Here is a 72,089-nt window from a genome sequence, read left to right on the forward strand (position 1 = left end):
TTTTAGCTGTTGGTGATATGCTTCAAATCTACTAGTTAGTCTTGTATATAGCTAGTCATAGCATCAAATTGTTCACTTAAATTCCCCTAATATTCACTTATTTCAGGAATGGAAGGTTTAGAGATGCCAGTCAGCCTCAGGTGTCCAAAAACTATTTCAAAAGGAGTCAATTCATGTCTCCTATTTGGAGTATTCTGGATCTTTATAAGGGCCAAGGGCAAAGCTGCTGGCCATTTAAGTCCAATTTCTTGACAGATCTTTCCTAAAGTCCTTTTTATGTCTAGATTTTTATGTTCTACTTGCCCTGATGATTGAGGACGATATGGCGTATGAAATTTTAATGAGTACCCCAGAGTCTTTTCAGGCAAGTGGTTTATCTCTGGTATAAAATGAGTTCCTTGGTCTGATTCAATCCATAAAAGAATGCCAAATGAGGAATAATCTCAGTTATTAATTTCTTTACAACTGTTGTAGCGTTTGCACAAGTAGCATTCAGTCCATCCACTAAACATGCAGACGATAACCAGACAACGAGAATAGCCTAAGGCTGGGGGCAAATCTATAAAAGTCCATTTGGAGAGCTGCAAAGGTCAATGTGTGCCTGGAAGGACTTCCCGGGGTATATTGATTTCTCCCAGAAATTTGGCGAGATTTACAAGTAGTGCACTGGGAAATAACCAGCTCAGAAATTTTGTGGATGCCAAGGTAGAACTGTCTTTTACTTCTTTAACTATCCCTCATTTGCACATATATCCCATTGGTGGGAGATAAATGCGAGCCAAAAGGTCAAAAGAAAAGGAGCTACAGGAAATCCATTTGGTCCAATGTATAATCCATCCGATCATTCTTTGGGACGCTTGTGTATCTGTTTGTCTTTTTCAGATTGTCAGGCATTTGCCTGATGGTTAATAATATCAGTCAGGGCTAAAGGCAGGTTTAAAAATTGGATAGAGAAAGGATTTAAGGGGGTCCATTTTGAGCTGCATATTTAGCATCCCCATCAGCTCTATCATTTCTAAAAATGTAGTATCTGTCTCCTTAGTATGGGCTGAACAGTGAACAATGGCAATTTTAGAAGGGTGGTGAATGTCTTGTGATAGGGCAGCAATTATATGTCCACTAGCGATAGGAGAACCCGTAGAAATTAAGAATCTATGGGATTGTTAAATTCTGCCAACAGCACGGCAGACTCCAAAAGCATATTTAGAGTCTGTGTAAATAGTGGCAGTGTTTTCTTTCGCTAATGTGCAAGCTCTAGCAAGAGCTATGAGTTCAGCAGCTTGGGCTAATTTTATAGTAGGCAAAGAATAAGCTTCAAGCATTTCATGTGGGAAGACTACAGTATGGCATAGCCAGTTATTATGTTTCCTTGGAAATTTCGTTTACAAGAGCCATCACAAAATAGAAGTAAGTCTAGGTCATCTAAAGGGATATCTGAGAGATCCTCTTGTGGCTTTAAAACCATTTTTATAGTTGCAAAACAATCATGTGGAATGGAGTGGGGCTCTCCATCTTTAGGGAGGGGTAATAAAGTAGCTGGATTTCAAGTGTTACAGTGATATAAGATGATGGAAGGGTTAGTTAAAAGAGCCTGTTCATAAGTGGTCTTTGCCTTGTAGAGAGGTGCTGTGTCCTATGAATTTGCAAATATCAGACACAGCATGGGGAAGAGAGAGATGAATGGGGGAGCCTAATGTAAGAGTACTGGCTTTGTCAATCAAGGTGGCAACTGCAGCCACTGCATGCAGGCATGGAGGCATACCTGATGGGTCTAGTTGACATAAGAAATAGGTTATAGGACATATTTGAGAGGAAAAAGGTTGTCCTAGAATGCCTGCAGCAATCCCATTATTTTCATAACAGGATGGGTGAAAAGGTTTATCAAAATTAGGCAAGCCAAGAGCTAGGGGTATAGGCAAAGCAAGTTTTAAGGCTTCAAAGGAGGTTAATGCCTCTGAAGGCCAGGACATAGGCTCTGGAGTGATGTCAGGAGGAGAGCACATAGAGGTGTAGCAAGGGCTATAAAACTAGGAATCTATTGGCAGCAGTAGCCACCTGCCTCTAAAAATTTATGTAACTGTATTTTCTTTTGGGGGAGAGGGATGGACAAAATTGATTCAAGATATTTTGGGGTGAGCTTTTGGATGCCTTGTGATATCTTGTGTCCTGAGTAGGTAATGGTCATTTGTACCCACTGAAGTTTAGATCTGGAGGCTTTATGGTCTGTTCAGCTAGTGCCTTCAGGAGAATGAGTGAGTCTGTAAGGGCTTCCTGCTTAGTCTGGTTACAGAGTAAAAGGTTGCCAACATATTGAACAAGTGTGGAGCCTTGGCTAAAGGCTGTAGACTCCAAGTGTGCCTTAAGGATTTGGGAAAATACCGAGGGAGACTCAAAGTATCCCTGAGGTATATGAGTTAATGTTAATTGTCTTCTTAATGCAAAAAGAAATTTCAAGTCAGGGTGCAATGAGATTGAAAAGAAAGCTGAGCAGAGGTCAATTAATCAGGCGCTGCATCAACAGGAATTGAGGTCAGGATAACAGCTGGATTAGGGACGCCAGGGTGGTGAGGAATTACAAAAGAGCTTATGGCTCTCAGGTCTTGTACAAATCTATTGATTTGATTCTCACCTGAGTTAAATTTTCCTTTTTCTCCACTGGCAAGATTGCAGTATTACAAGATGAGGAAGTAAAAACTAGTACATTCTGTTGCAAAAGGGAGTCTATTATAGATTCAATTCCTCATTTTGCATCTCTGGAGATCAGTATTGGGCTACTGATGGAAATGGTTTATTCTTTTTCCAAGTGATGTGTACAGTTTCTGCTCTCAGTAACAATCCAACTTCATTTGCATGTGTAGCTCAGAGACAAATTGGAGCATCTTTTAAAGATTCATCCTCTTCAGAGGAATTTAAATCAGGATGAGTTTCTAGTAAGGAAAGTAGGAGATTTGGGGTTTGGTCTGAGGGCAGGGAAATAAAAATGCCCTTTTCATTACAACTTATAGTGGCATTAAATTTACATAACAAATCTCTGCCAAGAAGGCTTGCTGGTGAGCAGTCAAAACTAGAAAGGCATGATGAGTGCTAAGGGGATCTACAGATATTAGGGGGGCTGAGACATGGGCGATGAAATTGGTTGCCCAGAGACTGACAGCTTGAATAGAATCAGAGATGACAGGTAGAGATAAATCCTTTGAATGGATAGTAGAGAAAGTCACACCAGTGTCAATTAAGAAATCCAGTTCCCAATCTTTTATTGTAAGTTTAATGGTATCTTCAAGGGTGGGACTGAGAATTGACTGACCCCATCATTTTGGGGGAATTGTCCCTCAGGGGAGCAAAGTGAACCTTCTGAGGGTGGGGCTTGGGGGCACTGCTTCTTAAACTTTCCTTTTTCTTAAGCGTAGGATGATTTCTTTTCCAATGTCCAGGTCTCTGGCAGTACCTGCAATTGTCTGGAGGAAAATACGATGGCCTCTGAGTGGGCTTTATTTTGCTCTCAGAGTCATATTTTTGCTTCTCTAGAGATTCAAGTTGCAAAGCAAGAATGGTTACTTTTAATTTCTTTTCTTCTGCTTTCCTGCAGACTATTTTCATAGAATTATGTCACAGCCTCCACTATTACTCTTGGTGGTGGCCCCAACCAACCAACCACCCTACTTTGAATGTGTTTTTTAATATTGGGGTGAAGGTTTCCCATTAGAGCAGATATTAAGAGGTTTCTGTGCTCTGGGGCTTCCGGGTTGAATGCACTGTGCCTTTGAAAGTTTCTATAAAACCTTCAACAAAGGCTTTTGGATGTTCTTCTTTCTGAGCGCATAATTCAATTTTTGACCAATTAACTTTAAAAGGAAACAGCTCTAGAGTTGCTCCTATTAAACCTTGAATATCAGCCTCCAGCAGAGTCCTCTCCTGGTCATTTGCAGGAGGGCCTGGGAGACAGTCTGGCCATCGATTTTCCCTGTGAGGGGGATTTTCTCCTGGGGGCTGTCTGGTCTGTCTGATAACTACAGTATAATCGTGGGCTCGAAGAACGCCTTTTAGTAGACAAAGTCTCTGTGAGTGGGGTTACGAATAGCACTAACCTTTCTAACTCTTCTCTAAATTTTGTAGCATCTTCTGACAATGGAGGCAGGAGGGTTTTATAATTTAAAAGATCGGCTGCTGTCCAGGGACATGAATTCTCTGCGGTGGGGGGTCCAGGATACATCTGCAATGGACACTGCATAGAAACACCTGAAGCTGGCAGAGCCGGCTTACAGAGCCCTGGAAAGTAGGAGTCATAAGCGACAGCAAAGCGAGCCTTCCTGCCTTTCCTTGGCTGCTTCTGCTAAATTTACTCCCTGGCTCTCAGCATTTACACAAGTGACCTGTAAGTCCCCAGCTTGGAGGTCAAGCTTGAGTGTCCTCTGCAAGTCTTTTAAAGAAAGGAAAGTTAAAATACTCAGCTGGACGTTTTCTGGAGATTTTAGGGTTTTAGGATCTAAGGGAACTGGCTGAGGAACCAGAGGAGGAGCTGAGTTTTGAGAGAGGGCAGTTTAGACAGGGGACCTAGAGATCCAAAAGATCTTCTGGGGGGACAGGGAATTGTGGATATAGGGGAGTATATGATGGAGGGGAAAAGGAATTTTTCTGAGTTTTGATTTTTAATGTTTGTTCTAAGTCTGACTTCTATTCTTTCATTTTATTAAGGGATTCCCTGAGGCTAGCCATTATACTTTTTTTTTTTTTTCAATTTGAACCTCCTTTAGATACCAATAAGGCAGCTACTTGTGATGACAGTTCTCTAAAATATTTTTTAAATATGGAGGTTTTCCAATTCAAAAGATCCATAGTCTGGCCATTGATGAGTAGGATTGCCATTTGTATATTTATTCCAATGGTGACTCAATCCAATAAATATATATATATTTTTTTGGTAAGGAAGATTGTCCCTGAGCTAACACCTGTTGCCAGTCTTGTGCTTTTCACTTGAGGAAGATTGTCACTGAGCTAAGATCTCTGCCAGTCTTCCTCTATTTTATGTGGGATGCCACCACAGTGTGGCTTGACAAGCAGTGCTAAGTCTGCTCCTGGGATCTGAACCTGCAAGCCCTGGGCTGCTGAAGCGGAGCATGAGAACTTAACCACTACGCCACCAGGGAGCCCTCAATAAGCCTTTCTCCCCCACCCCGGGGAGGATTAGCCCAGAGTTAACATCTGTGCCCATCTTCCTCTATTTTATATGTGGGACACCTGCCACAGCATGGCTTGATAAGCAGTGTGTAGATCTGCACCCAGGATCCGAACCGGCAAACCCCAGCTGCTGAAGTGGAGCATGCGAACCTAAGTGCTGCACCACTGGGCAGGACCCCAGTAAGCCTTTTTATGGAAAGACTCAGAGGTAACTTTCCAGGCTTAGAACAAATCTTTACCGTGGATGGGAGAGACATCTTTGGAGAGGGCACAGATAATGAAACCCAAGATCCAAAATAATCATTTCCAAAAATAGTCAGAGAAAGCAAAGACCTTTATTACACAGGTGGGAAAGATAGTGTAGTGAAAATGGCATCTCTGGTCTTCCACGAGAGCATGGGACGCCTCCAGTCACAGACCCGCTAATGTGTGACACTGGGCAGGTGCTACTGGAATGGGACTTCTTCTAGCACTAAGTGACGAAGGCTGAGATGACAAAGGCCCCTTATGGACTGGGATTCCTTATGACAAATTCCCTTAACAGCTCATACAGCTGGACAAAGTGTGCTGTTTGCGATTTTGTGCCTCAGAATTCCAGTCTATTTGACTGACCACCAAGGTGTTCCTGGTAAATGTACCTTCAGAACGGTGGAGACTGGAAATAACTAGTCATAAAGCCAAGCTCTCAGGACATAGAACAAGATGAAAGGGAAAACCTTATCCTCTTTTTCTTTTTATTTTTTTAATATGCATATTAACAGCTTTAGCTAAGCTTTGGGTCTCTTGGAGCCAAACTAATACCTAGGAGGTATATGCCACAGGGTTGGGGATTGTGTGTTGTTTTCACAGTGTACCTTGTTGCATGGAAGTTTTCTTGAGGTTGATGGGTGACCTAGTATCAATCTAATCTGTTCTGTGACCAACTTACCCTATCATGGGAGCTTTCTTGAGTTGGTGAGCTCCCTAATGGCTCTTAAATGCTCAACCTGTACCCATCAACTTTCTGGCTTTGGCTTTCAAGATGTCCCTTAGGGACAGTTTTTACTGCATGTGCACATTAACCGACAGCAAAGTTTGTCAAACAGATGCCAACCTGATGAGAACCATGACCTCACCAGTCTGTGGAGCCAGCTCAGACGGCAGGCTTATAGGGTCTATACCTGTGTCCTGCCCTATGGATTTTCCTCCTTATGACAAATGACACAAAGGACAGAGACAAAGAAAAACAGTGACCGTCCCTGGGAGGAAATGGATCAATAAAGCCAAGAGTACACTCCCAAATTTACCAGTCACTAACGCCCGAGAAACTAACTTGACAAATATTTTCTCCTGCTAATCTAAATTTAGAAAGAGAGAGAGGAAAAAATTCTTACCATTTGCTTCTACTGGACCCTACATATAGAGATTCTGAAAAGCTAATGCGGCAAGAAATCTTACCTCTTGCTGGCTTTCAGCAGGTGACACAGGATCTCTTCATTTCCAGAAGTCCTGGGGGAGAAAACAGTTATTCTAGCAAGAGAGCATCCTGCCAGCCAGTGTGTATCCTGCTGACCACATCAAAACTGATGGGGAGGGGAAAATTCCCCCCTTCCCCTCTTGGTTCTTATGATTCAACCCTGCTTGGTTGAACAATTAAAATGACATAAGGCAGGTTAACAGGAGAAAGTCAAATTTCATACATGTGCATGGGAAATTCACATAAGCTTGAAAAATTCCAAGCACAGTCAGGTAAAATGAGATATATATACATATATCATCCTAAACTAAGGAGAAGGAGGTAGAAGTATGAGACTTCAAAGGAAGGGAATATAATTCACAGGAAGATGAAAAGAGCTAATGTTTAGTAAATAAATGTTTGTTGGGCCATGCTGAGACACTAGGCCACAGAGGGGACTTTGATCAAGTGGACCTTGCTAGGTTCCTTCCTGTCTATCACATCCAGTTCATATTTTACTTTAGCTGTCTATGGTAATAGTTCTTCCTGGAACGGGTCTCTTCTCTTTAAATTCTTTTAGGCAGTAAGGCGGAAGTTCACTGTTTCCTCCTGGGCCTTTTGGGGCTTGATTGTCTTCAGCTCAATATAATCCACTTATCAGAGTGGCACATCTTGGGGAGGCTTGTTCTGAACCCCTACACTAGCTGGAAGGGCAGGCCATAAAACAAAGGTTGGAATAGGGTAATTAGAGGTGAGCTTGATATATGAGTGAGTTGAAGGCAGTACTGAGAACTACCCTGCTGAATATTACCTGTTTATATAGCTTTCTCTGGTATGTGGCTTGTGGCTTTACGGGTCATGGTGCGTCTTTAGAGTGGCATCAGACACCCAGATGGCAGCTCTTAGTAGCCCTTTCTGTGTCCTTCTGGAAAAGCTAGATATTGGTCTGTTTCTTTTTGCATGAGCTTTATAAGACTATAGTAAATGCAGGGGAAAGGGAGCTTTTTAGTCATATTTTTCTGCCTTTGGCGAGGATGCGATTTTAGTGGGTGTGAGAGAAATGATGTCCTTGATAATATGGTGTCATTTCTCATTATTTAATGAATATATAATAATCATTAAATAAAAAAGTGGTAAGAAAAAAATCTATGATTTCCAGGAAGAGGTGATCTTAGTGGGTATTCTATAAAGATGGCCAGGGATGTGAGGAAGATGATTGAGAATGGATTGTAGCTTTCTGCTCTTGGTCGTCTTATTGCCCAAATGCCCATTACTTCCTGACTTTTAGATTGCCTCCAGAGCAGATCAGCTCTGCACATCTAATTGTGATAGGTGAGCAAGATGGCCTAGTTTTCCACTCAGCTTGACTAAACTTTAGACTTTAGAAACCTAAACTTTGAGTTTCTTCCTAACTCTGGACCTCTGATTTCTCTTTTCTTAGAGCATTTACTTCAGAAAACTCACAACTGTAAATTCTTTCTCTGTCCTTTTAAGATGTAAATATTTTTAAAAGCCTCTTGCCAGTTTTACAAACCAGGAATGCCTTTCTTAAGGACCTGGAAGTCATTCTTTTGAAATATAATCATCAGGAAAGAGAAGGCTCCTAGCACCTATCTCCAGGCTCTGTGGGAGGATAGAAGCCTAACTTCAATAAGTGTCAATTAGCAAACACGGACAGTCTAATCACGTTGATCAACCTTCCCTCTCCCCTCCTCCGTATCCTCCAGTACTTTTCCACCAGCTCAACTCAGGCTTGAAAACTCTCCCACCTTTGGTTTCTGTGGAGCTGACTTCAATCTCTCTTCCCTATTGCAATAGTCTCGATCTCTATTGCAATAGTTTTGAATAAAATCTCCCTTACTTGTTTAAATTGTCCATTGCACTTATTCTTTGACATAGGATTGGCTTAGAATCACATCAAAAGATGGCCAAATAGAACTATAGCCAACGGAGGGTCCAGTATTAGGTGAAATAGGCCACGGTGCCATGTATTTGTGTTCGTGATTGGAGATTTTGAAAACTTAGGCAGAAAGCATCTTCTCTCTCTTTGAGTTCTGCATGCACTGAGTGAATCTTTGACACATTTTTCACTGGGCTGAAGTCTAGGCCAAAAGATCTTTAAAAAGGTGTAAAGATCAAAGCTACTTGGAGTCAAATTATTTGGGGCAGAATGATTTGCGAACTGAAAGTGAATGTGGAATCTTGAGAAGAGAATAGAGCATGCAGGTGATTATTTCCCTGCACATTGAAGGAGATGAGTTATTTTTTTCCAGGGGTAAGATGGAAAATTGTTATATATGCAACAAATCTCTTTTTATGTTGTTGAGGTTTCTTTGGACTTCTTTTCCTTCCTCCAACTACTGAAGATAATTGGATGGGGTATTTCAAAGATTCTTATAGGCCAACTTTGCTTATGAAAACAAAGTGGGTCAAAAATGCAAATAAAGTGTTCTCCTTTAATGCAAAGATGGGAAATAACATAAGCAATTATCTGACAAATGGCAGCTGTTATAACTGCGGGATACTAAACTGGTCTCTTAGCGGGGGTGTCATTATCTACAGGCCATTAGAAGTTTGTTTCTTTATTATTTCATTTTTATTGGCTTAGGTTTTAAAAAGAGAAAGATAAACTCTCAAACTGAAGGCTTTATTACTTTTACCACATGAATATTGCTCTGTCATTAAAAATATATCATGTTGTTTGATTAAAGGTCTCAAAAGATTAGCTCAACTTTTTTGTTATTTGCATTTAGAGATAACAGAACTATCTGAATATGTGTGTATGTGTGCATGCATTCTGGTGAAGCTAACAAAACTTGTTGACATTATCCTTGTTAAAAATTATCTTCACAATTCATACAAATGATTGATTCATGAAGAATTTTAATATTCTTACTAAACTTTAGATGAAGTTAGCATTTCAAGACAGAACACCTTTTATGCATAGGATTCTGTTTGTCCCTATGGACGTGGGTAGGAAAATGGAGCTAATCGTAGTGAAATGGCAAAGTAGATGAGATTACCTTTCGTTACTCCTATTTACTTTTTCTCTTCTTTCTTTCCATTCCTAAGCACCCCCTCCCTATTTCATTTCAGGTATTCAGTATCCCGCTAATCGTAATCCAAACTCCCCTGGAGAGAAAACGGCAATTACTTGTGGGTTCATGAATACCAATTAACGCACTTACCTCATTATTTTCTTTGACATGACAACTACACTAATAGATCAGAACAAAACATGTACACTTAAGATCTTGACTTTATCAAGACGTTGTGCAACTTACCTCTGATATATGTGTGGATTAGTTATAGAAATATAAGCTAGATGCCAGTATCTCTAGATAGATTAATAATAAAATGTCTGTATTTGTATCATGCCTATTAATAAATTCTTGTCAACAAGAAGAAAAAAAATCTCTTTTTGTAAGGTGTGGCTGTGTCTTTGTTCTTTTACAATATATTTTTTTAAATTAATGTATTTAATGCATATTTATAAATACTCTAAACTTTAAAAAAAATAATGTGTAGCCTGGAAGAAAAGTGAGCCTATTGCGCACAGTGGCATCAGGATCCATTTAAAAATTATCAGATTGTAATATTGTGTTAGATCTAATAAGATTACTTTGTTGAAGATGGAAATAAGATCCTGCACTTATAGCCTCACACCCTAAGAGGTGGAGTCATGGCACAGAACTTGCTTTTGCAAAGAACTGAGATTTTAGTTGACAATAGGTTTGATATGAATCATCTGTCTGATGTGGTTGTCATAGAAGCTAGTACAAGTTTGGAAGTTTGGCTAAAATAATAGAAATGTAGTTCAGAAAAAGAGGGCAGCATGCCCTTCTCTTTTTTGGGTGTCAGGTCACTGCTTCCTGACTGCTTTTAGCCTGAGTGCCACAGGTTAGGAGAAACATGATAAGTTGAGGATATTTAAAGGGAGTGACTGGGAAGGAGATAGTACCATGCCATAGAAGAACTTCAGGGGACATTGGAGGCATTTAATTTGATGAAGCGTGTGTGTGTGTGTGTGTATGTGTGTCTGTGTGGTTAGGGAGGTGAATGTGAGATGGGTGTTTTGGAAGGTCTGCATATTCCATTTAGATTCAAGAAGCAGAATTAGGATCAAAGAGTGTGTTCTAAATGAGAAATTATTTCGTTTAATAAAACTAGAAGAACTTTTTGAAGACATGTCTTAGGATGGAATGCAGTTCCTCATGATGGAGGCATCTGTAAATCTCTTCATGATACCTATTTTACATTTCCAGCTAAAGCTGATATTCTTTTAGTAAGAATACAATGGGTCTTTTCTTTTTTTGGTGAGGAAGATTGGCCCTGAGTTAACATCTGTTGCCAATCTTCCTCTTTTTGCTTGAGGTAGATTGTTGCTAAGCTAACATCAATGCCAACCTTCCTCTACTTTGTATGTGGGACACTGCCAAAGCATGGCTTGATAAGTGATGTGTAGGTCCATGCCTGGGATCCAAACCCATGAACCCTGGGCCGCTGAAGCAAAGTGCACAAACTTAACCACTATGCCACCAGGCTGGCCCCTCAGTATTATTTTTGATGCTTAACCTCTTTTGTCAGATGCTTCTCTGTGCCTCTATAAGAAAGCTGATTGTGACAGCTTGTTTTAACAATGACTCTTTTATTAATAGAGGTGTTGACTGTATGTCTTATGTCAAAGTTGCTTAAATTGTCTCACATTTTTTATTATTAGTTATGCAATTACAAGTTCCATTCGTCTTTTGTTTAATTGCCTCATTTAACCTTTGTGATTATAGCTGCAACTGATATATGACTAGTCAAATAATTCCAAATATGTGGATAGAAAGTTAAAATTTTAGCAAATCATTAAAAGATCTGCATGATGCTTCTTCCGTGTTTTTGTCTTGATGTGCAACTCCAGAAGCTGTTCACTTTCATAATTTTGTCTGGAATTAGGATAATCTTTTGACTGGAAAATGGTCATGGCTCAACTACGATTTTGAAAAGTCAGGCTCCCAGCTTCAACTGTGATCCAGAGAAGAGCCCACATTTCCATTCAGATTTTTGCCATGAAAATAGGACAGTTAATTAAAATAATCAATGATTGATACTAACATAAACTTTAAAAAAATGATATAGAATAAAATGTAAGATTTAAAGAAATGTAAATAGTAGTTGAAGAATCCTGAGAAAACATCAAATTCTACCTGTTATGTCTCTCTTATTTGTCTCACGCTACTTCTATCCAGACTTGAGTAAAGCAAACTCATTCTGAAAGCATCGCGATTTCAAGCCCTATCTTTCTGGGGCGCATAGCTAGTAGCTGCTGCCTATTTACAGCCACAAATGGCTTAGTCACTCTTCCAGGCCATAAGCTGACAGAGGCAGGGCCTCCTCAGGTGTTTCAGCGTTCCTGATCAGCTGTTGGAAGGTTTCTGCTGTCTTCCTGAGAACTCTTTTTCATTTGATACAATAGAAAGAGGAAGAAACAGTTGACTAGCTTGTTCTTCTGTGTGAATCCTCTTATGATTTTTATCACCACAATCACCAGCTTCCCTGCAGTTTCATTTCAATGTTCTTTTTCCTTAGTTAGTGTGTTATCACTAGTTTAAAAATAAAGATACGGCTTACTCATTAAACACCACACTGCTGGTTCCCTTAGCAATGGTCCTAAAAGGTTTCCAGATCATTTACAAACCTGCATCTGCGTCAATCTGCTTTCCCTTACAGTCCGAACTTATTATTACATAAATTTTAAAGCATATTTAAACATGACATCATTTGTGGTTTAAAAACAGAGATGTAAAATGATTTTGAAAATGGGAACCTGCAGCCTTGCAGTCATGTAGACTCACTGCCTGAATGATTTACTGACGATTTCACTTGTTAAATACATTTTACTAAAATTAGTGCAGATCTTTCAGCTTGGTTCGTGAGGTGTATAACCGAGTGTCAGTTTCTTAGGGAGCTCAGTCCTCATGGAGTTTATAATTAAGAGAGGCAGGTGATCATTTAATTGACGTTAAGATATTCATAAAATGGAATTGCTATTCTTTGAATTCACCCCTGTTACACTGACTTACTGAAATCCTCTAGGTTCTCCATCCCCTTGGAGACATATCCTAATTTATAGCCAGGATATGCTGAACGCTCATACCTAGTAGATTATACTTTATCAAGCCTGTATGCTTCTTCCTATTCCAGTTGGGTCATTTTCTTGCCAAGAATGAGTTATTGGTTCTCAAATCTATTTATGGCAGTTGTATATATTTTTGTAATTATATATTATAAGTAAATATTATACAAACTAATGACATGGAATATAGATAAAAATAGAGTATTGTTTCTGTGAAGGAACTATTTGAAAGGAAATAAAAAAGAATCCTGTTGAATTATGTATGGGCAAGACAACTACAAAAGATTGGAGAAGGTCTTAAATTTCCAAAAGGTGTTGTACTCTGATTATTGTAGGAGTCTTTAGGTTTTTACCCTATTTCAATAAAATGCATACTGGGACACATGGGTTACTACAAAAATATTTTAGAATTTCACTCAGCATACTCAAACTTAAAGAAAAGGCCTTGGTTCTATATCAACATATTGGCAAATGCAGATGTTTTTAGATAAAATAAAGAAATCAAAGTATGTCAGTTTTTTTATTTCTTTTTTAAACTAACTTTTAAAATTAACCCTGGTAACTGCTAACTTTGCCCATGTATGTTAAAAGGACTTTTACAAGAAGAAACTGAGGATAACTGTTTTGGTTCAGAAATTGCCAGAGTCATGGAATAAGAAGGCATAAGCAAGAAAAAAATTCTTTGGAATAGAGTTTATTGTATTAATTGGGCTGGTAATAAGTTTCCGTTAAGGCTTTGGTTTGTATTTTTCAAAGTGTTTGCATAATAATGATCTCCTGTGGAATACACGGGAAACTTCTCCAACAGTTCACAGAAAAATAATTGTCTGTTCCACGGGAATGTAGACCCTTTCAAGTTTAAAATGGAGTCACCTTGGTGATGGTGGGTAATTCTTCCTGAACGAGGGTAAATCTGGGATTTATTCCTAGATTATTAACTCTTCAATGGCAGACTCTTGTTTCTGCAATGGCAAGACTGCTAAACTGGGGAGTCAGGAGAATTCCAAGTTTAAGTGTTATTAGCTTGACTTTTTCAATGTCACAACTGTCAGAGGGACAAAATGGGTAACATTTTCTTGTCCTATATGATGGTCTTGTTTTGAGATTAAGTGAGACAATGCAATGACGTTGCTGTGTAAGAAGAAGAGCCCTATGCACAAACGATGTGCATTATCTGCCATGGCTGAGCATGGGAGATATTTAATGACTTGTGTCCAGACACAGACTTTACAGAGAATGTTTCTTTGTTGTATTTTGTTGACATAGATAATACAAATTGCAGAGTCTTCTTAGGGGATTTGAACATTAATTCATCTGTAACCTGCTTTTCCACCTCAGCCTTGCAGGGCACAGTAGTAATCTCTCTAGATAGCCAAAATGAAGAAAAATCCTCGGAGCATTAACAACGCATAAGGGAATCTGCTGCCTATTGTCTCTGTGTAGAATTTTTACTTTGCCTTCTGATATGCCAGTTGAAGTCTCAGTTCTTCCCGTCTTATTTATTGATGATCTTGTCAAAATTATCTGAAAGAGTATTAATAATCTTATTGGATTCTAAGATATTTAAAGTTATCCACTATAACCAGATCAACGATAAAATTTCACTAAAAAAGACAAGTGAAAACATGTTCTCTGGTGTGACAAATACTCTTTCTCTGGAGGCAGGTATTGAATACTTCTTTAGGTCTCTTTAGTTTTGTTCTTTTTTCTTTTGATAAATAGTGAAATTCCGGTATACATAAACGTATACATTGTAATATTCCTGTCTTCTCTTCAGACACCTCCTGCCCACTTCCTTAGCTTGTAAAGTTATCCTTACCAAAAAGATCAATTGAAATGAGAATATTAATTTATTTAGGGGTGATGGGGTTCAGGACACACTATCCCAAATATGGTGACTTGGCATACTGATTATTGTAAACTGAAGGAACTTGAGAAATGACATGGGAGGGAAGGACTTTCTGACCTTCCCCTGAAGCGGATCATAAGATCTTCACATGAGAGGCACCCTCCCTATATCTGAAAGAAAGGAGCATCCTTATCTCTGAAGATAAAGGGACACAGAGAGGAATCAGAAGGAACAGGGCTTGCTAAGTCTCCCCCAGTTTACTACACTTAGCTCATACTCTTTGTCCTATCCTATCTTCCCACAACTTTCCAGTCTTCATCAAACCTAGCACAAAAACACCCAAGTTTAACTGTTTCTTTGGGTCTTCATTTCCTTATAAAGGCTCTTGAGTCACCTAAAACATATTAAATAAATTTGTATGCTTTTCTCCTGTTAATCTGTCTTTGGTTGCAGGAGTCCCAGTCAAGAACTTAGGATAGAGGAAAAACATATTTTTCCTCCCCTACAGGGGGATGTACGTCAATGTTGCTTTCATGAAAGCTCCCACTGTATACTCCCACTCAGTATCATCAAAAAGTGAACTAATAATATTATTACGAATATTTTTTTAGGTTCCACCTAAAAACAGAACCCAACTGTCATTTATTGAGAGTTTACAGTCCTCTAGGCTCCAGAACCTAAATAGATGACCTCATTTAACCCCTATATCAACCCTGAGAGGTAGATGTCTTTTATAGGTGAGAAAACAGACTTAGATAGATGAAATGACTTTCTTAAAGTCAAAGCAATTTTAGGAGGATGAACACAGATTTGAATCCAAAACTCTGAATCCTAAGAATGGGTTCCTAACCCAGTGGTCAATCCTGGCTTCACAGGGGAATCACCTGGAATACTTTAGGAAAATTCCCTCGTCCAGGTAACACGCCTTGAAATTATTAACTGAATTTGGATGAGGGACGTGATTCCAGTGTGCAGCCAGGATTAAAATACAGGTTAATCAATATCTTTGGTTCCCTCAAATCTAATGACAAAGCAGACAGGAAATATGGCCCACTTTTTCTTCTTTTCTGTGTCATTGTTTCAGTAATTATGAAAAGAGCTGTAGTCGATGCTTCTGCCTGATTCCCACTTGCAGGCTAAGTCTTAGAAGAAGTTGTTAGCAAATAGCACAGGCAGAACATCGGCAAAGAAATCCACTGAACATAAGATGATAAAAATCGTGTTGTTGGATCTTACTTATTAGCCTAGGTATGTTCATTAAAAAGAAATTCCCGCAAATCAGAGGTTAGTGTGAGATCATTTTTCTAGGCAAGGATTGATTTAAAAAAAATTTAATATAGTGAAGTCAGTTGGTCATTACTTTAACTTAGGCTAAATCTTGTTTAAAACATTTCAGCTGAAAGAAGTGAAGCTACATTTCTTGATAAAAGTATTAAGGAGCTCCATTCCAGCAGTTTTATAGCTCAGCATATCCATTTAATCTACAAAATCACCAGAATAAGGAATGTTTGAATTTGTCTTTCTATCTTTAATATTCTGTTATCTCAGGTTATTTGTTTTCCTGAGATGTTAAAATACGTATATTGTTTTAACCTCTACTAACGCATATGTCAGTTTGTGAAATATGAAATTTTATTCTGATTTTCATCTTGAATGAATGCCTCATGTAAACACATGGGAAATATAGGCTGATGGAATTTTCTTGCTTTTGTTGCTGCATGCTTATCTACCTAGTGAGGGAGACCTATCCCTCCCTATCTATGAACTCAGTCTGCCCAGAGTCTGGCCTTCCTGCTGCCCGAGGTGGCAAAAAAGAGCCTTTGAGGGCCACCCGGTGGCACAGTGGTTAAGTGCGCACGTTCTGCTTTGGCCGCCCGGGGTTCTCCAGTTCCGATCCCGGGTGTGGACATGTCACGGCTTGGCAAAAGCCATGCTGTGGCAGGCATCCCACATATGAAGTAGAGGAAGATGGGCACAGATGTTAGCTCAGGGCCAGTCTTCCTCAGCAAAAAGAGGAGGATTGGCAGCAGGTGTTAGCTCAGGGCTAATCTTCCTCAAAAAAAAAAAAAAAAAAAGCCTTTGCCTCAGAACATAACTGTGCTCCTTTTTGCCTTGGTCCCTTTCATCAGGTGCCTAGATTTTCACCTGGGTTTGAATGGCAGTTCCTGAATGACAGAACCCCATGCCTTGATTCTTGCTTTTATACTCCTCTGGGTCCCAGAACCCTGAGACTAATTGGAAACCCATTCTTGCTTTTCTGCTTCAGTTATTCTTTGGATATCTGTAAGAATTCCTCCCTTATCCCCATTTCTGACCTTTTAAACTAGATTCATAGTCCTGATATACCCTGGATTCCGCTACCCCAATGAACTCCTGTTACCGCCCAAGGCGGGTCAGGTCATCTGCCTACCACAAGACATGCCAATAGTCAAGAGGCAAGGTGGTAGGAGAGAAAGGACTTTTTATTACAGCTTGCTAGCAAGGGGCAAGATGGCTGACTAATGTCAGAAAGAATCATCTTATAGAACAAAGACTACAGGCCAGTTATACACGGGGCCAGTCTCCCACTGCGGGAGGCACCTTGTCGGGGGGTGGGTGGGGGTATCCATCTGATCTCCAGGTCAGGGCAGACATCTGGTCTTAGTTCCTGATAGTCTTTTGTTTTACTGGATGTGCATCAGAGACTGGAGTAAAGCCCTATACCCTGATCTTTCAGTTGTCATTGATGATGGCTATCAGCATAGACTCTATGCTCAGGGGTCATCACATTCTTAAGAAACTCAAAACAAAAAATTCATCAACTTATAGCAGCTGGAAGGGGCCATAAAGTCCACAGTTACAGCTTAGTTAATCAGACGTCATTCAAAGTTACAATATGGTTTCTTTTCTACAATACGGCTTCCCTTATATCAACCTTGTGTTGAGCCAGTATCACTTCTATCATTCATGTCTTTCTCTGTCGTATCTAACATCCCATCCAGACTCTTAATATTTTTAAGAACTTCAACATTCATCTATTAACTAGATTCACGGTCCTGGTATCTCTTGGCCACGTAAGGCCGATCCACTAGGGAAACAAGTTTTCTGATAACCGTCACCTTCAGTGTTATTGTTGATCAAATTTTCAAGGCTGACATGATATATGTTCACATTGTAAACTAGTTCATAATCTCTGGCCTCTACTTGCATAATATAAGAGAAATACTCAGATTTCTAATAGCAGCAAGGATACTAAGGGTTTTTATAGTAGAAATTCCCGATTATTTTGTGATTACATTTTAGCCTAAAGTAATTTATTTTTTTCATTGCATTTCTTAGTTCAAAAAACAAGAGATCCTGAATAGAGGAGAAAGCTTACTTTTCTTTTGATAAGCCCAATTAACAAACACAGATGGCTTATGATCCTCCCAGCTCTTAAAAGCTCTCAAAAGCTCTCTTGTTCTTTACTTTAGCGGAGTTGAGTTCAGAATGAGCTCTGGCCTCTCCAACTGCAACCACCTTCAAGTCTTCCTCGGCTGTTTAACTTTGGTACAATTTTTGCTTTGACACTTGTTTTTAATCAGTCTATTGACCTTTTAAAACAGCTTTAATTGAGGTATAATTTATACATCATAAAATTTATCCACTTTCAGTGTCAAATTCAATAATTTTTCAATTTTATGGCATTGTCTCTCCCCTGAATAGGGAGCCTGCCCAACAGTTCTGAGTAAAGGGTTAGGGCTCGTTAACTGACGGGACTTATTTTAGGCTGAGCAGGTGGGAAGCCAGCTAGGAAGTTGTAGGACTCCAAGTAGTTTGCTTTGATCTTCTCACATGTATTTCGATTCTTGGCCTTCAGATCTCTTTTATTGTTTTTTTGTGTTTTTCTGGTCAAAATTAACTTTATTTTTTAGCTTTACTTCACTGGGATGTGGTAATAAAATTGGCGCACACAAAAAAGATACTGATATTGAGCCTAATTAAAGAAACTGCCTCTAGCCAGGCGGTAGGAAGATGAAAGCAGGAAAGATAAACATAGAAGTTGGAGTTTTTCAAAAGTTAGTTCTGTCACAATCTGAGTGACTGGAGGTGAGGTTTCCTTTCTAAGCCTATTTTCTCCTCTGTCAGTGTTTGGATTTGAGATCATTTGTGTTACTATTGTAACATTCTGAGCCTTTTGTCACTGGTGTGTCCCTTTGTGGCCATGTGAGATCACACTGGTCTAGGCAGTGGAGAAAAGGCCATAGTAGTTGAGATGCTTTGAGGACCTGGACTTGGCTCAATAAATCTCACTGGGTTTGCTCAGATTGGGCAGCCTGGGCCCAACATCAGATGCTTGACAGGCTGGTGACACCACACCCAAACCTTAGGAGGCAGGAACAGAGGGATGGGGAACCATCTGCACCTATTCTGGAGTGGGCAAGCCAATGAAAGTAGAACTCTTCACTTCTGCTTCTAATTTTTCTACCCTGATTATTTGTTTTAAGCTAAGTTCTGCCCAAATGGAAAAGACTCGAACTCTTGTGCAACTTGTTCTTCCACATCTGTTTTTAAAAAATCTTTCTGTCTTTGTTTTGACAAATATTTAAATAATTATGACAGGCTTTCCATAGGTAGTGCCTCGAGCCCATCTCAACATGCCTGAGAACCTCATCTCCCTGATTTTATGCCTAAAACTAAATGTGAACTCTCCTAGGGCTCTGCTGTTTCCTTCTAGTTTGAGATTCTCTCCTCCCAGTGTCCAAAATGGTCAATATGCTTAGAGAGGAAATAATCCACTCACTCAGACTGAAAGGCTGTGGTTGTGGGGAGGCAAGAAGATGTGAATGCTGATGACCAGCCCTGGGAGTTAAGGCCAGACTCCTGGGGCACATTTCTATGTTCACTCTCTAGAGATGGGTTAAACTGTTTTTATCTCTTAAAAACCAGGAGACTAAAAAAATGATATTTCAGTATTAGACTGATAAGCTTTATAAGAGGTTATCCTAAATTCCTACCTGGTTTCCAGCAGAGAAAGGTCTAATTTAGGTTAGAGAAAATTTTTTACAGCCCTTATATTCCTTATCACTGAAACTAGTGTTTTCCTCATGACTGGTCTCCCAACTTAGTCACTTGTGCTCATCTGCTCACTTGCTTGTGGAGCAAGCAGTGGACTCTCTTGTCCTGGGAGTGTTTTATTCCTTGGGTGGTGGTTAGAAGAGGTGAATCAAATGCTGAAAGGATTTTTCATGGTCAGCAACCCTCTCTACCAGCTGTTTTGGCAAGACCTAGGACCTCCCTTGGTACCCTGGATGGAACACGAGACCAAAATCAATAGTGTTGGGATCCTTCAGGGCCAGATGTCTCCAATACCAAGGTCCTGGCCTTTTCCCTGCCTGCTTCTGAAAGTGGAAGAATGACTTCTCCCAGGAGCCTGAGGCAGACATAGGTCACACCTAAGCCTAGAGAGTGAGCTGAGCTCCCAGGCACTGTGTTGTACCAGGCTGTAGAATTCCAAGTACTAACGCTTCCTTTCTAAATCTTGCTCAAAAGGGTCAGGTGCTTTATCTCCCTCTAGTCTGCAAACCCCTGAGGTTTGCAAGCAGGGTGGAAAACGCACTGGGAAGTGAACCAGTGAGACGAGCTCACCCCAGTAGATCCTCCTTATTCTTCTGACAACCTCCTGGCTCCCTCCTTTGCTCACCAGTCATCTGCATCTGCCAAATGAGAAAAAGGAAACAACAAAACACTCACATCCTTTTCCCAATAGTTCCATCCTTCCTACCAGGGCTTATATATTCCTCCACCCCTCTTTGGGAGTTAGATCTGTGCCTAGAAGATAAACTGAGGGGTCTGAGGGCCTTTTTCTCCCCAAACCCACCCCCTCTCAATATTAGAATTGTAGTGGCATTGGCCCTCAAGCTCCACTCTGCTTTGCTCATAGGCTCCCCTTTCAGAGGAGGGACTTTTGTTACTGATGAAGATAAGCATCTAGCCAAGGCTGCCCAGACTCCTTCACTGAGTGGACAGTGTCGGCAAAGGCTGAGAGCAGGGGCTTGGACTAGTAGTCTCTGCCATGCTTGGCACACAGGGACTGCACCAGGGGAATCACTTTGTGGTAACTGTGGTGAGGCATTGTGGGAAAAAAAACACTACTCAGTCTGGAAGTTGAGATATCTAGTGAACCAGTCACTGAAAGCAGACTTGTGGATGTTGCGTGTTGCCTGGAGCTGGGTGGAGACCCACTCCATGTTCCGGTTGTGATCAATGTACATGGGGACGTGGTTCATTTGTGTCACCCACACAAATCAGTTGCTTTCTAGGAATCTGACCATGAAGAAAAGGTCCAGGAAGGCCTTCAGTCCCAATAATGACACATAAGCAAGGAAGATGCAGGTGGAGAAGGTGATCATCCAGGTCAAGTCCATCCGCGTCGTCCACTGAAAACAAAATAGAAAATATCCCACTGGAAGCAGAGAGGCAGCAAGGCTGGAGGCCCAAGCAGGAAGAAGCATTTGTCCTGGTGTTTGTATGGCGTGTGCTTTTTCTTTTGTTTCCCAAGCTCCACAGAGAGGATCTTCCCCAAGGCAAAGAAGGGGTTCATGTTGATGTCTGCCTTCTAGTGGAAGCAGCTGGGCTTGGCATGGTGGTGGAAGTGCATGTGGTCCCACTAACAGGCAGGGGCCCCTTCAGGTGGCCAATGAGGAAATGAAGTAGCAGGTGGTTCCACGTAGAGGTGCTGAAGAAGGACAGCTGACCGACTGGGCCTGACTGCACTGAGCAATACCTTATAGAGAAGGAAGGACATGAAGGACATCCCAAAGACCCAAAGAATGAGCCAGGTAGCAACATCCACCCGCAGGGGGTGCAGCAAGTACAGCAGGAAGAAGAAGTGGTTGGCCTTCAAGAGCCCCCTCACGCTCTATCGCGGTCCGCAGCTGCAGGAAATCAGCGGTCAGCTTTTTACTCTTAGTGGGCTCAAAGCTGGGCTGTTCCAGAGACAGCTCTTCACTCAGGAGACAGCTCATATACTTCCTCACAAGGCCCTTGTTGAGGTGTGGAAGGCTGCAGAGGGATCCGTGGCATCCCGCCCTGTGTAATGGCTGATGACCAGGGAGACCCCCTGGTCCTGCGGCTGAACTCACTCATTTTGCAGACCTTCCGCTCCATCACCAGCCCTCCCCACTGGAGAGCTGCGCCCCCCGGTCCCAGGCGAAGTAGTGCGGGCTCGGTCCCTGGGCTGGGGTCTTGGCAGTCACCAGGTCGGGGGCCATGGGGCCTGGCGACGCCAAGTGCCGGCGGGGCAGGAGCTGTCAGGTGCGCGCTCGGAGGCCGGCAGGGTGATGGGCATGTTTTGTGTTTTTGTTTTTTTAAATCAGTAAATACCCTTGCTTTTATTCTCCATCTTCCAAAAATGTTTTAAAACCACTGGTCTGCTCATGATCCTTTTGTTCTCTCTACCGTCATGATTTATTTATTTATTTTTAGCATTTTTTTTTCAGGAAGTCGGGAGGCAATTCCAATCTTGAATTACAGCTCAGTTGTCTGCTAGGTAAAAGTTCTCCGAAGTTGGAGAGTCTGATGGGAGATCCCTACCAAACTGGGCCCGGAATGTTATATACCCTCTCTTTTTTGTTTTTTGAGGAAGATTAGCCCTGAGTTAACTGCTGCCAATCTTCCTCTTTTTTCCGAGGAAGACTGGCCCTGGGCTAACATCCATGCCCATCTTCCTCTACTTTATATGTGGAACGCCTACTACAGCATGTCTTGCCAAGCAGTGCCATGTCCGCACCGGGATCCGAACCAGTGAACCCCTGGCCATGGAAGTGGAACGTGCACACTTAACAGCTGCATCACTGGGCTGGCCCCATACACCCTCTTTAGGAGGATGGAAAAGGAGAAAATCCCTACACAATCCCCAGGACTGTAGGAATTTAGCCTTGGTTTTGAGAGGGGGCGGGGTAGGGTGGGGGATGGGAAATTCCATTGGGAAGTTGTAACCTCAAGCCAGCATGGATTTGGAGGCCAAACTCATATATTTTACATTGTCTGTAAAACTTCAAGCCATAAATTTATTGAATTTCATTGATTCGACGATGTAATTACTTTTTTCACATTTAAACATCTGTAAAATCAAAATGCATCCTACTATCAACAACATCTTATATTCAATGAAATATTGGAGTTTAAAATTTCTTGCCAAAAGCTAAAAAACTTTTCTCCAAACCAACAGAAATTCACCCTAGTCTCAAAGAATTCTCACAAATAATTTTTCATGGAAAATGAGTAGCTCACTGTAGACGATCGCTAAGCATACAAGTAACAAAGCACACTATCTGTGAGACCCAACAGGAAAAAAAGCAGGAACAAATTTTTTTGTTTGTTTGAGGAAGATTAGCCCTGAGCTAACTGCTGCCAACCCTCCTCTTTTTGCTGAGGAAGACTGGCCCTGAGCTAACATCTCTGCCCATCTTCCTCTACTTTATATGTGGGAAGCCTACACAGCATGGCATGCCAAGCGGTGCCATGTCCACACCAGGGATCTGAACTGGCTAACCCTGGGCCACCAAGAAGCAGAACCTATGAATTCAACCACTGCACTGCCGGGCCAGCCCCAGGAACAAATTTTTTAAATTGATTAGATTATTAGAAATTGAGGATTATTAAAGAAAAAAAGAAACTTTTGACAGCTATGTTTAAAGAAATAACAGACAAGATTGAAAACATCTTCAGGGAACAGGGAGATGTAAAAAAGACCTAACAGATTTGAAAAAGAACCAAATAGATAATCCATAAATGCTTTGATTTTCTTAATTATAGATATATGTATATATATATATAGAGAGAGAGAGAGAGAGAGAAAGAGATTTTAAGAAAGTGTCTCATGTGATTGTGGAGGCTGCCAAGTCCAAAATCTACAGGGTAGTCTGTCAAACTGGAGACCCAGGGAAGAGCTGATGTTGCAGCTCAAATTCAAAGGCAGACTGCAGGCAGAATTTCTTCTCCCTTGAGGGACCTCAATCTTTTTCCTGTTAAGGCCTTCAACTGATTGTATGAGGCCCACCCACATTATGGAGGATTATCTGCTTTATTCAAAGTCTACTGATTTAAACGTTAATCTCAACTAAAAAATACCTTCACAGCAACATCCAGACTGGTGTCTAACCAAACATCTGGGTACCATGGCCTAGGCAAATTGACACATAATATTAACCATTGCAGTTATGTTTCTCATTCTGTAGATTTTTGGCTTTCTAGAATTGCTCTTCAAGCTTTGAAAACATTTGTCTTTTGAAGATAACTTTCCTCAACATTTTATATATGCTAATTTCACACATCCCTTTTTGTAGAAGATTATATTCTTTCTTATTCTTGTGTAGGAAAAAGACTTTATATATTTTAGAGCCATATCTTCAATATGGTCTGTTTTGCTCATTTTCCTGTATTCTTTTCTATCTCTGAAGTCTGAAAAACAACCATGTGACATGTTGGTTAGGATTTCTGGGCAGCACTGTTGCTTCTGTAAGGTATATATTCTAGACTGAGGATAGTATAGACTATACTGTACCTATACTACAGGTAATCAGCTATCGCCAAACACATTTTTGTATATAGTTTTTCAGTGTCACATTGACCCTCAACCCACTCGTCCAGTGTCTACCTTGTTCTTTGTGAAGTTAGCACGTTACCTGGAAGGTGAAATTTAGAGCTATGTTTTGAGGATGGTGCTGATAGCACCATTGCTTAGAACATAAAAGTAAGGAGGAAATAAATGTGGCTTCTCCTGTGGGTGTCAGGTTTTTTTCATTTGAAACTCTAGCTCTAGAGAAGTCATACCTCTGTACAAAAATGTGAGTTAGCGACATATTAACTGTTAATTTGTTTCAGTCTAGGAAAATGATGCAAATTGCTCGTCGTACTGCTGTTTTAGTAGCACCTTTTGTATATGTACTATAGCATTTCAAAGAAACTATTTTGATTTATTTCCATTTTTCTGACTCGTTTTGTACTTGAAAATAGTACAAAAAATGGGAAATCCCCAAGAAATGTTTCTGTCATCAAGGACATTTCTACCTGGTGTATTCTACAGCAAGGATTTTTTACACAGCAGTCTGTTTCTGCAGAGGCAAAGTCTTTTTGTAACCTTCCCCGAGTTGATGGATATGTTTGGCTTTCATAGCTTCCCTGTCAGTAACTGTTCCAGCATCACAGTGGGAGTCAAACGCATTTCCTATAACTCTTTTTTTTGCTTAGAAACTGCTAGGTGGAAGTAACATTTGTACATCTTTGACGGCTGCTAAATCTCTATGCTTTTTTTTCTGACAAGGGGTAAATGGAATTTGTTTTCCTGTTAATTTGACAATATCTCCTTGTCAAAGCATTTCTTCTTAGATAATTCAATAATTATGTGACAATTATAGCAGATATTTTTTTTTTCTAAGGAGTTTCGAAAGGTTTTTAGACTCCAAAGTCGTGTCACTCACCATGGCCACATAAAGGTATGTGAAGTGACTGGGCGAATGAGGGAGAGATGAGGCATACTTCATTAGTACAATGTACTACATCCAATCCAAAGGAGCCACAACACCAGAGACAGACAACCCCTCTGCCATGAATGTTTGTGGGGATGGAAGACTCTAAGTCACTGGCACTATTAACATTTTGGATTGGATGCTTAGTTTTGGAGATCTATACCATGCATTGCAGATGTTTAGCAGCATCCCTGACCTCTATCCAGTGGATCTATCCAGTTGTGACAATTAAAAAGTTTCTGGACATTGCCGAATGTTCCCAGGGTGTAGGGGGAACAAAAACTGCCCCTGGTTGAGAACCACAGCTCTAAGTCACTGTCATAAATCCTGGTCTTATGCAAGGCTAGGGAGAGAGACACCAAGCTTCGGGAATTACAGTCCACATAACTTTAACGGCTTGAGCTAAGATAAGGTGGCTTCTGAAGTGTCTTTTCAGCCTGTCTTGGGATGTCTTTTGTGCTCACAAATTTTTCTCATGGTTTTCTGTTTCCTATGAAGAGAAGCAGGATTTTCTCACAACAGGAAATGAAGTAACAAAAGGCCACCTTGTTTTGAGAGTTACTCCTCATTTAACAGTCGCTTAAAGAGACAGTATAGAAAGGGTGTGTGTAAGTAGAGTGTTAACGGTGTGAATTCTGGGGCTGGACTGCCTAGGTTGGATGCCCAGCTCTCTAATGTCAGGCTGGGTGACCTTGACAAAGCACTAACCTTTCCCATGCCTCAATTTTCTACCAACAGCACAGGGATAATGTCAGAGTCTATTTAAGGAGTTGTTGTGAGAATTAAATGAGGCATTGTGTATAAAGTGCTTGGAACAGTACTTAGTGCCTAGCAACTGTTGGATAAATGTCAAAGGTGACAAAAATAAGGTATTTTGTCAGAGAAAAATGGATATGAAAATTGATTAGGAATTTTCATAGTCTGTAACCTCATTAACATAAGTAAGCCATGTCTGTTTCATAAGCTCTTTGACAATTATTGATTTAATCTTATCATTGTAGCAAAGAGCATTACAAATGAAGTTTGATATACCTTAAGTGAAATCATGACTTTTAAAACATAAACAAATAATTACTTTCATTTTCCTTATATAAATTGTTTGGCTGGTAGGAATGTAAACTGGTGCAGACACTTTGGAAAACAGTATGGAGATTCCTCAAAAAATTAAGAATAGAACTACAATATGATCCAGCTATTCCACTGCTGGGTATTTATCCAAAGAACACCAAAACACTAAGTAGAAAAGATATATTCACCTCTATGTTCATCACAGCATTATTCACAATAGCTAAGACTTGGAAACAAGCTAAGTATCCATAAATGGTGAATGGATAAAGAAGATGTGGTATATATACACAATGGAATACTACTCAGTCATAAAAAAATTGATATCTTGCTGTTTGCGACAGCGTGGATGGAACTTGAGGGTATTATGCCAAGTGAAATAAGTCAGATGGAGAAAGCCAAATACTATATGATTTCACTCATAAGTGGAAGATAAAAATAACAACAAACAAACACGTGGAGACAGAGATTAGATTGGTGGTTGCCAGAGGGAAAGGGGATGGGGGAGGGCGAAAGGAGTGAAAGGAAACGTGCGTACAGTGACGGACGGTAATTAGTCTTTGGGTGGTAAACATGATGTTGTCTGCATGGAATTTGAAATATAATGTGTACAGCTGAAATTTATATAATGTTATAAACCAATGTTACCTCAATTAGAAAAAAGTTTGGCCCATAAATAAATATTAGTCCTATCTTCAATGCTGTTAGCGAGGGATTTTATTGAAATTTTGTCTTCACTCGCCACAACCATCAACCCTATATCCCATCTTAGTCTAATCCCACATATGACAAATATTTACTAAGCCCCTTCCATTTAGTTAATTACAAGTATCTGGCCAGGACATCTAAGCCAAAAGAGCCTGAGCAGACATATCTGAAAACTACAGGAGAGGCAAACCAGGGCAGGTGTTCTAGAATGAGAACCAAAGCAAGAAGAAACACAAAGAAGTGACTAACAGTCACTCAAATCCTCTGAGTCTGCTTAACTTATTTTTATGCAGTGCTAGAAACACATAGAGAAATTTAGCCATAACCTGAAGTACCATCTAATTGCAGCAATATAATATTTTTGTGGTTTAGATGAAAAAAAAAAGGTAGGCAGCAGGTTTTTATTATTATCTACTATTGTGAGTACAGATACTTGGGATTCATAGAAATGGCAACAGAACTTGGATTCCTGTTATAGGCGTGAGTTCATACTGAGTCCATTCCTTGTTGTTTTAAAGAAGTTATGAAAAGCCCATGTTAAACTAGATATGTAGCAAACATTATGTGGATTTTTTTTTACGGCAACAGTAAATAACTTCATTTTAAGATCCTGGTTGTAGTATATGATTTTAAAGCATAGGGCAAATATAAATTGTCTAAATTATTTCAGGTCTTAGGGGTATGGATTGAAGGAAGTCAGTGTGGTGGTGTGTACTGGGCCAAGTTCAGGTGGAAAACAGAGACACCAACGACCTGCTTTGGGTCCCTCCTATGGTATGAATCATACAGGAGTGGTGCTGACTTGGCATCTTTCTTAAGGATGCTGTGTTTATCTGTTCTGAAGGTGTCTGTTGGGTTGGCCTCCTGGTTCAGTTACTCTTCTGAAACTAATTTGAAGGAGGTTTTAACATTTATGAAGCATTTATAAAAGGTTAAACTCATACTAGCAAGAAAGTATTGTAGATAGTCTAGTTTACTAAACAATAAGCTACATACACATTTGCTATGAATTGTACTTTACAAACTTAATTGGGCAAAAAAGCACGGTTGTATATACAGTCTTGCATAGCTTAACAATGAGGGTGCATTCTGAGAAATGCATTGTTAGGCGATTTTATCATTGTGTGAACATCATAGAGTGTCCTTACACAAACCTAGATGGTATCTCCTACTATACACCCAGACTATATGGTACTAATCTTATCGGACCACCTTCGTATATGCGGTCCATCATTGACTGAAAAGTCCTTATGTGGCACATGATTGTATTTGTTTTTCTGTAAACACAGCTAAGTATCCAAATTCCCCCTTCCTGGCAGCTTCAAATTAGTGAGAAATTTGATGTGAGCCATTCATAGTGCATGTTCTCTCTTAGAAGTTATGGGTTTATTGGAAAATGGGAGGAGGCCTCTCTAATTGTCACTTCATCATGTCTGTCCACAAAAATTCTTAAGGTGGACGGTCTCACTACAGTTGTGCCTGGCAGGGCCCTGGTGTGCAGAGTCCGGCAAAAAAATCTGATATTATTTCCTCTTCTGTGTCCTACATTTTTCTATTAGGACATTTATCCTGACAGAAGAGTATTTTTATTCTCCCTGTATGCAATACCCTGCTGTTAATTATTATGAAGACTTTATCCACCACGTTTTATAGCTTTAACTACCTCTGTTCCGAATTTGTTATCAAAGGGTTATTCTCCTTCAGTGCAGACTCTGAAAATGCCATCCCCACCGCCAGTTAACAGATATGGCTCTGCTGTCTCTTAGCTTCGTGTCTCTTCTCTCTTGAACCGGCAGTAAAAGGTTGTTATACATAGCCTTGGCTTTTTGGCAGGAAAAGGGCAGTTTCCAGACTAAGTAATACCTGAGAAAAATCTACCCACTGTGCAGAAGTCATTTCTTTCTGATGCTTCCAGTGTCAGGCCATCCAGAACCTTTGTGGCTGCAGTGCCCCAGGATTCAATTGCTCTGTGTGTTCTCTGGATTACATGCAAGTGAATGGAATAAAACTGAATGAGGAAAATCCAGGTTTTGATCTCCCGTTTAGCAAGGAGACTTGAATGACAGGTGTCCACATTTTCCTAATTTTTCTTTTTGCAGTATTTTATTTTTCCTCCTCTGAACTTTTTTTTCTCCTGAGTTTTAGATCTCTTATACATTTTCCCAAGGGGACAGCCTTGTCTATTTCCTTCACTTAAAAGAGTATGAAGAAGTTGTGTGTGTTTGATCTCTTGTGTGACTGCATTGCGATGGATGTTGAAACAGACTGCTGTTTAAATCTTAATTCACACCTCTTGCAGCGGAATGGGAGAGCTCACTGGGTTGAAGTTTAAACGAATAATGAGAGACAGTCAAATTCACAGGCGTCACACCAGTACAAGCTGCCACAAAGATAGGACATTTAGTTTGCTGTGTGGTCATCTTTGTATTAGAATAATTCTATTCAAGCACATTTATTTGTTTATTATCATTATGCTGATAACTGTCAGTAATTAAAGAAGACACATTACTTCCTACTATATTATTAAGCTTATTATCATAAGTAATTTCTGACATAACTTGATATCATAAGTTTATTGAAACACACCTATTTGAGTCTTCCTGTTTCATAATAAAAGGTGAAAAACTTATTACTGATCATGGTCTTGAAAAATGTATATTTTGAATAAAATTTGTTGAATATGAAAATGTCCTTATATGAAAGATCAATATCATATAACTGTAGAAACAGACATTTAAAAAAAATTATTGGGGTCACATTGGTTTATAACATTGTGTAAATTTCAGGTGTACATTCTTATATGTCAGCTTCCGTACAGACTGCATTGTGTTCACCACCAATGGTCTAGTTTTTATCCATCACCATACATGTGTGCCCCTTTACCCCTTTTGCCCTCCCCCCAGCCCCTTCCCCTCTGGTGACCACCAATGTGTTCTCCTTATCTATGTGTTTGTTTATCTTCCATGAATGAGTGAAATCATACAGTATTTGTCTTTCTCTGTCTGACTTATTTCGCTTAGTGTAGTATCCTCAAGGTCCATACATGTTGTCACAAGTGGCACATTTTTGCCTTTTTAATGGTTGAATAGTATTCCATTGTATATATATGCTACATCTTCTTTATCCATTCATCCGTTGTAGGCACTGGGTTGCTTCTGAGTCTAGGCTATTGTGAATAATGCTGCAATCAACTGCAATAGGGGTTTATGTATCTTTTTGAATTAGTGTTTTCATTTTCTTTGGATAAGTACCCAGAAGAGGAATAGCTGGATCATATGGTATTTCTATTTTTTTGAGAAATCTCCATATTGTTTTCAATAATAGCTGAACCAGTTTGCATTCTCAACAGCGGTATATGAGAGTTCCCTTTTCTCCATATACTCTCTAACACTTGTTCTTTCTTGTCTTTTCAGTAATAGCCATTCTGACAGGTGTGAGGTGATATCTCATTGTAGTTTTGATTTGCATTTCCCTAATAATTAGTGATGTTGAATATCTTTTCATGTGAGTCTTGGCCATCTATACATCTTCTTTGGTAAAAATGTCCGTTCATATCCTTTGCCCATGTTTTGATCAGGTTGTTCATTTTGTTGTTGTTTTTGAGTGCTATGAGTTTTTTATATATTTTGGATATTAACCCCTTATCAGATTTGTGAATATCTTCTCCCAATTGTTAGGTTGTATTTTCACTTTTTTGATGATTTCCTTTGCTGTGAAGAAAGTTTTTAGTCTGATGTAGTCCTTTTTGTTTGTTTTTTCTTTTGTTTCCCATGCCTGAGGAAACATGGTATTCAAAAAGATACTGCTAAGACTGATGTCAAAGAGCATACTGCCTATGTTTTCTTCTAGGAGTTTTATGGTTTCAGGTCTTACATTCAAGTCTTTAATCTATTTTGAGTTAATTTGCGTATATGGTGTAAAATAATGGTCTACTTTCATTCTTTTGCGTATGGCTGTTCAGTTTTCCTAGCACACTTCTCCATTGTATGTTCTTGGCTCCTTTGGGGAAGATTAGCTCTCCATAGACATGTGGTTTTATTTCTGGGGTTTCAATTTTGTTCCGTTGATCTATGTGACTGTTTTTCTGCCAGTACCATGCTGTTTTGATTGCTATAGTTTTGTGGTATATTTTGAATTCGGGGAGTGCGATACCTTCAACTTTGTTCTTCTTTTGTTTTTTTAAGATTGGCACCTGAGCTAACACCTTTTGCCAATCTTCTTTTTTTTCTTCTTTTTCTTCTCCCCAAAGCCCCCTAGTACATAGTTGTATACTCTAGTTGTAGGTTCTTCTAGTTGTGCTATGTGGGATGCTGCCTCAGCATGGCCTGATGAGTGGTGCCATGTCTACGCCCAGAGAAACCTTGGGCCGCCGAAGGAGAGCAGTGAACCTAACCACTTTGCCATGGGGCTGGCCCCAGCCTTGCTCTTTTTTCTCAGGATTGCTTTGGTTATTCAGGGTCTTTTGTGGTTCTATATAAATTTTAGAATTCTTGAAGCAGAAATTTTATTTATGCTCATTGAATTAATCCCTTTAGAATCTAAGAGAACCAAATTTATTTGGCACACCTTCAATTTCTATTCATCTTGGCTTTACTCACTTTGAAGGAGAAAGAAATATCGTTATCAGAATATACATAAACCAGGCATATTTAAAAAATGGAATCCAACTATCATTCCAAAATATTTTGTAGTTTCCATTTGAACCATTGAACAAGAATCAAAATATTTTTCAAAGGCAACTATGAATATTTTTGAAACCTTAGAGACTCAGTGGCTTGAGTTTGAATTTTCATTGATGATATGGTTAATTTGGATTTAGATTTAGCACAGTCGTATTTTAATGGCAATTAAGAATCCTCTCATTGAAGACCACCTGATAAGCTGGACCCTTTTTACTGCTCTCCAGCAAATCATCTTTAAAATGAGGGCTTAATTTTGTTAAAAAGGGAACCAGATGAGTTTAGACTGTGTAAACCCACTCTCAAGAGCACTTGAGAAGCAATTGCATATGGCCTCCTTTTGCATGCTGCCTTACGGGTGGTTCAATGGCAAGTTTGATGACAATTAGGTTGATGCCTGGAATTCACAGTGAGAGGGGACTTCAACATGTTTTGAAGCTCCCAGGGTATGTTCTTGACTGCCTTTAGGCAGCTGAAATTTATCCTGTAAGATCTTACAATGTTACTGCTTCATCTAGTATGAGGATTTGATGAATTAATTAAATTTTTGAAGGTGTTTTTGTCTCTAGTGTCATTATTCACTGATCGAGGATGTAAAATAATAGAAGTTAATTCAACAGTCATGCTTCTGCTTGTGCTTCAGTCATTCTTCTGTTTGACATATTTTTAGATTTCATCCAATGAAGTCCACCAGCAGCATCTTTTAATTGAATCCAATTGGTACTTACCATAGCCCAAGAAAATACTGTAGCTAATGAGACTACATCATCATGTGTTACAGAATTTAAACTATTAAATTCCATATAAATGCAAAGTATAAGATCTGCATAAAGCTAGATAGTCAGCATTTAATGATTTCTTCATATATACTGGCCTCTACGCTGTCTGCAATTCTTTGTTCCCAGATAAGAAATCTATTAGAGTGACAAATAGCTACTATTGCAACATCATTTGTCATCAAGGATTTATAGTTACACAATGACTTGAAAACTCAAGGGAAGATCTTCCATGATATTCTCTTCCTTACCGGACACAAAGTTTGGCATTGGCTGTTATTCAATAAGCATTAGCCAAATAGCAGAATAAAGAGCCTTCCCAAAGAATCAGGTTTCACCAGTTCAATGAATTGCAAAGCAGGAATTCTATCTTTTGCTTCAAATTTCAAAAAAATTATAAATGCTTTAAGCATTTACTCAAACACCAGATATCTCAAAGTACTTTTGCTTTGTTCATTGAGCAGTCATCATATATTTATTATACATCTATTAAAGTTTAACCCCCTTGGCAGTTTCTACAACCACGAAGATAAGTGACATATGATCTTAGAACTCAACAGCTCTCTGACCAATAGGGAAAAGGCACATGTAAACCATTATAGAGTGAACTATGATGGAAAACCACATACAGCACTATGGGTGTGTAGAGGAGAGTGTGTTAAATGGTACTTGGGCTTGCAGATTGAAATGGAGAGGATAGTGTGAGATTCTTTGATGAAGGATGTTGAAGTATTTCCCAAGTGGACAAGGGAATGATCCTCCAGGCAGAGGAAATCACTTTTATAGAGGCATAGAGGATTGAAGGACTCAATGTTGGAATTGAAGAATATAGATGGGTTGGGGAAAGATGATGCTGGAGAGAAATAGAGCTTTAATATGATGGATCTTACATGTTATAGCAAGTTTGGATTTTCCTATAATAAGTAAACAAGGACCCATATTAATTTTGTAGTTCCAATATGTGCCTGATTTCCTTGACGGTAGTAATTCTTTCTCAAACTGGCTCAAAGGTCTAGCATTTCATCTCAAAACTCTGCTCTAACCATAACAGCTTCTTAATTTGCTCATTTATTCATTCTTTCATGAAATATTTAATAAACGTTAGTTTACTCCAGACACTCTACTAGGCACTAGGGACAGGAAGCTTAATAAGAAAGGATTCCTCTGTTGACAGATTGCCAAGTGTGTTATCTACTTAAGCTGTAATAGTTAAGGCCAATAATGACCTCTTAATGTACAAACCCAATAGATTTTGATACTGACCCTTCTCCAAACACAGAGAATTGATAGATAAAATAAAAAGAAGAAAGTTAAAAAATATATGTGTATTTAAACAAGGTATACATATTTATAGACCATAAAAGGAACAAGAAAACAAAGCAGTAAGTAGGGCTAAGGGCTGCTAAGATCTAGACCCCCTCAGGATTAAAATGACCCCTTTGAAGTGTACAGTTAGTACTGATCTCTTCTTACAACAGGGGGCTGAGGTGAGGTTTCCCTTCTCAGAAGTGGAAACTGAAAAAAAATTGCAGCACCTTTTTCGGTCTATGGATTATATAAAACTGCACACCTACAAAGGGAGAAAGAAGGGATTAGAGACAGCCTGCCCACCAAATCTAAACTGTCAACTGACTCTGCAGTATCTACCATATTCCATGGAATAGGAGCCCTGCACTGCAAATACAAGGCATAGTCCTGGACTGGGGGCTTTGGGGAGAGACCTAGTAAAGATAATTACAAACCTTTAGCTAAGGAAGCATGTAGAAGAGGGAGGAGGAAGAGATGGGTAAAGAGAAGTGCTTTCTCAAGTGAGTCTGTGTACCTAATTACTAAAATATACCAGAAAAGCTAACATTAAGGGAGATGGCCAACAAAATCAACGCTAAAGAGATAAAAATTAAAAAAGAGATAAACTTGATAATGACCTTAAAAAGTGTCTTGGATCATAAAAAATAAAGGAGTGACATCCACAGAAGAACAAGAAATTATGAAATAAGGAGCAGAACTAAAATTAGAAGAGAAGTATATGTAAGAGAAGAAGTTAGAAACTTTAGAAATAACTAATAGACACACTGATGTAAAACAGATTTTCTAAACTGGATAACCTGATAGTGGGATCCAGTCAGACAGAACATTAGTGAATTGAAAGATGATACTAAGGAATTTGTACCACATAGTGGCAAGCAATGATAAGGTATGAAATAGTTTGTTTATCCGCTTTCCTACTGATGGATGTCTTGGTTTGTTTGGGCTGCTATCACAAAACATCGTAGACTGAGTGGCTTATAAACAGCAGAAATTTACTGCTCACAGTTCTGGAGGCTGGAAGTCCAAGATAAGGGTGCCAGCATAGTCAGGTTCCGGTGAGAGCCCCCTTCTGGGTTGCAGATGGCCAGCTTCTTCTTGTATCATATGGCAGAAGGGGCAAGGGAGCTCTCTGGGCTTGCTTTTTGAAGGGCGTTAATCTCATTGCACATGAGGCAAACCCTCATGACTTAATCACCTCCCAAATGTGATTATACCTCCTAAAACCATCACCTTGGGGGGTAGGTTTCAACATATGAATTTTGGGGCAATGCAAACATTCGTACCATAGGAATGAATGTTTAGGTTGTTTTTGGTTTTTGGCTATTATGAATGAATTTGCCTTAAACTTTTTGTAGAAGTCTTTTTGCAGACATATGTGTTTATTTCTCTTGAGTAGATACCTAGGAGTAGAATTGCTAGATTACAGGATAGGTTGATGTTTATAAGAAATGTCAAAAATTTTCCCAGGATGTTGCATCATTTTACTCTCATCAGCAATGTGTGAATTCCAGTTGCTCCACATCCTTGTTTTAACATTTGGTATTGTTAGTCCTTTTAATTTTAGCGTGTGCCAATTGGTATCTCATGGTGATTTTAATTTGTATTTCTCTGATAAGTGATGATATTGAACAATACTTCATGTTATTTTGGCCTCCAGGTGTCTTCTTTTGTGAAGTGTCCTAGTCTTTTGTTCATTTGTAGAAAATTAGGTTGTTTGTTTTTCTTATTTTCCAGTTGTGGGAATTCCTCCTGTATGCTGGATTCAAGTTCTTTTTGAGATAAGTATATTATGAATGTTTTCTCCTAGTCTGTGGCTTGCATTCATGTTATTAATGATGTCCCTTGAATTTTTATTTTCTATGAAGTCCAATTTGTCAACTTTTTATTTTATGGCTATTACTTTAATATATAGTCTAAGATTGCAAAGATGTTCTCTTATGTGTTCTAGAAGGGAATATTTACAAACTTATAATTATGCCTGTTATATATGGACAAGTGGATTCTTTATAGAAATTTACTATGTTCATTGGAAATATCTCTTTTATATTTGCATGTATTACAGGGAATTGATTATAGATGGGGTTATTTAAAATTGATTACAATAATAGATCCGTAGGCTTAAATGGCAGGATTTTCATTTTTAACAATGTACTTCAGAATGAGAGACTCTGAGATTATGCGTTATAAGTTCATATTATCTTTTAGACTGCACAAATAATGGACACGCTACTGATTTCATAATATTCCTGTTCTTTCCAAGGGTACATTAAAAAGAACATTTCCATTCTATCCTCAACATTGCATGATTTTCTGAAAAATGTAAGAGACATGAACTTTTTTATTTTAACTACTGCAGACTTTGTGAGCATGTATGCTAAATGTTATTGGTATAGTTATTGGGAAGGAATTTAGATAAAAATAAACATTTTGTTAATTTCAAACATGGGAACATCACTTATAGCTTGTTGAGATCAAATATGTTTTCCTTCTAGTGTGGGGAAAATACTACTGAGATCATAATCAAACTCCTCTTTTTTCTTTTTGTACTTTCAAAAACTGTAAAACACAAAGATAAAGGAATGCATAGCTATTGTTCCTTTATCTGCCCAAATTGCTCTTGATATTTACTCCAAAATGGCCAATGGAACTAATGTCATACTAAGTTTCAGAGTTTACTGTCTTTTTTGCCTCTGGACTCAATGAAAGTGATGTGACTGTCTATTCATTTGCTTTGCTTTTGTTTATTTTTTAATAGCTTTATTGCGATCTGATTCATATATCACTCAATTCACCAATTTAAGTTACATAATTTGATTTTTTTAGCATATTCAGAGAGTTGTGCAACCATCACCACAATCAATTTTAGAGTATTTTCATCACCCTTCAAAAGAAACCCACTATCCATTAGCAGTCAGTCCCCTCTTCCCCCAACCCTCACCCACTCCCCAGTCCTAGGCAACCACTAATTAACTTTCTATCTCTATAGATTTTTCTATTCTGGATATTTCATATAAATGTGATCATACAACATGTAATCTTTTGTGACTTGCTTCTTTAACTTAGCGTAATGTTTTCATAGTTCATCCATTTTGTAGCACTTACAGTCGGCCCTCCCTATCCTCAAGTTCTGCATCTGCAGATTCAACCAACTGCAGATTGAAAGGCCGACGATGGTTGTGTCTGTACTGAACATATACAGACTTTTTTTCTTGTAATTATTACCTGAACAATACAGTGTAACAACATTTACATAGCATTTACATTGTGTTAGGTGTTATAAGTAATCCAGAGATGATTTGCAGTATACAGGAGGATGTGCATAGGTTATGTGCAAATACTATGCTGTTTTATATAAGGGACTTGAGCATCCATGGATTTTGGTATCTGCAGGGCTCCTAGAATCAATCTCTTTTGAATACTGAGAGACAACTGTTTCAGTATTTTGCTCCTTTTTATGGCTGAATAGTATTCCATTATATGGCTATACCCCTTTCTGTTTATCCATTGATGGATATTTGGGTGGTTTCCACTTTTTGGCTATTATGAATTATGCTCCTGTAAACATCCACATATGAGTTTTTGTGTGGATATATGTTTTCATTTCTCTTGGATGTATACTTAGGAATGGATTTTTTGAGTCAAATGTTAACTGTTTAGCATTTTGAGGAATTGCCAAACTATTTTTCCAAAGTGACTGCATTTGCTTTATTTTAAAATTTGTCTTACATCTGCTTTCAAGAAGAAGTTGAGTTAACTTGCTACAGATACTTGGGTTTGGCTTTGTGTTTCATCTAAGTCTTCAAGATACTCTCATTTCTTCAGCTCACTCTTATGTGTTCTGCAAAAACAAATGATTAGAATAATTAGAGATTGTATCTTGTCTTAGAGTTACGTGCTAGAATTTGGCTTTACTGACTTATTGCAAGGTGGTGCTTCAGTTCCTTGAGATCCTGCCAGAGCTTCTCTATTGTGTTCAGCTGCCCTCAGGTGGGGAGAGCTAGCTTTATCCCAGCGAGGGTTTCAGACTGAAAAGTTGGGAGTTAGTTTCCACAAACTTGTGATTCTTCCTTGTAAATTTGAGCTGGATATTATTCCTTGATAAAGTGTGAGTTATCCAGGGACGTTCTTGTGGCTTGATTTGCATGTGGGCTCTATGAGAGGATATATAAAGAAAAATCGGGGGTTATTGGTAAGTCTGTTAAATCCCTGAGGTTAGACAGAGCTGGAGCTCGGAGAGCCGATGAGCAGTAAAGGGCGTGCTTGAGAACTTTCACTGGACTCAGTGAAATCTGTGCAGAGCTGAAGGGAGCTGACGGGGCATTTATGTGTGTTACAGACACCAGCTGCCCTGTGCAACCCAGAGGGCTTTTAAATCATTTTTCTTAATATACCACAGTGGTCCCTGGAGGTTCCAGCAGAGGTCTTTAGGTATTGTCTTTTAGTGAGGGTGTGAGAGCCTCTTCAGTCTCCAGTCACAGAGAAGCAGTTCTCTGAATGGCATGAGGCACTAGAGACCCAGTGACAGCTGTCTCTGGCAGCTGGGAAGAGACCCCTGGGGCAACTGCTAACATGGGGAGCAGCTGATGGGAACAACTAGCCTCCAGGGAGAGCATGCTCTGGGATCTGCCTCCAGACTCATTGCCTCAGTGTTTTCTCCTGGGATAAGCATATTAAGTGTCAAGTTGGAGAGGACTCATTTTTCAATGGTATCTCCCAGCCTCTGCCAACTCAGTCTGAGTCATTTAAGGGAAAATGTGGTGGACTACGCTTTGCAATTGCCAACCTAACACTTATCTTTTATTAATTTCTTGTCTTTTATTACATACTGAGAAGAGTTAATAATTTCTTTTCAAGAAATACGGATGGATGCTGGTCTTTCCAGAGGCACCTGGAGTTATTAACCAGCTCTCAGATTTCTGGTGATAATGCAATCCAGAAGGAAAAGATCAAATAAAAAATAAAGCTTCTGTATTAAAACTCTAGAACTTATTTAAAATATTTCAGAAATTATAAAATAAAAATTCAGAAAACAAAGAATAGAGAGAAATTTCTGACACAAGTATTTTCATTCTACATTGATTGATATGTCTGTCATATGACAGTCTCTTTCAACATTTTGTCTGGCCATGTTGCTGCTAAAATGGTTTTTCTTTATAATGAGGGTAAGAAGCTTCCGTTAGAGAGCACTACTGCCTCATTTTATAATTAGCAGGACGAGCTTGGGATTTGCAGTTAAATCTGAGTTAGAATTCCATTCCAGTATGTAATAATTTTGGAGGTCTAGCAAGATACTTGTCTTCTCTAGACCACACTTTCCTCCGCTGTTAGGATAATACTATCTTGGGAACCTTTTGTCTGATGGAGGTGAGCATGTTATTCTGGTGGCCACAGGTTTTGTTCTTTTTCATCGAGGATCACCAACTAAGAGGACTAACTTTTATGTTCAATATTTGTTTAGAGGAGAGGTCCTCAGTTTGGGGTGACTTTGCTCTGGAGGGTACCACCGGCAATGCCTGGAACCATTTTGGGTTCTTACAAGTTGAGATGAGCGTGTAGCTGTGCTACTGGCCTCTAGTGGGCAGAGACCAGGGATCCTGCTACACGCTCTGCATTGCACAGGATCGCTCTCTCCCTCTCCCAACAAAGATGTATCCAGCCCCAAATGTCAATAGTAATGAGCTAGAGAAACCCTGGTTTAGAGGAAGGGAGAGAATGGTGCTGCCACTAGGAGAAGCCCCGCACAGAGGAAAAAAATGTTGATGTTTGTGGCAAAATGTCCCTCTTTGGAAAAGATTATAGTGAGAAAAAGAGTACATTGCAATATGTAACTATTGGCTTTTAAGTATTTAAACTGCTGGAGCAAGATGAGAATTGTTAACATTTAAGAATACATTATAAATTTCTCGAAAAGAATATTACGAAAAGATGCTTATCTGAAGGGAAGCTGAACCCTGTGGATATTATTATGAGTAGGAATAACAAAACAAAACAGGAACTTAGAAACCACGCATGACAGGGTTCCATTCCCACCTCCAATTCTTCTTATCTGTGTTACCTCAGGGAAGTGATTAAACCTCTCTGAGCCTTGCTTCCTTCACTATAAAGTGTAAATAATGATACCTCCCTTAGAGGGTTGTGAATTTTGGATTTCTGTTATGATTAATGAGGTCATAGAGTGTCCAGAACATCATACTGGATCAACCAATGTCAATTTCTTCTTTGCGATGGCAAGATTTGGAAATCGTATTTGGTAAACATAAAAACTGTTTTTTAATTAGAAAAAATTTTATTCTGGGGGAAAAAATGGCAGAGGGTAGCAGAAATAGATATAAAGACTATTTTGTTTTTTTAGATTTAAATAATTGATTTACTAGTTTGTGCATATGGTAAAAAAATAAAAAAAGAAATAAGACAAATTATATTCAGTAAAGAGGTAAGTCTACTTCCAACTATTTTCCACCGTTCCCTACTTCTCTTCCCAGGGGTAACTGCTGTTTCCAGTATCTTATGTATTATTCCAGATAGAAGAATCCTTGATATTCTGTCCCAAAATATTGAGGTTAGTCTTTAGGATATAAGGACTATAAGTCTTTAGGAGGCACTGTGACCAAAGGCAAGGAAACTCAGGTTAGGGAAAGCCCAGTTTTACACGTCCAGATCTCAAGGATTAAAACTGACAGCCCTGGATAAGACCTATGATAAAGACAAAATATAACAGAGGAAAGAGCATTTCTAGAAGATAGGATTAGGCCTTTAGCTTAGTTATTGGGGGGGGGGGGGGAGGGATGATTCTAGAGACAAAAGTTACATCCAGAAGTCAAAAGACTTCTGTGTTCCAAAAAAGGAGAATAATATCAACAGATAGGCTGAAGATGTAGCATAAATAGATCAGGAAGAAAAAGATACTCTGAGTGCCAGAGTTTGTATCAGAATGACCTAATAATGGGGAGGAGAATGAAGGGAAATGGTAAAGACTTTGTACATCTGCTCAGCAGATATAAGAATGTATTTGGGATTTACCTCAAGAGTATATGACATGTATTTTAAAGTCTCTTTGGATTATACTGATATTGAACTGACTATGGCTAGACAGCAGTTTGCAGAGCATGGAAAGTGACAGAAATGGAGAAAGCATGGATTAAAATGTCTTCGTACTTTATGCCCATGGCTGAGAGCAGGGAATATTAATCCTGAGACTCATCAAGGATGACAGTGGGGTGACCTCTCCTGCCAGACCCAGCCTCCCAAACTAGAGGACTTTTGGCCTAGTAATATAGGAGAACCTATGTGGATTCATGAGAATGACTTGCTATTGAATTTCCATTATGTGTAAGCAACTATTGAAACCGATTTGTGTATTCTAGGTACTGACATGCTATTTAACTGTCTGAACCTTAGTTTTCATCTGTCTAATCTTTGCTAGTCTTTATGCAAAAGAACAAATTGTTACTTTTTATTTTCAAACCATTTCCCTCCAGCCATGCATATAAAAGCCATTTCACAATAAATTTTGTCCTGGGGCCAGCCTCGTGGTGCAGCGGTTAAGTTTGCATGTTCTGCTTCAGCGGCCAGGGAGTCACTGGTTTGGATCCCAGATGTGGACCCATGCACTGCTTGTCAAGCCATATTGTGGCAGGCGCCCCATATATAAAGTAGAGGAAGATGAGCATGGATGTTAGCTCAGGGCTGGTGTTCCTCAGCAAAAAAGAGGAGGATTGATGGCAGATGTTAGCACATGGCTAATCTCCCTCGGAAATAAATTAATAACTAAATAACTAACTAACTAAGTAAATTTTGTCTAGAAAGTCTACCTAGTCTCTAAACAGAGGATGTTTCCCCTCATCATCCAGGCTGGACATCTGTTATTTTCACTCTTGCTTCTTAAACTCTTGCCTTCCTGGAATCCATTTGTGAACTCTTTCTTCATAATATATTCCTCATTCATTGTCACAATCATGCTCCTACATCCTAAGGCAAACCCTTACACCTCCAGGCTTGAACTGTCTTAATTGCTTCTTGTTGGTGTTCCTGCCTGCATCCACATCTTCCTCCCACTGTTCGTTGGCTACACCAGTCTGTTAGACTTAATTTGTGTCTATATCTATGTTATTCATTTTCCATGAAATGTGTTTCCTTGCTTTGTTCAGCTAATGATATCATATTCATCCTTTAGCTTACCTCCACCTCCTGATCTTTCCAAGCATATTTGGTTGCTGCATCCCATATCCTACCCTACTCCTAATACTGGAGTCCTGTTGATGTGGGTAAGGTTTATAAACATATTTTGTACTACGTGTATACTACTACTATAGTTTATACCCATGAAACCTGGATGGTGTTTCCCATGTGGCATGATATTTATTTTTATCCATTTCCTACACTAATCTGTGAGCTCCTTAAGGATAAGAGCCATGTATTTTCAACTTGGTATTTCAAAAACATGGTAAAGTACATCATAAATGTACATGATCCAAGATCAAATGAACCGATGTAAGAATAACACACTCTATACTCAAAATAATGACTCTCCAGTTTTACATGATGAAGCCCTGATATTCAAGCTACCCAGTCTGCCTAACACTGTTTTCCAATAAAATCTCATTTGGGTGGGGGGAAACTCTTTCAATAGACTTCTGAGATTTCTTTCCAAGGGAAAGGTTATTCGTTGGTTTCACACTCCTGGGCTCTGCTCCTTCTCCTTCCGACCTAGAGGTGAAGGAAGGAATTCTGATGAGTGGTTTTGGAAATAGGACCTGAGCATGTTTGGCTCAGCTCATCTCTACCCCCTTGTTTTTGGGTGATAGCTGTTCACTGGAAACATGTCCTCGTTTTCTCCTCATGTGTTGTGACCAGGCTTGTGGTTGTTTGGTGCTGCCTGTGACTCACTGGGTAAATCTGTCTAATTTTGGTATGTAGAATTTGTAGGCATTCAAAAATTTTAATTTTAGGCACTTTAAAATTTAAATACGTTTACATATTTTCAGACTTCATATATTTCCTTTCCCATAGACGCTGATGCTCTCCCATGTTTCCACCTGCATGTTTAAATAGTAAATGTCAAATAATTTGTGAAATAATTCTAATTACTTTATATAAGAATAAGAAAAACCTTTTAAAAATAGTTACATCTACATGGTAGCCTCATTAACATTTTACTAAAATAATTTTCAATTTATCTCTAAATTTTCTGACATTTACTATAGTTTTCTTTCATGTTATAAAATATTCTTAGTGTACCACAAAATGTTAAGTGACATAGAATGTGAAAGGCCCTTTGTAAGCTGTCAGGTGCAATTCATTTATATCATTTTGTTATACAGATTAGAAGTTTTCAAAAGTAATTTATTCTAAAGATTATGTGGCCTTTAATAATATTTTCTAAATTATAGGAAAACAGAACTTTCATATTTTGCCTCCTTCTCTATCTTATGTTCTTACTTTCTTTTCTTTTCTAAATGTTAGCAAATCTCCATTTGGTCTCTATTTTTCTTCCCTTTCATAGATGACATATTCTTACTAGTTAATCATCTACAGTCAGCTATGGGGAGATTGCTGCTTTAAGGTTAAATTCATCAGCTTGGTGGGTATGGTATTTTGGTGATTTATGGATGTTTATGACTCAAGTATGGATACAAACGAGAGCTGTCACAGGTACCATTGTCTTCCTTTCCAGTTCACTGTAGTGCCTTATCATCCATGAACTAAACCAAACAGACAAAAATCTATAATTGCAAAACCAGTTGTACCTCCAGTAGAAAAGATCCCCAGGACAGATAGCCCCAGGCTGTCTTAGGTAAATCGGCACACCACCATGGCACAGATGACTTTGAACTGCATAAATTCAAGAAACAAAACTCAGTAAGATGATTAGACATTCTCATTACACGTGTCCACATTAGGAGGCATGTTGTTAACTTCTGGTTTACATTTTCCAGGCAAATTTTGCATAAGAGCTGCTTAAAGGAAGGAGAGAGGAAATGCAAACATCCTTATATGCTGAATTTTTTGCATTAGTTAACCAGCAGGTCAGCAATATTAGATGGTACATGGGTGATGATGATGTGGCTTGCAGGCATCCAGAAAAAAATGCTGTTCCAAACTCAGTTTGTGAACCTGTCAAGTGCTGACAAGGATATATAAACAAGTTGGAGGAGATATAAAAGAAGTGGTACTTGGCCCACGATGTATGCACTGTACCTGGGACATTTAATGATGAAAATTGTTGGAAAACATCAGCCTGTTTATCTAATCCATTATTTCAACTCAGTGATTTGGAGCAGATAAAAATGACTGCTCCTATTTGAAAGAAATGTAAAAGAACATATGGCGGTTTATATTCAATGAAAATATTTTTCATGGTTAAACTGAATGAGCATTATGTTTTAGGGGAATTTGACATACTCTTAATTGCCAGACTCTCTCAATTGTATTAAAAATAAATAAGGAATATACATAATTAAAAGAGCCAAGGGTGATTATTTAAATAATAAAAGTGTTACAGAACTTTATTCTTAAAAATAGCACATTATATTGGAATTAACTATCCATATTACAGCCTTATTAATATTATACCAAATATTTTACATTTATTTTTTAAAATAATGTAATATAATGTTAAAGCAATTTTAATGTGTGTTGTATAAGATATGGCTCTCCTATGGCTGGGAAATATTCTTAACTGGTTTAATATGTAGGAAAGTCCTTTGTAAATTGTAATATGCAATTCAGCTGTAACCTTTTCAAAAATATAAAGTGAGAAGGTTTCAAAAGATTTAGGACGTTTCAGATACTTTGAAGATTCTCTGGCATTAAAAAAGGTCTTAGAAGACGCATCCACCCACTCCCTTTCAAAATAGCCAAGTAGGTAATGTAATTTTCCAAAATATTGACTCAAATGTTAATATATGTCTAAAATTTTTAATTAACATATTAATAAAATGATTACAAAGTGCCATTATTTCAAAGTTTCAAATATATATATATATATAGTTTTATATTTTGGAACTTAACTCGTTGCTCATCTTTTCTTTTTCTTTTCTGTTTTTTTGCTGAGGAAGATTAGCCCTGAGCTAACATCTGTGCCAATCTTCCTGTACTTTATATGAGGGTCGCCACCAAAGTATGGCTGACAAGTGGTGTAGGTCCATGCCTGGGATCCGACCCTGTGAACCTGGGCCTCCAAAGCAGAGTGCACTGAACTTAACCAGTGGGCCACGGGGCCAGACCCACATCATCTTTCTTCGTGATTTTCTTTCTCCCCTTGTCTTTGGAGATTATGCCTTTAAATATTTGTGTCTTGACTTTGATCATGTCTGTAACGTGTGATGATTGTGTGTAACTCTAAGGAAATGAAAAAGATCTTTGACTTAAGTAACGTAAATGTGTCCTAGCAGGACAGTGATGTGTCTGACAGATTTACCAATGCAGTTCAAGGATATAAGGTTCTTTTGATGACACATAATGCTGAAGCTTACAAGACATTTAGATATGTATGAGGCCGTGTGGCAGGCCTCTCGTGGAGGGGAGGGGGGTTCCTTGGCCTCCATGAGGCTGCAGGAAACCTCAGCCGTCTATGAGAGCATCTGCATGGATTAAAGATTCTGGTAGCTGCAAGGTCAGACCTCTGATTCTCAGGAGTTCTTTCTACATTCTGGCCTCTCAGGAGAGTTTGGCCAGGAGGAACAACCTGGGCATCGGCCCCAAAGCTGGGAGTGTGCGTAGAGTGTTTGAAGAGTACGCATTGGTTTCTCAAGGCTGCCCTAAGACCACAAACTGAGTGGTTCAAACAACAGCTTATTGTGCCGCAGTTTGGAGGCTGGATGCCCGAGATTGAGGTGTTGGCAGGTTGGTTCCTTTAGAGGCTGTGAGACTTTTTAAAATCTCTCCGTGTCTTGTTTTTATTGTTTTGTAGCAGAATGCCTAACATAGAACATAACTGCAAATACTTGGCTGTGCAAAAGAAGATAGTGCTTAAGTACAGATGGGAGATGTGTTTGTTTTGTTTTAAATAAATACTTAAACACAACTCAAGTCCTACACTTCTCTGTCCTCTAGATCTACATAGTGGAGCTGCCTCACCTGTGGACCCACAAATCTATTCCAGGCCTCTCTCCTAGCTTCAGGTGATTTGCTACCAATCTTTGGCATTTCTTGGCTTGGAGATGCATCACCCCAATCTCTACCTTTATGTTCACATCACATTCTTGTGCATGTTTTTCACATGTGTGCATGTTTTTGCATAAATTTTTTTTGTTTCCCCCTTTTTTAGTGACACTAGTCATATTAGACTAGGGGCCCACCCTACCCCCGGTATGACCTCATCTTAACTAATTACATCTGCATTGACCTTATTTCTAAATAAGGTTGAAATCTAAGGTACCAGAAGTTAGGACTGCAACATATGAATTTTAGGGACACAATTCAATCCATAACAGAATACCTAGGGGGCCACTGGTCATGGAACATGATTAGGGTGCAGTGCAGAGAGTGATAGGAGACGAGGTCAGAGAAATAACAGCTGCCAGATTGTTTATGGCCTTGCGGGTCATTGTAACATCTTAGGTTTTTACTTTGCGTGATATAGGGTTTTGAATGGCAGAGTGAGATGAACTAATTTAAAAAAGATAATGCTGGCTGGTGGGTTGAGAATAGACTGCAAGTTGGCAAGGGAGAAAGGAGACAGTTAGCAGGTATCATGGATACCAAGGCAAGAGATAACAGTGGGTAGATAAGGGTGACAGGAGTAGAGCTCCCGACAGGGGGTCAGGTTCTGAAGTTAAATACATTCGAAGATAGATAGGATAGGATTTGCTGAGGATTTCCATGTGGGGAATGAGAAAGAGTCAGGTAAGATTCTAACATTTTGTCTGAGTAACAGGAAGGAGAGAATTGCCCTTAAATGAGGTGGGAAATGTGTGGGTGTAGGAGGTGGAGGGGTGAAATCAGAAACAGCCTGGACCTCCTATTATCTGTATGTTAGTTCTCCTGAATCTCAGGGTTTCTATTCCTTTGTGTTTTTCCTGGTTTTTTAATTGGTGTTTGTTTTTGTTTACTTTTTCAGCTTTATTGAGGCATAATTGACAAATAAAAATTGTATATATTTATGGTATAGAATGTGATGATTTGATATACATATACATTGTGAAATGATTACCACAATCAAGCTAATTAACATATTCATCACTTCACATGGTTACTATTTTTTGTGTGTGTAGTGAGAACACAAGATCAATTCCTTCAGCAGGTTTCAAGGATATAATACAATATTGTTAACTAGAGTCACCATGCTGAACATTACAACCCCAAAACTTACTCATTCCATATAACTGAACCTCTGTACCTTTTGACTGGCATCTCCCTTTTCACCCTTGAGACATTACTTCACCTTTCAGGACACAAATCCCAGCCTTGACAGTGGTCTTTCTCTTCTTCAATTCATCTCTTCATTGTGCTTTTCTTCCAGTGTGAGGTTTCAATTTTATTAGTCACCACTTTGCAAGAAAGTAACGACTACTTACTACATTTCAGAGGAATGTGTCCATTTGATCCTCCCAGTTCTTTCTGCCTTTGTATTCTTTCTTGTCATGGTTCAGCAAACAGAGGAAAAAAAATACAGTGTTGTATGATACACTGACTTACTTTAAAAACACACAAAGGACTTTTATAGCTGTCTTATTAATATGCTTGAAATTTCCCTCTTCCATTTATTTAAATAGCTTCCTTTACAAATAGCGCATACAAGATTATTCTGCACTGGATAAAGATAGCCTTCTTTTAAAGTGATTATACCTCTTTGAAAAAGTAATATTTAGAAACGTTCAAATAGATAAGATTTTTAATGAGTATAGTACTGATGCTTTTGTGTAGACACTTGAAGCAAGAATTATTTATTATGTTTAACACCTAGCTTATCTAGCATTAATTAATTACTTTATTGTTCACTCAAGCAAAATTCAGTATTGAGTTTCTGCATGTTTCAGGGACTATGGAGAATGAAGCACAAAGCTTACTTTTGACCTGTTTATTTCCCTTGGGAAGCTCTTCAAATGCCTTTGAGATAACACTTTTAAAACAGAACACACTTGTTTGTAGTATTATAGGGCTTACAAGGCCTTACATAGTAACTTTAGGAAATGTATTAAGCTACCATTTCCTTCTATGTAACATAAGAAAAGCCAATATATGTCCTCAACAGCCCAGGAATGGGAGTAAAAAGGAAAATAAATGGAAAGAAGAAAGTAGGAAAGTTGAGTCCCTGTGAAAGACAAAATAAGAGAATAAGGGACAATTTCAGACATACTCCACCAGGAAAAGGTCAACACCCACAGTGATGTAGCTACATGCAAGCCCCTTGTACCATCAATGTGTAAAACCTCTAGCACTGAGTAGATCAAGCTAAATTCTGCTGACTACAATTGTATCTTTTGACACGACCTTTGTCTATTGACAACATAGTCATCCTCAAACATCAATATCTGTGATATGTGTTTCACAGAGTTTTGGAAAATTTAAAATTCCTTAAATCCTTGGATAAGCTCTATCAAATCTTCCTTAACGTCTTTTGAGCCACAGTGACCTCACCACAGCCATCTTCAGACACATGATCAATTTAAGAACATTTCTTCCTGAATAGGTGCCATTTTTGTGAGCTTTCAAAACAAAATATCAGCTTGACAAAGATAAAAATCTATTAATAGGGGCTGGCCCCGTGGCCGAGTGGTTAAGTTCGCGCGCTCCGCTGCAGGCGGCCCAGTGTTTCGTCGGTTCGAATCCTGGGCGCGGACATGGCACTGCTCGTCAGACCACGCTGAGGCAGCGTCCCACATGCCACAACTAGAGGAACCCACAACGAAGAATACACAACTATGTACCGGGGGGGGCTTTGGGGAGAAAAAGGAAAAAATAAAATCTTTAAAAAAAAAAATCTATTAATAAAAATTAAGATAAATTTAACACAAGCTACATGTAAAACCATGAAACACGATGAGAGAGCTGGTGAGAGCATTACAATATCAAGAGAGGCAGCAAAATCCACACAGAACTTGCCATAGCCTGATGCCCAGTTTTGCCTAAGAGTCCTGATTCAGTTTCAAAACTCAACAGAAGAGACACTTGTTCCACATGAAAAAAACAAAACAAAACAAAAAGAGGTATATTTAAGTAGCTTTTGAAAAATTTGAAATATTTAGGTTGCTGACTATTTTCAAAATTATACCATCACATGGCCTAGCAAAGGATTTCATCTTAGTATTTGATTTTATTTATTTAGGTTTCTTTAGTATTTGATTTTAAAATATCAGGATATTTTAAAAACTGACTTACTAATATATGACAAAACAACATTTTCTGATAAGTCCCTGGAGAACAATTAAAGAATACTTGACAACTACCATTTTGGAAGGTATTTGAAGGACAGGAGAGGTAGGAGGATCGATGCTTCTTTCTTGTAATGACATCCACCAGTACCTCTGCCTTTCTTCAGAGATCTGCGAAGACATGCTGCTTCTATTAGGTTTTCTCTCATTGACCTCAAAGACAAAGATGACCTTTTTCCTTCAAGCCACATTTCAGTATTTTTGCACAATACATGGATTTTTATAATTTTATTAATTTGGTCTTAAATTAACAGTTTTTTAAAAAAATTTTATGTCATTTTTTGGTAAAAATCACAACTTTTAGTTCCAACTATATACACTTTTATAGTCATCTTCATTCAGAGAATACCTCAGCACTTGCTGAAACATGAGTCCCATTAGAAAAATCAAAGGCAAATACAAATACCAAGAAATGTGTTCTAATGAAATCGTATTTCTTCCCCTCCTTCACTCCAGGGTAGGAAAAGTTGGAATGGGAAATGTTTGTGGCTGGTTTAAGATCATGTAATGACAGTGCAGAACACAGTGTGGCATACCCTGTAGAAACAGTGATAATCAGTTGATGCATATTATTGATCCTACCATCAACAAAGATAAAATTCTTATCCTAGTCAGACTTCTAACTCTGATCCTGGAAGCAAATGAAGATGTGCTCTGAACAGTAAGGAAAATGGTATCTCCAGACTTAGCCAATGTACATCAATTTATAGTAGAGGTAAGAAGCTCCCATCTGTCGATGAAAACAGGGTGTGTCCTAAGTAGGAAAAGTGGATTGGGATCATCAGTCTTGAGAAGAAGGCAAAGTCAGATAGGATGTAATCAACTCACAGAGGTCAGAACTGGGTGATATTTCCATCAGGACGGAGGCAGATGGCCTCATAAATAGGAGTCAATGTAAGATAAACAGACAAAGCAGAAGGAAAGTTAGTCAACTGGCATAAGTTAGAGTCCGAAGAGCATTTAAGGAAATTTCTGGGGCCTAGGCCTGAGACAGACAGTAGAGACTTCTCCCATGGAGGGAGGCTGACCAACGAGAATTAAAGCAACTGGTCTCTTCTTACTTTGGATTGCTCAGAAATTTCTGGTCAGATCCAGTGTAGACACATGTATAATGATTTGTATTGGCCTATGAAGGCGTGCTGTAGTTGCTAATGATGTGTGTGCCCTTTTCTACTAAGCAGTGTTTTGTTATAGAGTTGAAAGCACTGTAGCTTCTGAAAATACCTGGGTGTGGGTGTTTAAGGGGCAGGGAGGTAGTCCAATGGGATAGACTTCTGGGGTTTGGCATCCCTGAAAACTAACCCATAATTCACATTGACTCTCATTTCTTCTGCCATCAAATTTGCTGCTCATTTTTTTCCTTCTCTAATTAGGCACATTTTATCTTCCAAATGATGATTAAGAAATTATATGTTATTCACTGGCTCTGCCTCTCTGTTCCAGAACTCCACCTTTGAAACACGTCAGATATTATCCTCTCCCTCTCTCTCACTCTCCCCACTTGATTAGCTTTCCTACCTGGGTGCTACCACAGCTGTCTAGGAAGACTGAGAAAGGCATGGGACTCGTAGAGATACGGGTATTAGAACTGAACTGCAGAACACCAATGGCTGTGAGTAAAGGAAAAGACTATAGAAGCTGCATAACACCAATGATAAAGTGGCCTACGGTGATGAAGTACCAGGATAAGCAGCCTTAAAAACCTAAATATCCCATGTAAGCCCCACCTCCAAATACCATCACATTTGGGGATTAGATTTCAACATATGAATTTTAGGAGGACACAAACATTCAGTCTGTAGCAGCCTGCCTTCCAGAAAACAGTTTATGTGGATAGAGTTGGTATGGAAATGATAAATATAATACTAAAGAGGGCAAAGTGACCTTTTGGGAATGACACAGCCAAAGAGAACTAAGCCTTCAAAAAGATTGCAACATCGTGTGCCAGAATGTTCTGACTCCTGGTAGGGTTCCTTTGGAAGCTCCACTTTCTCTATTCTAGAGGCCAACATCTTTTTGTCCCAACTAAAGCTTGGCTCTCTGTGGGATGTACAAAACCGATAATGATAGTAGAGGAATCCCCTGGAGGGAAAAAGTTTTTTCTTTTTTTAAATCAAGTAAGTCAATTCAAGTGTTTATGTTCTCAGATTTTATAGCTAGAATATGATGTCATTGTCATACAAAGAATCTTTACAGCACTTTTTATTTAAAGTTTTATATCTATTTCTATGAAAAGTGTATTTCAGTGACTGCAGGCTCTGCTTTTGGCACAAAAGTTTTGCTGTGCTGTTCAATCCAAATCAAGCCATATTTTCCCACCTGCTGTCTGCTGCTGCCGTGCCCAAGAAGCTGCCACTGTTGTTTGCCTTCTTGCTGATATAAGTGCTTGTCCCTTAGGAAAGACACCAGAGGGGAGCCCACATATTCAGCAATCAGTAGAGATTCTCACACAAAGACAAAGGATATAAATACCAGTCACCTGTTTGAACTAGCAAAGACACAAGTGCTCTGTTCTAAGCTTACAGGGCCTAGAAAGAAAATAAGGGAATACGTGGAACACAGTTAGTGAAAGAATTTGTATTAAATTCACAACCTTTGACTGGAGGAAGGCAGTAGTACCTCAAATGTGAAATTTTTATTCTATGTCCAACTTAAATGGGTGGAAGAGAAATCTACAGTATTTATTGTTCCAAGAGAGTGGGTTCTGTTCCTAGCATAACAAAATAAAGTGTATGAGATCTATTCTGTTCAGTAGATAAACTCAAATATTTTTTATAGTATTTTCTGGTGAAAGGTTTCATATAGGAAGAGATGAAACTCACTCAACAGATGTAGCTCATAAACACTTAAGACAGCGCCTTATGTCCTGACTAGAGAAGGGGAGGTCAGAGGCCCTGTTCAGGTGCGGGTGGGCTCTGGCCCAGGGCTGCTTCCTCTCCACACCACACCTATCCTGGATCTACAGGGTTTCCGGAATTGGCAAAAGTTTAGTGAGTGCTTGGGAAGTGCTGCAGGAGGTGCTAGGAAGTAAAGCAGCCTGCTATTGGGGAGCTTTTAGTCAAGTGGTGAGTGTATAATTCTGATGTATGTTTTCTTCCAACACTACCAAACAATTCCCCAATTCTCAGAGGACTCTGACTGAGTGTTCTACAAATGTAGTTCAGTTCTAGCACTATCCCCCTGGAGATAGCGTCAGATCCCACAGGTTAGGGACTCAGTTATAGGACTGTCGCTACTTTGGCCTCCAATCACAGGTCCAGGTTGTCACCTGTGCTTCTGGCTGATTTGCTATAAATTGGAGTTTCCCACAGCTCCTTCCTCACATTTGATTAATTTACTGAGTAGCCCACAGAACTCGGAGAAATATTTACTAATGTTATTTTCAATGGTGGAAAAATCAATGATTTTAAGTATATGAGAGAAATTATGGTTTAAATTTTCCTCTAAATCTGTGATAAAATAGATCAAATAATATGTGAGAAAATACTTTATAAGTTGGAAAGAGCTATAATAGTAATAATAACTTAATTATGTATTATAAATATATATTATATATTATCATTAGCAAGATGACATTATAAAGTATCAACAAAGTGTTCTGGTCCCTAGCATATCTTTGTTTACCAAGGACCTGGCCTAAACAATACTTTCAAAAAATACTGTTGAGGAGGTAGGAAAAAAGTTGGAGAGGACGTAAGTGTGTTCCTAGCTGATGAGAGTCCCTGTAAAGGGGCCTTGCACCTGGGGATCAGGATCTGGGCCCCCTGGAGGCCCAGATGTGTTAGGAAGTCTGTGAGTAGGGAAGCACTATGCCTGTTTGCAGTCTGGCAAACAGGCAGTCTTGGCAGGGTGGGTCTCTGCTTCCATTGTCTGTTAGCAGTGAACCCAGGATGATTGAGAGGGATTTCAGGGCAAGACTGGTCTTGAGACACCTTCACCAGAATTTCCACAGCTGAACAGCTGAACCTCTGTGAGCCCTTGAGAAAGGCATGGAAGTAAGGTGAGAAAGAGAGTAAGAAAGCAAGAGAGAGAGGGAGAGAGAAGGAACAGAGAGAGAAAGAGAGAGAGGGAGAGAGAAAGAGCATGCAAGTAGACCTGAGATGTGGCCAATGGAATGAGTGGGGATAGCAGGCGAAGAGGAATGGACTATATAATCAGATTCAGCTGGGAGGGAGGATGCATCAGTGGACACCAGTCAGGGAAGAGTCTGACCAAGGGCCAGATGCCTCCCCTGATGCCAGCATGCTACTATGTAGGCTTAGAGAAAAGAGGTATAGGGATGAACCATGTATGTATTTCCGTGGAATTAACTACAATACTCTTGAATTGACTGAATTTTCCCTTAATTAACACAGTAAAGCTCACTGCAACTGGCTATAATGGCAGCTTGAGATAGAACCTACACTTAGTTATAAAAAATCAAATTGCAGGTTCATACATCTGAACTTTGTGGATTGAAAATACACACACACATACACACACGTGCGCTTATGCTGCATTGCAGACAATAAAACTAGGCTTGTGGTCATTCACAAAGTGTTCCCACCCTGTGTGGAGAGAAGCTGTGGTGGAGGGAAGGGTATGAGAACAGCCTGCAAGAAGAGCCTGGGTGGACAGTTAAACCATAACTGAGAAGCCTCCATCTAAGTATTCCTATTTTTAGCATCATCAGGAGCTGTGTAAAGTTCCTACCTCAAGAGCTGTAGCTTGCTCGGTGACATAGAGCATAGCTAGTCCTTATATTTCCTGCCAATTCTTGTGGAACAGAGCACTACTGACATTTTGGACTGGACAACCCTTTGTTGTTGGGGACTATTCTGTACTTTGTCAGATGTTTAGCAGCATCCCTGGCCTCTATTCACTAGATGCCCCTAGCATCTCCACCCCTAGCTGTGACAACTAAAATTATCTCCAGTCATGGCAAAATCACCTCTGACTGAGAACAATTGTTCTAGAGTATAAATTCTCTACCACATAAAAGTTTCCTGGACTGCAGCGGAGAAAACGAAAGCATCCAGCATTCCCCATATGTGATAGGAAACCAGAGGAAGGTAAGATACAGGAGATGCGATGAAGACTGTGAGCAGAGCTGAAAACGCAGGCAAGGGAATTTTGGAGGATTGGCTTTTAAAATGTTTACTTTCATTTTCTTTTTGAACTATACGTAAGTAAGTGTCATTGAAATTCAAGACATCTCTCTAGAAGACTGCTGCTGAATATATTCTGAAAGCAGCTTTCTCTTTTATCTAAAATATTGCCTTTCATCTTTCTTTCTGCATCCTATTTCCCAAGCACTTAATCACGTTTATTACTCACCTTTGGACTGTCTCCAAAGTTGGCATGTCCGGGTTAAGTCTCAGGACACTGAAATAGAAAAGAAAGAGTTGAACAAGAGTGAGGCTATCCAAGGGATTCCTGAACTAGAATAAGATATCGTAACATTTTACTAAAAAGTGCTACAGAGAAATAAGAGATTTGCAAGGAAAAAGGATAAAACATTGACTAAGGGGCCTTCTTGTATCTCATCTTGAATTTTAATAAGATGTAGTAGGGCAATGTTGTGACTTAAATGTTTTGATGGGGAGTAAAGAAATCATCTACAAAAGACCATCAAGTTAATATGAACCAGTAGATAGTAAGTTAGAAAACAAATCAGTCTACTGGCACACTTATTTGCTATCCTGATTTTTCTCTTAAGCAGAGTTTTATTTAGGTTTTGGAGTGAAAGAATCATAAATCTTTCATTCTCGGGGAAATGGAGATTCACAAGAGAAGTGCTTCCCCTACCCTCTGAAACTTGATTCAGCTATTCCAAGGCTTAGTTGCTGTGGCACTATTTTATGCTTTCACACTCACAAAGCCTCCACTGTTTTAATAATTTGAATGATTTATAGGTTTGGGTTTGAAAAAGTAGTGTCATCATGTTATCTGATTCCCAAACTTATCTTTTTCCCGCGAGTTAGGATTTGTGCCTATAATTAATTCAGCAACTTTAACTGCAAAAGGTTTGCCCTATAATGAGTTCCCCAGTGGCATGAAAACCGTATCTTTCAGGTAAGATGAAAATTGGCGCGTCTTCACCAGGGAGCTGATGTAATAACAGGATTCAATCCATGCTTCCATCGGGGTAACTGATCAAGTCTCAACTGTGTGTTACAACGAGCCTCGACTTACACTGCTGCTCCCATCAGCTGGAAAATGGGAAAGCGATTTTAGCTTTTTTATTATCCACTCTGTGCTGTCATCTGTCTCACCCTAGAGCAGTTTCCTGGGCTGGGGACTTCAGCTGTTTAGCATCTCAGGTGTCATAACTTATCTAAGCATCTGGTGCCTAAGACTTCTGCTACACTGGCCAAAGAAACAAGAGTGCTGGAGGAATACTTCAGCGTTTCTTAAATATTTAAGTAATTTAGAGATGTACCACTGAGGCTTTTCTTTGTTTTTATTTTGCTTTGTTCTGTTTCATTTTATTTATTTTTTTAGCATAGATTAGCTGAGATCATTGGCCTACCAAATGTGTCTTCAACAATTTATTATAAGACATTTCTATTATCATTTCTTGACATGATTATTGATGTTTGCTGTGAACGTAGTTTTTAGAAGTGATGCTGAGAAAGCGTCTGGTTAAGTTAGCTAGTCTGTTTCAAGAGGTGATTCTAAGGCTCATTAACTCAGCATTCCCATCATCCAATAATGGGCACCCTAGAGTAACCGCTCAAGAGACGAACTCAGTGCTTTCTGCCTATTGCCTTTATGGAGAAGCCTTTTAAAATCAAGCCATGAGAGATTGTTCAAAAAGTATCCTTGTTTACCTGCTATTTGTATAATCCAAGGTTTTTATAAATGCTTGGGGTACTGAGAAAATAAAGCTGTTATGTATCCTGTATACATTACTCACAAAAACATTGTAAGGAAAAGCTTAACTGTAAACCAGAATGACTCATTTCACTGAGGAATAGGCTGGCATTTTAGTGACTTGTCATAAATAGTGCAGTGGGACTAAGTAAACTGAGTTTAATGATGAGTTTTATAAGGCAGTTTCTTCCTTCTTCTTCTTGGGCTCAATGACCTTTTTCTGAGAGAGAGGTATTTATGGGAAATCTACATCTCTTTTTTTATATCCTTCTAAACCTTTAGCTCACTAACTAGGAGCAGAGGAGACAAGAGGGAATAAAACAAAAACAACAACAACAAAAATGCTTTTACCAAGTGAAAGAAACAAACAGTATCCAGCAGACAGCTTTTCTCCTTGGGGCAAAAAATTAGAATCAAGAGTTTTTGGTCTTGAGGGGATCATTAGTGATCAACCAGTGTAACGGGAGTCCTGATTCTCCCTCTGTACCCCAGTGCTCTGCAGGATATCATACCACCATCCACGCTATTGCTTGGCCCAAACTCCGACATCTCCCTTGGTTTTTCTCTTTCCTTCACTTCTCCCAACCACTCCTACCCTCCAACTCCATTTACCATACCTACTGCTGGTCATTTGCGTCTATCACCTTTCAAAGTATGTCCCATTTCTTTATTTAGTTTTTTTCCAGTTTTATTGAGGAATAATTGACATACAACACTGTATAAGTTTAACGTGGGCAGCATGATGGTTTGATTTACATATGTGGTGAAATGATTGCCACAATAGGTTTAGTTAACATCCATCATCTCATATAGATACAGTAAAAAGAAAAGAAAAAAAATTTTCCTTGTGATGAGAACTCTTAGGATCTACTCTCTTAACAACTTTCCTGTATATCATACAGGGAACGTTAGCTACAGTCCTCATGTTGTACATTACATCCCTAGTACTTATTTATCTTATAACTGGTAGTTTGTACCTTGGGACCACCTTCCTTCAATTCTCCTTACCTCACCCCCTGTCTCTGGTAACCACAATCCTGATCTCTTTTTCTATGAGTTTGGTGTTTTTTTGTTTTGTTTATTTTAGATTCCACATATAAGTGAGATCATACAGTATTTGTCTTTCTCTGTCTGACTTATTTCACTTAGCATAATGCCTTCAAGGTCCATCCATGTCGTCACAAGTGGTAGGATCTCCTAATTTTTTATGGCTAAATCATATTCCATTTATATACTTACCACAACTGCTGAATGCATTCATTCATTGACGTGCGTGTGGCTTGTTGCCATGTCTTGGCTAGTGTAAACAATGCTGCTATGTGCATACGGGTGCAGATATCTCTTCGTGTTAGTGTTTTTGTTTTCTTTGGACATATTTCCAGATGTGAAATTGCTGGATCATAGGTATTTCCTTTTTTAATTTTTTGAGGAAGCTCCATACTGTTTTCCAGAGTGGCTGCACCAATTTACAGTCCCAATAACTGTGCACAAAAGTTCCCCGTTTTCCAGACCCACACCAGCATTTGTTATCTCTTGTCTTTTTGATCTATCACTCTATCTGAACAAAATACACAGGTCTTAGCCACCATCATCTTTTTCTTGGAGTAACAGAAATTGCCTCCTGTCTGGTCTTTCTGCTTCTGTTCTTGTTGCAGTGGTACATCCTCCACAGTGTAGCTAAAGGGACCTTTGTAAAACTGATTCTTATCATGTCATTCCTCTGCATGAAACAGTAAAATGACTTCTCAGAGCACCTAGAATAAGAATCTTAAGTGAATTTTAAATATCAGAAATTATTATACGGGTGTATATTATATGGATTCTGTGTGTGTACACACACAAACAACATACATGTTATAGATGGAATGTCTCAAGAGTCCGCTATTCATGGAACATCCAATTATCTTAACATTTTCTATTTCCCAGATATTTTCTAGAAATAAGATTTTATTAAAATATCTTGTTATGCTAATAATGAACAGAAATCTTAAAATGTTTCTTGTAGAATAAGTTGCATCTTTCTTAAGTTTTTTTTTTGTGAGGAAGGTTGGCTCTGAGCTAACATCTGTGCCAATCTTCCCCTCTTTTGTATGTGGGATGCTGTCCCAGCATGGCTTGATGAGCAGTGTGTAGGTTTTCACCTGGGATACGAGCCTGCAAACCCTAGGCCACCTCTGAAGCAGAGCATGAGAACTTAACCACTACACCACCATGCCAGCCCCATTCATAAGTTTTCTTGATCCTAGCTTGTAGGTGCTTCTTTAGCTGGTCATTTGAATATTCATTTTAATTTGGAGAGATGTGGCTGTGTGCCAGGAATTTTGCTGGAAGTTGAGATAAAAGCAATAATCCTGGACTTCAAGGATGCTCGTGGCCCATATGGGCATAGCTACAAATAGCAAGTCCTTAGATTTCTATTCAACCTTAAACTCTGATTCCTGTTACAACATAGTAATGATGATGATAAAAATAATAGCAGTCATAACAGTATCAGTTGATATTTATTATTTTTTCATCACAAGCATTATACTAAGACTTTTATGTGCATTATCTCATTGCAACATGTAGTCACTCATGAGGTAGGTACTATCGTTATTATTCCCATTTTACCTATGAGAAATTGAGTTTCAGAAGCATCTTGGCCAATGGCAAGTGGCAAAGCTAGAGGGTGCCAGAGAGCAATTTATCCCCTCCGTGTTTTATATTCTCAAGGCTGATTCTAAACCATCACATAATGACAAGTGAGAATTAGGAAGATAGGAAAAGAAATGACAATGATTCTCATCTACACTTTTGTAATATTGCTGTAATATTGTCTATATTATGGTGGTCATTCAAAATAAAACAGGCAGTCTATTTTAAAGCAAAAACACCAATTGAAATTATTATCTCAAGGAAATTTTCCCTTTAGAAAGATGGACCTCCCTGTCAATGAACATGGAGAACTTCACACTGGTCATCATAACTAAGAAATGGTACAGATTCTGAAAACAAGGCATCATTTGTCTTGCTAGTAGAAACGAAACCTCTTGGGTTTTTATAAAACATACTCATACATGGATTTCTCTTCAGTAAGCTGTAAAAAATGTAGCAAAATAGGAAGCTCTGCTTTAAGACTTTCATAAAGGGAACTTTTATTGGATGAGGCTGCAGTATCTTTAATGTGAATTATCTTTTAGCTCAAACTTAGAACAGGAAAAACACCCACTCCAACACATTTGTGCAATAGTAGGTAAGCCCATTCGATGGGGCAGAGAAGTGCATTGTGCTTCTTGCTTTGTGGAGCACTGGCTGCTCTCTATGGAAACAATCCAGGGGGGTCTTTGAGAACTTACACCAGGGTTCTTGAGCCTGGGCATTATTGGCATTTAGGGTTGGATAATTCTTTTTGGGGGGCCTATCCTGTGCGTCGTAGGATGTTTATCAGTATCCCTGCCCTCTACCAACTAGATTTCCCTTCCCCTCCCTCCACCTCAGCCAGGTGACAACCACAAGTGTCTGTAGACATTGAGATCCACTGACTTACACCGATATGCAGACTTGTCAGAGAAGTCACAAATCCATTGCAAGCACACTCCTTGTGGCTTCTATTTCTGAAACTCGTTTTGAATGTCCTGAAACAAAGTACCGAAAAAGCAACTGAACTTCTCAAGTGAGAAGTTGGGGCATTATTTGCAGGAGATTTTTCTTATGATGAAATGGGAGATACACATCAGAAATAGGCTCAGTGGCACATGGGAAGAAGATGAGTCAGTTATTTTGCTATAAATTTACCCCTAAATGCATGGATTAAACAGGGATTCATTTTAGTTACACAGATGTATCCATGAAGGCCATAGTCAGGTGCGTATCTTAAATTAATTTACATGTAAGTACACTAAAACATATTAATCTGACACCATTATATTTAAAACACTATGTAAGTCAAAGCAATTATTATTTCCCAGATGACCAGATGCCAATTTGTGTTCTTGTAAAAATATTGAGTAATCTCAAATTGGAAGTCTATTTTCCCTTGGTTTTATCAGGTTTATGTATTGATTTTACAAGCTTTAGCATGCTTTGTTAGACTTTCATGTTAGTCCGCGTTGGGCTTTTAATGTGATAGCTGTTTCAGATCCCATTGAGTTTTAGCACATGATGTGTGTTTCAAATGCTTTACTTGCTAATTTGCTTCCTGAAAAAACATTTCATTTTCGAATGGCTTTGGAGATGAAGCGTGGGGGCTCAATGTGCTCCATGAAATTCTTTAGCATCTAGCACCACCAAAAAATCTTTTAATAGTATGGAAAAAAAGAAGTAATATTGGACATTCATAATTCTCTAGTCCTCACATAAATTCCTGTGGAAAAAACGTGTATCAGAATAGGTGGAGCACAAAGGATTTTTAGGGCAGTGTAACTACTCTGTATGATACTATAATGCTGGATACATGTCATTATAGCCAGCCCTGGTGGTCTAGTGGTTAAGGTTCAGCATCGTGGTCCAAGTTCATTTCTGGACTCAGGGAACCATGTTACCCGACTGTTGGTTGTCATACTATGGCAATTGTGTGTCGTTGTGATGCTGAAAGCTATGCCACCAGTGTTTCAAATACCAGTAGGGTCACCCATGGTAGGCAGGTTTCAGGAGAGTTTCCAGACTGAGACAGACTAGGAAGAAGGAACTGGCCACCTACTTCTGAAAAAACTGGCCATGAAAACCCTATGAATAGCAGTGGAGCATTGTCTGATACAGCACCTGAAGGTGAGAGGATGGCGCAAGAAGACTGGGCAGGGTTCTGCTCTACTGTACACAGGGTCACTAGGAGTTGAAATCGACTCTATAGCACTAACAACAACAAAGCATGTCATATAATTGTTCAACCTATAGAATGTACAACATCAAGTCAACCCTAATGTAAACTACAGGCTTTGGATGATAATGAAGTGTCAAGGTAAATCCATCAATTGTAACGACTGGATCATTCTGGTGGGGGATTTTGATAATGGGGGAGGCTATATGTTTGTGGGATATATGGAGTATATGTGACATCTCTGTACATTCTGATCAATTTTGCTATGAACCTAAAAATGATCTAAAAAATAAAGTCTGTTAAAAAAAGAGCTATATTCGTTCTTTTATTTCATAGTATAGGAGGCAGTTTTAATAGCATAAGTATCTCATCCTGGCTTATTATCATTGTAACCTCAAAAGACCTGTCTCTGGAAATCTGTTTTATCTCTAATCTCTATTGTAGATAAGGTATATATTACAGGCTACATTTAAGAGGATATAATACTAAAGGCATAAATATACTCCTTTCAGGCAATATTGACTTTGTTAATAAAGACTTGTTTAATTAAATAATTTATAAATGATATATTTTTGGTCCTGAGGACCCAAGCTACACATTTCAATTTAGTCTTTCAAATCTCAAAATTGAATTTGTATAGTAGGTAACTTGTATCCTTATTTATCTTTTTCTATATATATAGATATATATATATATTTATTCAACTACAGGTAAAAGGTGTATTTCTTTTGATTCCAAAATACTTTACTAGAGATTGTCTGGGAGTTAATTCATTTTTTATAGTATTCCAACTGATAGACTTGGTCCATCCTGTTTGCTGTGACCCAAACTTCACGGCAATAGAAATAACAATGGAGGCTGTAATGATCATATTTTATTGATTCTGTTTCAGTCTTCAAAAGTAACTAAAATTAGCCCACAAACCTTCTGAAAAATCTCATTCAGCCATGATATATTTTTGAAAAAGCAAGGTGGATCTTAAATTTCCAATCCACTTTTAGTTCTGCCACTGAAACTTAAGTACTTGTAATTAATATCTTATATTCTTTGACTTATTATTAGTAGGATTTTAAGAATTTCATTCACTGATGTTTGAAATAGCTAATGACATCATGATCTGATTATTGACTGCCGCAACCCTTTGCTAGTAGTTTCTGTTCACATTTTTAACAGGACCTTATTCTTCAAAGTTGAATTCATCATTGTCCTCCCCTCAAAGTAACTCTCTTTTTGAGTAGCTTTTTTCTACATTGACACCAGTTTGAAAACTCTGAAACTTTAGATCTACTCATTCTTTGAGGTTTTTTTCTCCTTTATTGCCTATACCAAATGTCACTGAATCCTGCCAATATTTACGTTCAAGTGCCTTCAAATAATTAAAAGAGCAACAACAAAAACAATTCCTCGTGCAGGCCTTGTTCTAATTCAGGTGCTCTTTCTACTGACTTTTAATTAATATCCCTACTTATATTCTTTCTCCAATTAGACCAATACTACATACTGTGGACAGATCTGTTTCTCTAAATACCAGCATTCATGTTATCACTATGCCTCTAAAACCTTCAGTCATTCTCTACTACGTGCAAGATAAAATATAAATCTTTTAGTCTACCTTTCAAAGCCTGTCATGATCTGTCATTTCCTATCTCCTCACACTCATTTCCCAAAGTATTGAATAGAACCAATACTCGAGACCCTCTAGGTGAACATTTTTACTATTCATAAAACACATCATGCCATCTACTTTCAATACAAATTGGCCTCCCATCTCGGATCTCAGACATTGCTTTTTTTATTCTTTTGAAAAATTAGCAAATATCACTGTTTGATCTCTTAACTATTTCCTGTTAATAAATTTATTAAACATATATTATGTGGTGGGGCTGTGAGAATTTCAAAAGTAATTTATTATATGTTTTCTTCAAGGGGCTTTTAGCATAGTTGGGGTAGCAAGGAAGGGTAGATTTAAGTGCTAAATTGTCTGCTTCAGTCTGTGTATTTTCAGTGGTTGGAAACATAAGTATCTAGTATGTGTTTATGTAGGATATTTGCATCTTGTTTTTTTTTTAAATTAAATTTTAAGCTCTCGAAAGGATAGGAGCTGTCTTCTATGCGTGTGAATATGTGTTTTTGTACTTCTTCACAATGTCAGGTAGGTTCTTGAGAAAAGCGTATTGTGTGAACTTGTAGAGTTGGGAAGGAGGGTGTTTTTTCTTGCCAAATAGCTTAGGCGATTTAGAATTCCTTACTTCTCACAAGCAAGGCCTGAGAGCAGGGTTAGTAAGTGAAAATGCCTGTGGAAACCAGGCAGGTGAGCTGGGCATGTTGGAGAGGTGGAGACTGGGCCACACTGGAAAGCTGTTGCCTTTTCCAAAGGAGGCAGCTGCTGCTTGGCAGTGGCTATTGTTGCCACAGGGGATTTCAAGTCCTGTGTTGTCCAATCTAATTGTTCAAGAGAAGATGCAGATTTGAATTTTTATGCAAAATACCCATTTTTTTTTTTTTTTAGAATTCGACAGGCCAAATTTTATACCCATATAGGCTGCTAGTTTGCAACCTTGGCCCTACAGAGATTATTGTTGGTGGTGGTGCTGAAAGTATAGTAGAATTCTGTCCTGTGACATACTCGAGGTTGGTAGCTGGTCAGTTAGTTAGAAAAGTCAGTCAAAGTGGCGAATCACAACCAAATGATTTGCCTGTACAATGATGCGTATGCCAAACATTTTATGTTAACTTAGAACATGTATTTTAAGTTCTTTCATCAATCTTTCCATGTTGGCATAAGGCCTTTTCTCTGAGTGTGAGTTCACTGATTGGGTTGCCAAATTATTTTTCCTGTGTAGATCATACACATTGTCCTCCAGTCCCAGTATCCATTTCCTTAAAGTGGAGGGAGAAGTTTAATCACTTGTCAGGCAAGCTGAGTGCAGAATCCTTCTAAATTTCTATGACCTTCTTCCAACTTTGACATCACCTTGTCTCTAAATGGGACTACATTATTTTTAGTGACTCAAGTTTAACCAAAGCATTTAGATTAGTTTTCTTAGAAGCAATTCTCTGTTCATACCCCTATTTCATTAGTTGACATAGTATTTAATCTATATAATTGCAATGTACAATAAAACTCGCAGAAAAAAGTTTGGGAACAAATAAAACTGACTCTGGCACCTTTCAATTCAACAGATGGGAGCCGGAGTGCACAGGAATATAAATATTAACCTTCTAGCTACAAGATTCAGCTTGTCGTGGATAGTAATCGGTAAATTTCAAGAGAAAACTAGAGAGCATGGATTAATCCAGTCACTTGATTAAGTGAAGGTCAGTTCAGTGAGTGACATAGTATAGCATTATGGTTCCTGCTCCTGGTCTATAGTATTGGCCTATACTTTGAAACTCTTAGCACAGCATCAGCTACTTTCTGAAAAGTGATGCTCCATAGACTTTAATATGCTTTTGGTGGCTCTCCCGGGGAGGGGAACTGAGGGGTAATTCTAATTCTTGTACCATATATTTGCTTCCAAGGAGGCTGTCTTGAGTAGAAATAATTCTTCCAGGAGAACTAAAATATTTTAGTGCAATTTTGCTTCTTTGCAAGTATACAGAACCATGTTTTGGAAAGAGATATTGCATGAACTTATTATAAGAGCAAGAGAAGAAAATGTGCCAAAGTTCATGTTGCTTCTTTTGGAAAAAAATTCTGTTTTCTCACCCAGAATTCCATTCCATTTTTTCCCAGTTCTTCCGTAGAGCAATTATTCATGCCCACAAAAAAGTGGTTCACACTCAGAATTCAGATTTTTTTATCCTCATAAAGCTGTTCATGTTCCTTGAAGGAATCTAAAAATATTCTATACACTTCTTCCCTCTGTGCTCATTATTTTTAACCTATTCTTGATGATTTTTGTTTCACACAGGTTGATCTGACTACATTAAATCTTAGAAGCATTGATTAGGCTCACAGATATTATATACATTTACTTCCAAAATAAAGGATATATTTGAATTGCAGAATTACAAAAAAGTTAATGGTTAGCTAAATGACTAGTCGTTTTTAAAAATACTTGTGGTAACTAACCTTTCCTACTGGTTTAATAATTTGCAATAGCAATAATGAATGGTTATGGTAGGTATTTTAATACTCATTCATCAACAAGCATTTACAAAACACCTGTTAAGTGAGACATCTGTCTTAAGGAAGTGTCCAACATTTCTCCCAATGCTTTACAAATCTCCTGCAGAAATTTGTTCAGCTTCCAGTTCCCTGGACTCCAGTCCAGATCTATGAGGTTGAATCTTTAGCTGTGGAGTCTGGGATCTGCATGTTTATCAAACCCTGATGGTGATTTTTCCATAGAGTGACACTGAGAACCATGACTCCTGGCATTTGCAATCCATAGAGAAGTTATCTCCTCCCAAGAGTAGGCCCAAAGTGGTGGTTAAAATCTGGCAAAGAGCAAGTAGCATTCTCCCAAGATTAGAGCTCACACTGAAGGTTTTGCTGCCATAGTCTTTCTGCCTATTGAACTCTGGAAATTTGCTCTAGCCATACTCAGAAATAGCTAATAATCAACCAGAGCAGACCTGGAATACAGCTAAGCAGGATGTTGGGGACATGGTGTTGAGAAATAAAACAGATTCAACAAAGGATCTAACCCATGGTCAAGAGAAACAGGCAGGATCTCTTGGTGCAGAAACCTAATAAGGCAGAATCTATAGTCGAATATTTCTCTGATATACCTCTTGTGGGGCATGGAGGGTCCTAGGCCCACAGACATTGCTTTTAGCCAGTAAGAGATTCAGAAACCTGCAAATAAATCCTATTTCTGACTGACTAGCAACTTGGGAGCTAGGATTATCACACAGCCTGCCTTGGATCTCAAAATCTGATCAATTTTTTCAGGGTCTATAGTTCAGCATCCATCCCCATGCTAGGGGACATTTAGAAGCTGAGCTTTATTGATAGTGCGTTGTAAAGAGTTTGTGGGCTGTGTAAAAGCTATCAATGAAACAACAGCATAAAGGAATCTTTTTGTTCTGTTTATTGTATTTTGCTTCGAAAGGAGACTCATTCTCTTTTTTCACAGAAAATGCCATTGTGGAATGGATTAAAGTCTATTAAAACATTTCAGGTATCTGATGTTTAAACATAACAATTCTTTAGCTCCTTATTCGATGAATGTGTAATAGGCAGAGACTTGTGACTCTTTTTAAAGTTTTATTTGCTCTGAGTGTCATGAAGTGCTAGAAGACATAACATTCTAATTTATACCCGTGTTCACTTTGAAGGATACAAATGATTCTCTTTTTATTGAGTCACATTTTGCTCCCTTTCACCTTTTGAAAATGTCACGTGCAATCTTTTAAAATTAAAGACCACGTGGTTCATAGGGAGCCTCACATAGCATAGGAGAGGCGAAGGTTTAGATCGTGTGCCAGCTACCAGGAGAAGCTACGTGGAGTCATATTCTGGAGATCTTAAAGAAAAGAGAAAGATGCTGTTTTCTTGAAATGCTTTCACAATAATTCTCTCTGAAAGAAGAAAAAACAACAGACTAGCTTTGCAAGGCTGTTCTAGGCATGAGTTTGTTCCCCGTGGACAGCTCTGTCCTCACTGGACAGCTCTCCAGGGATGTTCAGCTCTTTTCCACTGACCTCAACCTTGTACTGGGACTCCTTGCCACATCTCCATCTTTTCTGCTCTTCTCCATTTAACTGCACAAACAATAATGTATTGTACATGTCATTGTATTTTTTGTTTTGTTTTTTTTTTGAGGAAGATTAGCCCTGAGCTAACATCTGCCACAAATCCTCTTCTTTTTTGCCAAGGAAGAATGGCCCTGAGCTAACATCTGTGCCCATCTTCTTCTACTTTATATGCAGGACGCCTGCCACAGCATGGCTTGACAAGCGGTGTGTATGTCCGCACCCAGGATCTGAACAGGCGAACCCCGAGCCACCAAAGTGGAATGTGTGAACTTAACCACTGTGCCACCAGGCTGGCCCCATACATTTCATATTTTTGAGGAGTGGCATCTCAAGCTTTTTCAAGGCTGGATAAACAGAATCTGCATCATTATTCCATCTAATCCAGAGATTTTTACACCTCCATAAATTTGTTAATCCTTCAGGGTATTGACTTATTTGGCCTAGGTTAAACCTAATTTGGTCCTAATTTTAGTTCTGTGATCAAATTTATGATGATTTATACTGATCATATTTGTGTGCCGGGAAAGGACATTGTAGTTACTTGCTTGACTTATTTGAAAATTTTAGATTAAAGATTTTTTTTATTTGAGGAAGAGCAGCCCTGAGCTAACATCTACCACTAGTCCTCCTCTTTTTGCTGAGGAAGACTGGCCCTGAGCTAACATCCGTGCCCATCTTCCTCTACTTTATATGTGGGACGCCTGCCACAGCATGGCTTGATAAGTGGTGCGTAGGTCCGCACCTGGGATCTGAACAGGCGTACCCCAGGCTGTGGGCCGCCGAAGTGGAACATGCGAACTTAACTGCTGTGCCGCTAGCCAGCCACTAAAGGTTAAAGATTTTCAAAATGCATTATAGTGCCTCTGTAGTCTGGAAGTCGCCCTTAACCCAGATTATTCTATTTTCCCTACCCATTTAAATTTTGTTCCTATCCTTTAGTTTAGATGTGCTTGTTCACTTTAAATAGATCTGAAAAGAAGGAATTTTCCTGCTGATAAAATTAAAGTTCTTCCTGGTTTAGTACAAATTAACGCCAGGATCCTTCAAGGAGGAAGCTGATGTTTGCACACCTTCTACACAGGTGACACTGTAGAGAATCAGGAATGTTAATTCCTCAAGAAAGGCATTTCTTAAGGGAAAATGCATACTGTCTCTAGAATCTAGTCTCCTGCCTTATATGACCAACAGGTTTTCGGTTTCTAAAGTTGCATTTGTAGAAATTAATTTGTTACTTGTGTTTTCAATAGATGATAGTCCAGGATTTTACCCACTTCTCAGTCTATTAGGAATTCACACTCTGAAACAAGAAAGGGTGGCTATGTTTTATGTGCTAAGCGGTTACTTTGGTTGTTAGTTTTAGTTTTTAAGTTCCCTCCTTAAACTATTAAAATAGTTATTTTAACAATGAAAAGAAATATTGGCAGGCCTATTTTTTCATACTGGAAAGTTTTCCAGGAAACAATTTAAATGTATTTTGAAAGTTTACTTTTTATATAACCATTTTACCGTATATGCCACATATCATATATACGAGAGTCCAAAAGGTGATTAATATTTATGATATACTTTCACAATGATGCATATTTAAAAGTTCAAATTTGAGGAACTTCCTCAACTTGGGAAAGAACAGCTATAAAATACCTATAACTAACATCATAGTTAACTGGAAGAAATTGGACACTTTTCCCCTACGATCAGAAACAAGGGAAAGACTTCCCCTCTTACTACTCCCCACTCAGCATTATGCTAGAAGTCCTAGCAATTCAGTAACACAAGAAAAGGAAGTAAAGATTATATATATGTGGGAGGAAGAAATAAAATTGTATTTTTTTGAAGATAACATGATTTTCTATGTAGAAAATCTCAAAGAATCAACAAAAAAAATTCCTGGAACTAATAAGTGATTATAGCAATGTCATAGGATACAAGATTACTATGTAAAGTCAATTGCTTTCTTATATACCAGCAATGAACAACTGGAATTTGAAACTAAAAACACCATACTGTTTACAATAACATACACACACGAAGAAATACAGATAAATCTAACAAAATATGTATAGAATCTGTATGTGGAAAACTACTGTAATGAGAAAAAACAAAGAAGATCTAACTAAATGGAGGGATATTTTCATGTTCATGGACTGGAAGGCTCAACACTGTCATTTATATATATAGAGGAAAAAACCCCAAATAGTCGAAACACTATGAAAGAAGGACAAAGTTGTTGGAGTGATACTACCTTGCTTGAAGACTTATCATAAAGGTACGATAATCAAGACAGCATGGTATTTGTGAAAGAATGACACACAGATTGACGGAACAAAATAGAGAGCCCAGAAATAGACCCATATACATATAGTCATTTAATCTTTGGCAGGGGAGCAAAGGCAATTCAGTGGATAAAGGATAGTCTTTTCAACAAATGGTGCTGGAACAATTAGATTTCTGTCTGCAAAATAATTACATCTAGACTCAAACCTTACACATTTTACCAAAATCAACTTAAAATGGATCACAGATCTAGGTGTAAGATGCAAAATTATAAAACTTCTGGAAGAAAACATAGGAAAAAATCTAGGTACCTTGGGTTTGGAGATGAGTTTATAGATACACAAGCACAATCCATGAAAGAAAAGAGTGATGTTTGACTTTACTAAAATTAAAAACATCTGTTCTGAGAAAGATACCATTAAGAGAATGAAAAGACAAGTGCAGACTAGAAGAAAATATTTGCAAAACATATGTTTGATAAAAACTCTTAAAACTGAATAATAAGGAAACAAACAACCCAATTAAAACATGGGCAAAAGATCTGAACCCCTCAAAATATATATACAGATGGCAAATAATATGAAAAGATTCTCAAAATCGTTTGTCATTAGGGAATTGCGAATTAAAAAAAAAAATGAGATACCACTACACACCTAATGGCTAAAATCCAAAAAACTGGCAATACCAAAAGTAGGCAAGGATGCAGAGCAATAGGAATGCTCATTCATTGTTGGTGGGAATGCAAAATGGTACAGCCACTTTGGAAGACAGTTTGACAGTTTCTTAAAAGGCAGTCTTACTATATGATCAAGCAATTATGCTTCTAGATATTTACCCAATTGAGTTGAAAACTTATGTCACATGAAAACCTGCATGCAAATTGTTTACAGCAGATTTATTCATAATTGACAAAAACTGGAAGCACCTAATGTCCTTCAATAGGTGAATTGATAAACTGTGGAATATCCAGACACTGGAATGTTATTCAGCAATAAAAAGAAATGAGCTATCAAACTAAAAACACACATCAGAGGAAGCTTAAGTGCGTATTGCCAAGTGAAAGAGACTAGTCTGAAAAGGCTATAGACTGTATGATTCCAATTACATGACATTCTGGAAAAGGCAAAATTATAGAGATAGTGAAAAAAAAAATCAGTGTTTGCCAGGGGTTCAGAGGGAAGGGAGAGGGATGAATAGGTGAAGAATGGGGGATTTTAAGGTAGTGAGACTATTGTGTATGATATATAATGGTGGATACACGACATTATTCATTTGTCAAAGTGGCACAAAACAGAGTGAACCCTAATGTAAACCAAGGACTTTAGTTAATAACAATGTATCCATACTGGCTTATCAGTTGTAACAAATGCACTAATGTGAGAGGTTAATAATAGGAGAAACTGTGGGGTGGAGGGTAGAGGAAGTATATGGGAACTTTATGTACTTTCTGCACAATTTTTCTATAAACCTTAAAAAATGCTCTGAAAAGAAAAAAGTTTATGTACCACACATCCACCTTCATCATTTTTCAATATTTTCTGAATCCTTTTATCCACTCAACTTTGCTGAAACAGAAGATGAGAGAGTTTTTAAGCACTGGGGCGAGCTAGTGGAAAAGTACAGGAGGACATTTGGGAAGAGGTTGATCAATGGGATATGTTGAACACAACGTTATTTCTAAATTTCAGGTGTTTTCCTCTGTGATTAACCATCCGGGTTTGCTAGATGGTACCCATGGAAGTTAGGCTTCTACCCTCCCACACAGCCTGGGAGATAGGGGGCGCTATATTTCTCCATGATTACATTTCAAAGGGATGACTCCCAGGTGCAGGAGAAAGACATTCTTAGACTGCAAAACTGGCAAGAGGCTGTTAAAAAGATTTACATCTCAATAAAAGAGGGGAATTTATAATGACAAATTTTCTAAAATAAATACAGTAGGAAAAGGTAGGTCAGGGGCCTAGAGGCAGGAGGAAGCTGTCTCAGGTTTCATCAAACTGAGGGGAATGTTAAGGCCATCTTGATCACTTTCATCTCTTGCTCCTTTTGTCCCAGAAATGTGACTTAGAAGGAACTGAGGCCCGATTTGTGATCCCATTGTCTTCATTTGCTAAAACTCTGGCCCTAATTTATGGATGCTCTTTTTCACTAGAGAAAGTTTCAACTTCAATACAGGGAAGATAGACATGAGGCTGCATAAGATCTATAGAGTTCTTAATAAGAATTGAAAATAGTGCATTGCTCCAAACCTCTAATATGTAATTTAAAACAATATCAAAATTAATCCATAAAGTTTACAAGAAATTCCACCAGTGTTCTGATTTTTCATGTTTTCTGTTTCAATGCTGTTTCTAAAATGTTAAATTTCAAATTACAACAGAAAATTGATGTTGGTCCCTCTGGTTAGTGGAACTTCACGCTTTGCTGCCTGTTGGGTGGTCTACACTGAAGAACAGTGGTCTTTGCAGGGCCTGGGGCCCAGCTGCCTTAGATTGGCCTCTAATTTTGGTGATAGGACCATTCATATTAAATCCTGTATTTTATCTTCTGCCATTTGTACTAAAATCATTGATGTGATGTTACCTCTTTTTCCTTAAAAGCAATTTAGATTTTGAGTCATGAGCGTATTTTTCTCCTACTTTCTTTCTTTGGTTGCGTACAAAGAAAGCATTATCATTCAAATGTTCTTTTAATCATCCAGTCCATAACACTACCAGCAATCAGAACAGATTTGTAATTTGTGAGCCATGTGCAAAGAAGAGATATCTTGCTTCACTGAGAAAATAGACAATTTTGTGAAATATTGGCCGTTTATCTGTCAAAGTGGGCCATTATACATTGAACCACAGTAAGAAGCCACCGTACACCTTCAGTTCTTTTCATTTATGCTTTGATGAAGTTTTTTTGTATCTGGTGTAAGGCTGATCCAAATTCTGCTATATTTGAATTTGTTTTTGATAAAACTAGGTATATAAAAATATTAATCAGGAGAGTACAATTAGAAGAGTAAAATTAGAATGCATAGTCAGGGCAAATGCATTTCTTTTAATTAAAAAAATAGCAACCATGAAAAAAACAATGAGGGAGAAAGGGATGGAAAATAGTGTGGATTGTCTTTTTCTTTCCACTGCCTCTGTTTCATATGCTGGGTGGCTCCTAATGCAGCAGACATGAAGGCTGTCCTATTATCTGCATTTAAGATCCACTATTCTGCTTAGAACATGCAAACTGCTGGAGGCTTTTCATGATATGTTGAAATAGGTATAGAACTCATTGTCAGAAGATTTGCTTTTTAATTCTTATTCTGTAGTCTACAACATATAAAATACGTGACCCTGGATAAGTCATTAAATCTTCCTGAATCCTGATTTCCTCATCTGAAAAGTGAGAAAAATAAAAATATTCTTATTTCCTCTGGTACAAAGTTGTAATAAGCAGCAAATAATTTAATGTATGTGAAAGCATACTGAAAACCA

At 38.6% G+C, this 72,089-nt stretch overlaps 1 pseudogene; it reads right to left on the minus strand.

Moving 5' to 3' along the window:
• Window positions 1-20,512: 20,512 nt before the first annotated feature.
• Window positions 20,513-21,852, minus strand: LOC124236941 (acyl-CoA (8-3)-desaturase-like; annotated as a pseudogene).
• Between the last annotated feature and the right edge of the window lie 50,237 nt (window positions 21,853-72,089).

Source organism: Equus quagga, chromosome 3, assembly GCF_021613505.1.
Source record: "Equus quagga isolate Etosha38 chromosome 3, UCLA_HA_Equagga_1.0, whole genome shotgun sequence".
NCBI classification, from domain to species: Eukaryota; Metazoa; Chordata; class Mammalia; order Perissodactyla; family Equidae; genus Equus; species Equus quagga.